Genomic DNA, 72,089 nt, shown 5'->3' on the forward strand with positions numbered 1-72,089 from the left:
TCATAGGTTTATATCAATATATGCAGAAAAAGCTTTTGATAAAGTTCAACCCTTAATTTTATTAAAAATATTTGAAGGTATTGGTATAAATGGATTTTTAAAAAATTGATAAAAAGCATTTGTCTAAAACCGTCAGCAAGCATTATTTGTAATGGGGATAAACTAGAAACCTTCCCAGTAAGATGAGGTATGAAACAAGGATACCTACTGTCACCAATATTATTCAATATTATATTGGATATCCTAGGAATAGCAATAAGAGAAGAAAAACAAATAGAAGGAATCAGAATAGGGAATGAGGTGATCAAACTCTCTTTTTGCAGCTCAATAATGACATACTTGGAGAATCCCAAAGACTCAACTACAAAGGTAGGTGAAACAATGAATAATTTTAGCAAAGGAGCAGGATATAAAGTAAATCCACATAAATCATCAGCATTGCTATATAACATAAACAAAACTGTGCAAGAAGAAATAGTAAAAGATAGCACATTTAAACTAACTCTAGACACTTTAATGTACCTGGGAGTACATTCAATTTCAATCAGGACTCACCTGAAGAATTTAAATGAGACCAATGGCTATTGGCAAGAAATATCATGGAAGAAATCCTCCCATTGGTTGGGGAATTTGATCAGTATAACCCTCAGATCTCTTCCAGCTCAAAGATTCAGAGATCTAAAATTAGGCAACAAAGAATGCTATTGTCCTCACTGAAATACACTTCAGCTTTCTGGCAAAAATGTGATGTCAGGGGCAAAAAACAGTTCATATAGACCACAAAGAATCCTGTAGATCTGGTGCTGTACCAATCATTGAAAATATAGCCTATATAAAATATAACCTTTAGGTAGGATTCCCCCACATATCCAAGTGAGAAGAAAAACAATCTTATTTCATGGGTATAAATTGTAACACAAGAGAGAGCCTGAATTAATGGATAGAGAGCTGGCCTAAGATTCTATGCAACCCAGTTACAAGACTCCACAACTGACATATATTGGTTTTACATACCTGGAGCAAATACTGAAACTGAAGAAAATAAAACATAAGAAACAAAGAGGAAAAGTAGCTCTCCTGATATTCTCAAAGAGTGCTTTTTTATGAATTTAAAATAAAAATAATAAGAGATACACACATTAAAAACAATAGCAACAACAGCAACAACCTGACAGTAACCCTGGGAATTCTCTAGGAAGAGTTTTTGATTTGTATTGCAAAAGAATTTCCTTATCAAGAATTCCCTACAGCAATGAAATCTGAATGAACTACCTCTATATGTACAGATACATGCATTCACATACTTAAATACACAAGCATAGATTCGTAGGTTTATATGAGCATATGCAAATATATACTTTACACATATACATAATATATTATATATGTATATATATATAATGTTCTAGTTTAAGGTTCCCCAAAAGTCTCTGTACATGTGTCTGCATATGTGTATATTTTACAAAGAGTTGTGATTTATTGATGGAGGAAGCTCCTAGTAAGGAAACTAACTCTACTTATGTAGATCATTGACTGTTCAGCAACATACTGTCTTAGAGATTTGCCTAAGACCCCTGCCAGTTTAAATGACTTCCTCAGGGTCATAGAACCAATATGTGTTGGAGGTAGGAATTTGAACCTGGATTCTGTTGACTCGAAGGCTGTCTATCCACTTTAACAGGAAATCTCCTGGGCACATACACTTATGCAAGTACATAGGTATTATGTATGCATGCATATATACACATATGTATGTTTATACATATAAACATATATGCACATATTACACACATTAGTGAATGGATATGACAGAAAATACTAACAACTTACCATTTTTCAAGAACTCAAATAGAACGCAAGCTTATTGAGAGTAGGGATAGTTAAGTATTTTGTATACTTATTCCCAATAATTATGAGTGCCTGAAATGTAATACATGCATAAAATTTTTATTAGTAAATTAATAGATCTACATATACCAACTTTCAAAAATAGGACTTTTTAACATCAAATATAATTCCTCTTTCTCAACATTTCCCTAAGAAATCATGGATTATTTATTATCATATCATCTTTTACAAATAAATCTTTCCGACTCCATCTCTCAAAATCATTTGCTAAATTTTCAAGAGACCTTTCTCACCTCTTAAAATAAAAATCAGTCAAATAATAGACACACCAGAGGCCCTTGCTCACCTTTTATATATGCAATCTTTACAGTAAATTTTACTTGAGCCATCTTTTTACCTAAAGTCATTAAAGAGTAAAAACTGTCCTTATCAACACATAAAGAAGTGTGAGAACAAAAGACATAGTTTATACAGTATTATATGGTATAAATTTGTTGCTCATAACTCCTAGCCAAGTGCTAGAAGGCTACCTGGGTATGCTCATGTGGAGGCTATAGAGGAACCTGGAGCACGCTCTAGGGAGGTGGTCTTAGATCCTCAGTATAAGAGTCATATCCACTTTCTGTGGCTTCTTGTTCAGCTTGTGGAAGATATTCCTGTGTCCTCCAGCAGCAAAAGTTTTCCTCTTTGATGAGCTGTAACTTAGATTGCTAAGGATTCAGTGTAGTGGAACACCATAAAACTTCCCAAACACCAGTGTCCTCCTCACAGAGAAGCAAAGAAGTAATTTTGTGTGAGGGAAATTGAAGACTTCTAGTCTTTCATGAAACGCTGGAGGCTGAAATTCCAGGAGAGAGAAAGACTCATGTTACAGATTTTTGATCAGAAAATGCTTGGCTGAGTTATATATACATGAACCTCTATAATTTTTTGACTTTGTACCATCATCCCCTTAGAATTAAGTTGAGGGAAGAAAGAGCTCATATGCTCTCAGTACAAGTAGTGACAGTATTTTGTGATTCAAATGATTTTGCAACCAAGAAGGGGACGCCAAAGAACTATACATCCCAATGGGGCTTATTAGATTCTATCACTTGACTTTCAATAGGGAGACAAATAGTAGGTTTCCCATTGGAAACATTCCCAATTCCACAGTTTAGATACACTGTGATTTGTGACCCTCAGGGGATGATTAGCTCTCTCTAAAGCCTGGGTCCAATCTACACTAGTGACTGTTCCTGCCTCCTCCCATCTAAAATCAGAGAAAAAGACTGAGATCTCTCTAGGGTACAAATCTTAGAAAGCTCAGTGGCTTTGGTGCTTTTGTAGTTGTTAAGTATGTATTTAAATATTTTAATTCTATTACAATTAGATTTTATAACATAAGATCAAAGGATTTAGTTCTGGAAACATCCTAAGAGATTGATTCAGGCCCTATATTTCATAGCTCGAGAAATTGAGGCCATAAGAGTTGAAAGGATCTTGCCGAAGGTTATGTTGTCAATAAATGCAGACCTGGGACTTGAACCCAGGTTTCCTGATCAGATCTGCTGTTCTCAGTGCTGCACAAACCTTCCACTATAAATAAATTGTTTTCCGTTGTTCAAGTTAATAAATCAATCAACTCATTAGGTAATAAAGAATCAGTGCATGACAATAAGTGCTGTGAATTCCTTTTGGCCAACATATAACATCAAGCTTCTTTCCCTGCCCTTTGACCTTGTTCCTACTAAAAAGTCAGTAACAATCTTAGTGATGTTCATTCATTAGGAATTGTATCTCAATTGGATAGAAAGATCTGAATTCTTTCTCATTTATTCTCCAAGGCCTTGTGCTGTCAATTCTATGTATTCCCTCAGTATCTCTCAACATGGTAATATTTTTCATTCTCATTGCTACTAAGCAGGTAGCACCATACGACCTATGATCTTGTCCAACAAGTTGCATGACAAATGGAGCCTACAAACCAATTCTAGCTACTACTGATGAATGAAAGGGAGGGATAGAATTTCACATTCTAAATGTAAAAAATGTAAACAACAAATTAAAAAGTTACATGTAATTGGAGAAAAAGAAAATATTATTTAAATTTGTTTAAAAATAATGTTTTAAAAAAGAAAATAGGACTTTTAGGAGCCAAGAGGTGGAGTGAGCAGTAAATCTCTGTAACTCTGCCATACTCACCTCCAAACAACCATAAAATAGAGCCCCAAAACAAATCCTGAAACAGCAGAACCAGCAAAAGGACAGGGAGAAAAATCTTTTAGCCTAAGAAACTTAGAGGACCAACAAGAAAGTCCATCTCACTTGCGTGAAAGGAGAGAGCAATCCAGGACAGGAAGCAACCCAGAAAGCCAGCAGGAAGCCCCACCTCAGCAAACCAGAAGGAAATCCTGAACCCCAGTGTGGTAGAGTAGGCAAATGCCAACACCAGGACACCTCCACATGCCTTGGCATAGCTAAGAAAACTGGCAGACTCCAGCTTTGAGAACCATACATGTTTCAGTGTAGCCCTGGGTAAACATCCTTCCTCCAATAGCTAGCCCTCCACATGCTCTGGCATAGTGCTGGGAAAACAGGTAAACACCAACTCTCAGGGTGCCTAAGCAACTTGGCAGCTCCTGCCCAGGCCCTGCCATTCATCAATCTAGCTACAGGCAAAATGGCAGACTCCAGAGGCCAGATGACCACATGCTTCAGTGTAGAGACAGGGAAACACAAAAACACCCACGGGTCTCAGCGCATGGCAGACACCACAACTAAGATCCTGGCTCAGCACCAGGTAAGCTTCCAGACCCCTACAGACTCCAGCAGCACCCATTAAGCACCACCTCACACCTCACCACGGCACTAGACATGAGGGTCTGCCATGGGTCTTGGGGCAATATCACTACAGCACCAGGTAAACAGCCAGAGCTTGCAGCCACTAGCAATAGAAATCTGAGACAGTGCCCTTTCCAGCGCTGGTGCAGAGCTCGAATTTAAAAGAAATGAAAAAGGCCACCTAAAAAAGCTGAGTAAAAACATCAAAAAAAATTTTGAAGATAGAACATTACTATGGTGACAGGGAAGACCAAGACACAAACTCAGAAGAGGACAACAATTTCAAGATGTCTATAGGAAAAAACCCAAAATAAAATGGGAAGTTATCTCAAGTCCAGAAAGAACTCATGGAAGAGGTCAAAAAGGAACTTAAAAAACATATAGGGGAGGTAGAAGAAAAATGGGAAAAGAAATAAAATTGATGCAAGAGAGTTACAAAAAAAGACTCAACAGTTTGGAAAACTGCTTAAAAAGTAGATTTGGCCAAATGGAAAATGAGATAAAGAAATCCATGGAAGAAAACAACTCCTTAAAGAGTACTATTGGTCAAATGGAAAGGAAAGTATAAAAGCTAGTTGAGGAAAAAAATATCTTAAAAGTTACAGTTTGGCAAGTGAAAGCTAATGACTCAATGAGACATCAAGAATCTATTAAATGAGTTCAAAAGAATGAAAAAAGTGGAAGAAAATGTAAAATACCTTATAAGAAAAACAACTGTCCTGGGAAATAGATCCAGGAAAGACAATATCAGAACATTTGGACTACCTGAATTCTGTAATCAAAAGGAGGACTTGGACAACATCTTTCAAGAAATTATCAAGAAAACCTGCCATGATGCCCTGGAACCAGAGGGCAACATAGGCATTGAAAGAATCTACCATTCTCCTGAGGAAAGAGATCCAAAAATAAAAACCCCAAGGAACATTATAGCCAAGTTTCCGAGCTGTCAGGTCAAGGAAAGAAAAATTGTACAAGTGGCCAGAATGAAACAATTCAAATACCAGGGAGTCACAATCAAGAGCATATAGGATTTTTCAACTGTAACATTAAAGGACTGGAGATTATGAAACATGATATTCCAGAGGGCAAAGGAGGTGGTACCGCAACTAAGAATCACTCACCCAGAAAAATTAGGGATAATGTATCAAGAGAAAAAAATGGTCATTCAAAAAAATAGGAAGATTTCAAGCATTCATAAGGAGAAAACTAGGACTAAACCAAAAATTTGACCTCCAATACCAAGACCCAAGAAGAGGATAAACAGGCAACAAGGGAAAAAGAAAACAAGGGATTCAATGGAGCTAAACTCTTTATATCTCTATAAAGGAGGATGATACTTGTAACTCTTAAAAATGGTATCACTTATGTGAGAGATAGAGAATGGTCATTTTCCATCCCAGCATCCTGGAGACCCTGCCACTGCTCCCCACACAAAATATGGGGAGCTCATGAGGACATCAACCCCACAAAGATATAAATACTGCCTTATATCCTGGTGAGTTTAAATATTAGCTTCCCAGATGACTGCATACATAGTCAAATGTTTTCACCGAATTCTGTTCATCTTCCTAAGTCTATTAACGAGTACTATGATTCTTCCATTTTTAGCATTTCTTTCTGTGTAGGAATAAACTATCTGTCTCATAAAAATATTGTATTACTAAAAGTACAGATAGAAGGAATATACATAGACAGAGGGTACAGGTATAAGGTGAATTTGAGGGAATGATGTAAAAAAATCAAGAGATGAGAAAGAGCTGTACAATGGATGCAGAAGGAAAAAGGAGGTAGAATGGGTTAAATTTTCTTACATAAAGAAGTGAGAAAGTCCAATTATAGTGGGGGGAGAGATGTGAGAGTGAGAAAAGGGCATTACTTGAATCTTACCTTCTTCAGTATTGGCTCAAAGAGGGAATGATATATACAATGTATTGAATATAGAAATCTGTTTTCCTGATAAGAAAGAGGGGAGAAGATTAAGTAAAGGGGGTGGAATAGGGACTGACAGAAGACAGGACAGATCAGGGGAGGTGGTAGACAAGCAAAATTGTGGTGAGGTGGGAAAGGGTGAAAGGAGAGAGAAGACAAACATGAGGAAGAATAAGTTTGAGGGAAATACACAAGTAGAATTTATAACTGTGAATGTGAATGGGATGAACTCTCCTATAAATGGAAATGGATAACAGAGTGGATGAAAAACCAGAATGTTAACCTATGTTGCTTACAAGAAGCACACTTGAAGGAGAGAGACACATACAGAGTAAAGGTGAGGGACTGGAGCAAAATCTATTATGTTTTAGCTGAAGTAAAAAAAAAAAGGCAGTGGTAACAATCCTGATCCTATACAAAGTAAAAGCAAAGATGACCTAATTAAGAAAGACAAGGAAGGAAATTACATCTTGTTAAAAGGAACGATAGACAATGAAACAATCAAATTAGAAGAGCAACCAATAGTCTACCTGTCAGATCTATGGTGAGGAGAAGAATTCTTGACCAAATAAGAGATAGAGAGCATTTCAAAATGCAGAGAAGATAATTTTGATCATATTAAATTGATAAGCTTTTGCACAAACGAAACAATTACAACCAAGATTAGAAGGAAAGCAGAAAATTAGGAAACAATCTTTACAGCAAATATCTCTGATGAAGGCCTCATTTCTCAAGTATGTAGAGAACTGAGTCAAATTTATGAGAATACAAGCAGTTCCCCAACTGATAAATGGTCAAAGGATATGACCAGGCAGTTTTCTGATGAAGAAAACAAAGATATCTATGGGCATATGAAGAAGGGCTCTAAATCACTTTTAATTAGAGAAATGCCAATTAAAATAACTCTGAAATACCACCTCACACCAATCAAATTGGCTAGTACGACAAAAAAGGAAAATGATAAATGTTGGAGAGGATGTAGGAAAACTGAAATACCAATGCGTTGTTGGTGGAGTTGTGAACTGATCCAATCATTCTGTAGAGCTATTTGGAACTATGCCCAAAAGGCAACCAAACTGTGCACATGCTTTAATCCAGCAATACCACTTCTAGGTCTGTATCCCCAAGAGATCATTAGACAGAGAAAAGGAACTACATGTGCAAAAATATTTATAGCAGCCCTATTTGCAGTGGCAAAATATTCTAAATTGAGGGGATGCCCATCAGTTGAGGAATGGCTAAACAAGCTGTGGTATGTGAATGTAATGTAAAACTGTTATGCAGTAAGTAAGTTATGCAGGCAGATTTCAGAAATACATTGTACAAGAAAGACTTGTACAAACTGATGCAAAGTGAAATGAGCAGAACCAGGAAAAGATTGTACACAGTATCAGCCACATTGTGTGATGATCAACTATGAATGACTAGGCTTTTCTGAGCAACTCAATGATCCAAGACAAGTGCAAAGGACTCATGAAGGAAAATCCTATCCATTTCCAGATAAACAACTAATGGACTATGAATGCAGACTAAAGCATATTTTTTCACTTACTCTACTGTTTCTCGTGGGTTTTCCCCGATTTGTTTTTTTCTTCCACAACTATGATGAATACGGATTTATATTTTACCTGATAGCACATGTATAAACTATACAAATTGTTTACCTTTTTCAGAAGAGGGAAGGGGAGGGAGAAAGAAAAATTTGGCACTGACAATGTTGTAAAAATGAAAGGTAAAATTTTTTCTTGAGCTCGCGACTGAAGCAGTCGAGGCCTTGGAGCTTCTTCTCCTCCTCCTCGACCTCTGACCCGCCACCCTTCAGCCAGGGCCGCAGCCGCGGGGGCCGCCGCATCCCCAAAGGCCGCATCCCGGCACCATGGCCGAATACCTAGATCAGATACTCGTGATGGGGGTGCAGGTGGTTGGAAGGGCCTTTGCCCGGGCACTCCGGCAGGAATTTGCAGCCAGCCGGGCAGCAGCAGATGGTGGTGGGCGAGCCGATCATCAGTCTGCAGCTGCATACAACCTTTCTGGACTTAGCCTTCGGGAAGCCCAGCAGATCCTCAATGTCTCCAAGCTGAGCCGAGAGGAAATCCAAAAAACTGGTCATTTATTTAAGGTAAATGATAAATCTGTGGGTGGCTCCTTCTGCCTGCAGTCAAAGGTGGTGCGAGCTAAGGAACGGCTAGAGGAAGAGCTCAAAATCCATGCCCAGGATGAGAATGAGAGAGGGCAGCAGCCCTAAACATGTCCTCCTATCCTTGCCTGTCTTTTCCTCAGTGTGAATTATTTATAGCTCGGTAATAAATATCTTTTCTGTAAAAAGAAAAAAAAAAAGAAAAAGTTTTCTTGATATGTAATTGGGGAAAACACAAAATGACATTTAAAGCAAAAAGAAAGAAAAATATTTTTCTCATTCAAGATTCCTGTAAATGTCACTTCAAATTGGGGTAAAAGTTCATGTCACAAAACATGCATGAAGCAATGATGACAATTTGGGTTTTCCCTCTCAGCCACAAATGGCTTTAATATTAGATTAAGGAAAAACTACATACAATTGTTACTGGCAGATTTGGTACTAAATCACAAAGTACCACACAAGTATTAGCATTTTTTCTCAGACACTTATTTTTTCCATTATTTTAAGAGACATTAGTCCAGAATGCGAAGGAAAGATATAGTGGGAATTAAAGCTTATATAATATTCAAATATATCAATAAAGTTTTTTTAAAACTTTGCCATCAGAGTGACAAGAGATTATATAGGGAATATTTAGAGCAAGATAGTACACAGCATAAGAGAAGTCACATAAAGTTATTGGTCATATCTGAAAGAACAAAGACAGAAACACTCAAAATTTTTTTTAAAAAATGTAGAGAGAAAGTGGACAATCTAAGAATCTCAAAAGAAAGAATCTCAAAAGACATTAGACTCACATAATAGGAAAAGCAAAGATCCAGGGAAGGAAGAAACAATAAAAAATAGTTTTTTTAAAAAAAGTCCTTTAAGACATATCTTATTGACTAAAACAACACAAAGAAGACTGTATTAATGAATTAACATCAACACAACTTCATCAATGGAACAATGCTGACATTCCTGTAAGGAATATCAAAAGTAGATAATAAATACATTAGGAAATGTTATGTCTAAAAATTTGACCTTGCTTAGATGAGTCTTTATCCATAGAAAATTAATCAGACAAAATGATATTGGAACATATGATGGAGAGATATGTGGAAAATTTAAATGAGAGTAAAAGAACTGTTCTTTTGAAAAACAAAATTGTGAAAGTGGGATAATAAGAAACAAAACCAGATAAAAAATCAATTCCATTAGAAGTACGTTTTAAAATGTTATAAGTAAAAATCAAGGAACTTAGAGAAGAGTGTCCAGAGATACTTTTTTCTAAGAAAGGGACTAGGTTGGGGAAGTAAAAATTTGAAAATAAAATTATGGACATAGAAGTATAAATTTGTGCACTGTATTTAATTCCTAAGCAACAAACATTTATCAAGCCCTTATATGGCCCAGGAACTGTGTTAATTACAAAAGCTACAAAGAAAAAAATAAATAAAAACAGTTCCTGTCCTCAAGAAGCTAATAGAGAAGTTTGTGTATATAATAACTGAAATTGAAGTAAATCTGATGAATTAAAGGAGAGCATAATAGCTATTCAATTTGAAGAGTGCTTATTATATTAGGCTTTTTTTAAGCACTTAAGAAAAAGATACTATGGCAGCATATGATAGATGAAAATAAACATAATTATAACTAGCAATGTAAATAGATTTAATTCTTCAGTTGATGGGAAAATATTACAAATTCATTAAAAATGCAAGATCTTCAGTATATTCACTTTAATTGGAAAAGCATTTGCACTTAAAAGTAAAAAAAAGTGATGTAGTATTGGACAAAACCGAATTTTAATTAGAAAGATGGAAGGAAATAACTAAGGGAGCAACTTAATACTTAAAAAAATATATTGCCAACTCAACTAAAGTCAATAAATATTTCTTAAATACCTACAATGAAAATGTATCAACATATTTAAAAGTCATAGAAATTAATTTTGGAAAGAAAAAAGTAACTGAATTTAATGTTATATATTAATTAAATTAAATATATAAATATTACAGATAATATAAATAAGTTAATTTAATATATGTATACATACAACAAAACATTAATAATCAGATACTTTAATATTCCACTAACAGAATATAATAAATCACCTGTGAAGATAAATAAGATAGGAAGAAGCAGCAAGGTCTGAGTCACAGATCTGGTGTTGACTGAGGAGATGACCTGAATCTAAGAGAAGGGGACTAGAGCAAAGAATGTTCACAGTCTGGTTTATCTCCCAGGTTTATCTGAGTCCTGCAGCTGATTAAGAAAGGCAAGGCACTCAGGCAAAGAAATAGCCAGCAGTTTTGTCTCTCTGAATCTGCAGTGCTTTCTAGTCAGCGCACAGGGAGTATTAGAATTCCAACCAGGGGCAAAGCAACAGTTGTGGCACCTAAACACAAATTACGGTCAGGAGTTTGCAAACCCCAGATTAGAAGGGTAGGAATCAAAAATTTTCTCATGACCAAAGTGCTTTGGTTAAATGCTTTAGAAAATAGAATCCTATGATATGGTGCTTATAAGAAGCCCTCTTGAAACATAATGAGTTACATAGATTTAAAATGAGAGGTAGGAGCAAAGTCTATTACGCTTCAGCAGATGTAAAAAAAAATCATTTTAGCTAGGTTATGATTACATCCAAATAATTCAAAATTCTATTTAGTGAAAATTATAAAATGATACCAGGTTACATTCAATGAGTGAAATTTCATTTAATGTGATACACACAAGTTCATTGAGGGTGTTAACATAGTATTACATTGTATGCCTGCACTATCCTACTATTGTATGCAGATATGATGTATTGCTGAATATGTACTACCGATAGTTATACTAATTTATTTAAAGAGTCCTTAATAAAATGGATAATACGAAAAATACTTCAAATGGAAACAGTGCCAGCACGAAAAAAAAAAGACATTTATATTAAATTTGAACACTTATTGAATGTATTTGAATAGCATAATTGTGGTCATAGCAACTGAAAAGTAGGATGAGATATGAGAATGCCTGAATTCATATTGCAGAATATTATTTTTAAAAAAATAACAGGCAGAATTTTTAAAAAGGTAAAGTTGTGAGATTTTAGTGATTTGTAAACAACTATAAGAAACAGAAGCATTTACAAAGACAGAAATGGAATAACTTTTTTCTATCTCTACTACATTTTTTTCAATAAAAATGCATTCTTTTTAGCAGAGCATGAGGGCAGAGCACTTGAGTTCAAATGCAGTCTCAGGCATTTACTAGCTATGTCGCCTGATCTCTCTCTTTTTTTTTTATGCTGATAGTTTTCCTAATATTGAACCAGTCCTGAATTCCTGATATAAATCCTACCTGGTCATAATGTATTATCCTCCCGATAAGTTGCTCTGATCTCTTTGCTAATACTTTATTTAAAATTTTTGCATCTATATTCATTAAGGAAATTGGTCTTCAATTTTCTTTCTCTATTTTGGCTCTTCCTAGTTTAGGTATCAGCACCGTATTTGTATCATTAAAAAATAAATTTTGTAGGACTCCTTTTTTCCAAATAGTTTATATAGTACTGGAATTAGTTGTTCTTTAAATGTTTGATAGAATTCACTTATACATCCATCTGGCCCTGGAGATTTTTCCTTAGGGAGTTCATTGATGGCTGGTTCAATTTCTTTTTCTGAGATAGGGTTATTCAAGTATTTTACTTCTTCTGTTAATCTGGGCAATTTATATTGTTGTAAGTATTCATCCATTTCACTAAGATTGTCAAATTTATTGGCATACAGTTCAGCAAAATAGCTTCCAATTATTGTTTTGATTTCCTCTTCGTTGGTTGTGAATTTACCTTTTCATATTTGATGCTGGTAATTTGGTTTTCTTCTTTCTTTTTTTTTAAATTAAATTAACCAAAGGTTTATCTATTTTATTAATTTTTTTCATAAAACTATCTCTAAGGTTTATTTATTATAGCAATAGTTTCTCCCTTTCAATTTTATTAATCTTTCCTTTGGTTTTCAGAATTTCTAATTTGGTATTTAATTAATGATTTTTAATTTGTTCTTTTTCTAGTTTTTTGGTTGCATGCACAATTCATTAATTTCACCTTTCTCTATTTTATTCATGTAAGCATTTAGACATATAAAACTTCCCCTAAGAATTACTTTCTCTACATCCTGTAAGTTTTGGTATGGTTTCTCATTATTGTCATTCTCTTGGATGAAGTTATTGATTATTTCTATGATTTGTTGTTGCACTCATACATTCTGTAGGATTAGATTATTTAGTTTCCAACTTATTTTTAGTCCATCTTTCAATGGCCTTTATTACATGTAATTTTTACTGCATCATGATCTGAAAAGGGTGTGTTTAATATTTCTTCCTTTCTGCATTGGATTGCATGTTACCTGATCTCTTAACCTGTGTTTGCCTTGGTTTCCCTATCTGTAAAATTGGGATAATAACAACTATTTCCCATGATTGTTCTGAGGAACAAATAATATGATAATTATAAAGTGCTTAGCCCAGAACCTGGTAAATAGTAAGCACTCCATAAATGTTAGCTATTGTTTATTGTTACTATTTCCACAAAAGCTTGAAGTTAATGTAAGACAGTGAAAGAAAAGGAAATTAAGTGGATAATGAAGATACTTTTATTAAAGTATTTTCAGCTTGATATTGTAAACATCAAGTTCAGTTACATAATTTGAAGAAAATTAGTAGAGAGGTGGACAATGCAGATGAGGAGGAAGTAGCTAAATATTCTGGTGTTTTGAAGCAAACAATCTAAGAACTGTGGACATACTGACCAACCCACTTTTAACAAGGGTGAAATGGGCTTATTCTAGAAGAAGATAATTTACAGAATTTATGTTTATCAAAGAAGAAAAAGAAAACCTCACACCTTCTGCAAGTGCTCTTTCTTGTTAATCCCCACATCTAGTGCCTTCCCTTCAATATTACCTTCCATTTTCACTGAACGTAAATTTAATGTAAATAGTTGTTTAAGAATTATCTTCTCCATTAAATGTCTGCTTTTGATGATAGGAATGCTGCGTTGCCTTAATGTGTACACCCAGTGCTCAGCACAGTATCTGTTACATAGTAAATACTTAATAAATCCTTGATGACTGACTGACTCAATGAATGAATAAATGGCCAAAGTGGGTCCCAGAGAGGAGATGGAAAAATTCATTTCTCTGTATGCTTTGAAGATGTTGGTGATTATGGATAAGGATATGGATGTCAAACATTGCAGATACTGTCAGTCTTGACATAGCTGTTGATTAGTCTTGCTGAATTACATTTTTTCTTTCATTTTTATTCTTTATAAAAATGAAGGATCTTAAAATGAGGAAGAGAGGGATAGAATTGGAAGTAAATGTAATATGAAAGCAAATTATGTCAATATTGATTTTAATAAAAGTCATTAGTTTGTAGTTTATCTTGCTGCACACACATGCAGTGTCTGAGAGAATAGGACACAGAAACAAGGTTTCAATTGGAACATAGAAAGTGTGGAGACATGTCACAGAAAGAAAGGAAATATAAGGCAAAAATAAAGAGATTCAGACCCAGGGAAGTGCTCCAGAAGAGTCATAGGTAGAAAAGGGGAACTAGAGAATTTGGACAAAGAAAAAATTTTTAAAAAGGGTGATTAATCTCATGGCACTTACTGCCCAACTTGTTATAAATACCTATTTTATTAATTCCATTCCTGTCCCTTCCTCTATGTAAAGAAAGTTCCATTTAATCCCTTAACCTTGTCACTCCTTCCTAAGCAATCTTCTTAGGGCCCCTTTTACCTCTGCATTTCTCAGTCTATAGATCAAAGGATTTAGGGTAGGATTAATGGAGCTGTAAAAAAGGAAGAGAATTTTCTGTTGCTCCCCAGAGTTCTTTGAGTCAGGGGCCATGTAAGTGATGATGGCACTACCAAAGAAAAGCCTGACCACACAGAGGTGTGACGAGCAGGTAGAGAAGGCTTTCTTTTGCCCTTCCCTTGACTTGATTCTCAAGATAGCACCAAGGATATGGGTGTAGGAGATTAGGACTAAGCAGAGGGGTCCAACAAAGATAAACACAGAAGCAATAAAGATGGTCTGTACAGGCAAGTTCCAGGACAGATAGGATTTCACAGAAGAAGTGATTGATTTCCTGAGGACCACAGAAGGGCAACCTAAGGAGAACAACATGGACTAAGGCCAGGAGGGATCCAAGCGTCCAGGATATGACAGCCAGTGCAGTATACACTCTCCAAGTCATAATGATGGTGTATCTGAGTGGATGGCAGATTGCCACATATCGGTCATAGCTCATCATTACCAGAAGAAGACATTCAGTGTGGCCAAATGTCATAAAGAGATAGGTCTGCATTTTGCAACGTGCAAAGGAGATGGGCTTGGCTGGATCTAGGAGATTTGCCAGCATTTGAGGCATAAGAGATGTTAACAATAGCCAGTTGTGAAAGGAAAAAGTACATAGGAGTATGGAGTCGGGAGTCAAGACAAATCAGCACCAGGGTGACTCCATTTCCCAGCAGAGTGAAGGTATAGAGTAGGAAGAAGAGCCCAAAGAGAACTAGGTGCATCGTAGGGCTACCAAGAAATCCCAGCAGAATGAAATTTGTCACTGTGGTCTGATTGTTCTCCATAACCCTATGATAAAAACAAAGACATTGAAGAAAGATATTAAAATGCACAGTTTAATTCATATCCACTCAATTCCATGAAAGAAATACCTGCTGACCTTTATTAATCCTTCCTTTTTCCCACTGGGGAAATGGGCAGAGCAAAGGCTGAAACCAGTAAGAAATACTTCAAATTATTCTTTCACTTGCTTTCCTACAGTTATTTTAGACTATTTTGATCTGCTATGTAATTGTTACCCTTCCCAAAGTTAAACTTTAAAAATAGTCTTGAAATACTGGAAACTGCATATGAACGCAGATACACAAGGATAGAGAAGTACTAAGTAAACTGTAGTAATGTAAGAAGAGGTTATGTCTCCTGTGAGGGGAAAATAGAGTGCTGTAGTATCTTTGGAGGGAAAGCACAACAAATTGGAGGGAAACCACAACAACGGGAATAAATTCCTTTCTTATCTCATTGAGAGGATGAGTTATTTCAAGATCTTTAGAACAATCAGTCTGGGTCAGAAGCAGAAAGAAGTGAAGATGTATTAATTACTGCCACCCTTTAAGTCTGAGTAGATCTGCCTCTAACATCCTTATCAACAAAATGCGTTTACTATTAATCCAGTCCCTGTGAGCCCAACATTAATTATCAATGGATGATTCTGTTATTATGCATTAAGAATAGGTCAAAGTTCTTAAAAATCTATGTCATTTTGACTTTTTTTTTGAGAGGTAGCCAACAATTACATCTAAGCACATTTTCCTAAGCTTTCATTTTTTTTTCCACTGGACAACTTCTCATCAATCTCATAAGCACTCACTTTGCCAGTATAACTCAAATAGGTTTAATTTGTCAGATGTTGTTGATATAGAACACAGCAGGAGTAAAAAAAAATTACTGTCATCTTGTGGATGGGAATGGTCACTGAACACTGTAAGAGAGTCACTATCAGATACTCAGATACTTTCTTACTGTGAAGAAGTAGAATGACAATGGAAATGACATCAAGGAGTGACTAATTTCATTACTTCTTTAAAAATTAATGAAGCATCTAAAAGTGCAAGAAATACTATACCTATGGGACATTATGAAAGTTAACATCCCAGATCAATGCTTTTTCCTTTAGTGACAGTAAAAGTTATTATGTCTGGGAGGAAGTATTATTTTATTCTCTCTGAGGGATTGTCAGTTTTTGTAATCCATCACATTTAGAAAAATTCAAAGCTAATGAAACTTTTTTTTTGTCAAAATCTTTGGTAAGACAATAATAGCTAAGATAATGATATTTACATAGAAGGTTTTCAATTTTGCAATGTGTTTTATATGTTATATCACTTCATCCTCACAAAACTACTAGAAGGTAGGTGATATTATTATCCCCATTTTGCAGATATAGAAACTATGGCCCAGAAAGGTTATGTACCTTTTATCACATAGATAGTAAGTGTTTGTGTCAGTATTTAAAACTCGAGTATTTTGACTCCAAGCCCAATACTCTATCCACAATGTTGTATAGCTGCTAGACAAAACAAAACAAAACAAAAAAACATTGTAAATCACTTATTTCTAGTTTTTGTTTATTAGTGAAAAAAAAGAAAGTTTCACTAGGATTCATTGGAAGAAGACTGATGGTTTTAATGTTTTTAGTAAGTGGCACATATTCAAAAAAAATTCTGAACCCACTGATGACTTAAATATTTTACTTCATGTAGAAAACAGAATCAGGAACTCACTCCTGGAAGTTTAGTAAGATGACAAAGTTAAAATAGGTTCAGTCAAAAACTCAACATTTCAGTCTGGTATCTAGACAATCATTCCACTTGAATATATATTGATGTTATTTAGAAGTCCCTGGATAATAAAGGCTTTGCCAGCCAGTCACAAGAGGAATCTGGCTGGTTCTATTAAGCAGGAAAGGCATTGAGCACAGGCTTGGTAATGGATTCTATAATTATCAATCAGGAACCATCACAATTTAATATGGAGAGGCTCATTACTGGGTGGGCTGAAATATAATTAAATTTTTGGTCAGAGGAAGTCTTAAAGACCTTTTACTGAGAGTGAAGTTGTCATGTATGTTATATCAAAGCTAATGATATCAAAGATTCTTGAAGTATTCAAGTTTTATAACACTGGCTTTCATTTTATGTCATGGATTGTGACATCTGACTGCAAATTATTGTGAATTAGAGGAGCCTTCCAATGAATATTATGTAATAAATATATTTTTGAGGAAGTCAAAAAAACAATATAATAGACAAAAATTTTGCATAGGTTAAATACATGCTTGCTTAAAGGACCACAGCGATTCAAAATATGATTTAGTATCTCTTATAATTATACGAATATTGCATGTGGTGGGCAATATATTTCAAAGAGCAAAGGAGCTGGGGTTGTATCCAAGAATAACTTACTCAGCAAGGTTGAATACAATCTTGAATGTGAAAAAGAATGGACATTTGCAAATTGAAAGACTTTAAGGTATTTTTTTTGTGAGACAATTGGAGTTAAGTGACTTTCCCAGAGTCACACAGCTAATAAGTGTCATGTGTCTGAGGCCAGAAGTGAACTCAGGTGCTCCTGACTTCATGGCTGGTGCTATATCCACTGCACTGCCTAACTGACCCTCTTTCAGGTATTTGTAACAAAAAGATCAGAACTCAATGGAAAATGCAATATAAAAGATCTAGAAGAAACATAAAGAAAACTTTAAAGACTAATTATAAGGCACTATTAAGGTCAAACTGTTTACTTATGATCTGTGAAAATATCAGTATTCTTAAAACTTTCATCATTACTAAGGTAATTTGAAAGGAAGATTGCAACTGAGTTGTGTAGGATGAGGTGATTCTAAAAAACAAAATTGGGCATGAAAAAGTAAAAAAGAACAATTATAACATAAAAATGGGGCATGAAAGGAAGAACTAATACAGGGAAAGCAGGTTGGGGTGGAGGGCTATTAATGTTGGAATGTTACTCTCATCTAGGTTGAAGAAGAAACAATATGTACACCTGCAGTGATTTAGCAGTTATCTCAACTGATAGAGAGATGAGAAAACCAGAGGACAGGGTTGGTAAGGGTCTTTTAGAAAGGTATATAGATAAGAATGTGAAGAATCAAGATAGGGGAGGGACTTTGAGAGGGGTGGGTAAAATAATAAATAAAAGAGTAAGGGGAGAAATAAGGTAAAAGGGACAGAGTAAAAAAAAGGCTGAGAAGGAAAATAGTGAGTAAAAATAAGATGGAGAGAATTTCACAAGTAGTAATTAGAACTTTGAATGTGAATGGGAAGAACTCACCCATAAAGCATAAATGAATAGCAGAATGGATTAAAAATCAGAATCCAACATTGCTGTTTACAAGAAATACAATTAAGAATGAGAGATGCATACAGAGTTAAAGTGGAGATTTGAAAGGGTATTTATTATGCTTCAGCTGAGGCAAAAAGGCATGGTTAGTAATTATGATCTCAGTGGTGTTATGGCTAAAAGGGATTTTATTAAAAGAGACAAACTTGGTAACTTCCTTTTGATAAAAGGTACTATAGACAATGGAACAATATTAATACTGAAGATGTGTGCACCAAGGACTATGGAATCTAAATTTTTAAAAGCAAAATTAAATGAATTATAAGTGGAGATAGCAGTACTATAATATTTGAGGACTTTAATCTTCCCCTCTCATAATTAGAGAAATCTAACCAGGAAATAAGTATGAAAGAAGTTAAGAAAGAGAAGAGAATTTTACATAAGCTAGATATGATATATATCTGGAGAGAACTGAATAGAAATAGAAAGGAATACACTTTTTTCCCATACTTTCATGGTCCTTTTACAAAGATTGACCATATATTAGTAAGTAAAAACTTTATAGACAAAAGCAGAAAAGCAGAAATACTAAACGCATCCTTTTTATATCATAATGCAATGAAATTATATTTAATAAGGGACCATGGATCCATAGATTAAAGACTAATTGGAGATTAAACAGCCTGATCTTAAAGAATGAGTGAGTGAGTTAAAGAACAAATCATAGAAACAATCAATTTCATTAAAGAGAATGACAATAGTGGCAGAACATATTAAAACCTACAGGATGCAGCAAAAACAATGGTTTAAAAAATAATATCTATAAATGCTTACATCAATAAAACAAAAAACAGACTAACATATTGAGTATGCAATTAAAAAAGTAGAAAAAACAAATTAAAAATCTTGAACTGAACACTAAATTGGAAATCCTAGAAATTAATAAAATTGAGAGGAAAAAATATTGAATTAATAAATAAAACTAGAAGTTGGTTTTATAAAAAAATAGATAAAAATTGGTTAATTTAATTTTAAAAAGAGAAGAAAACCAATTCATTGGTATCAAAAATGAAAAGGGTGAATGTACCACTAATGATGATATAATCAAAGCCATCATAAGGAGTTATTTTGCTCAAATACATACCAATACATTTAATAATTTAATTGAAATGGAAGAATATTTACAAAAAAATTAGCAGAAGAGGAAATAGACTATCTAACTAAAACTCTTTTATAGAAAGATATTGAGCAGGCCATAAATGAGCTTTCTCAGAGAAAAGCACTAGACACAGATGAATTTACGAATGAATTCTATTAAACATTTTAAGATCAACTACTTCCAATCTTAAATAAATTATGTGGAATAATAGGCAAAGAACAGTCCTACCAAACTCCTTTCATGAAACAAGCATAATACTGGCTACCTAAACCAGGAAGATTAAAAAACAGAGGAAGAAAATTATAGCCCAACTTCATTAATGAATATAGATGAAAAAATACTAGTTGAAAGATTACAGGAATATATTACAAAATTAAAGACTATGGTCAAGTAGGATTTATGCCAGGAATACAGGGATCATTTAATGTAAAGAAACATATTAACACAATTGATTACATCAATAAGAAAAAGATTTTCTGTAAATCATAGGCTTTTGTCAATAGATTCAGAAAAAGCTTTTGATAAAATTCAATACTTAATTCTATTAAAAATACATGAAGGTATTGTTAAATGGATAAAAAAGCATTTATCTAAAACTATCAGCAACCATTATTTACAATAGGGATAAACTAGAAAACTTCCCGGTAAGATCATGTGTGTAACAAGGATGCCCACTGTCATCAATATTGTTCAATATTATATTAGATATCCTATGAATAGCAATAAAAGTAAAAGAAAATAAATATAAGAATCAGAGTAGGGAATGAGATAATCATACTCTCTCCTTTCGCAGCTCAATGATGACATACTTGGAAAATCTGAGAGACTCAACTACAAAGGTAGTTGAAACAATTAATAATTTTAGGAAAGTAGCAGGATATAATGTAAATCTACCTAAATCATCAATATTCCCATATAACAAAATCAAAACTGTGTAAGAAGAAATAGTAAAAGAGAGCACATTTAAACAAACTCTAGACAATTTAATATGCCTGGAGTATACTTGCCAAAAACAAACCAATGAAATAATTCAATAATTTTTAAAAATATTGTACAAATAAAATCAGATTTAAATAACTGGAGAAATATTAATTATTGGCTAGGCAGGGCCAACATAATAAAAATCATAATTTTACATTAACTAATTTATATATACAATGCCCTTTGAATTAAATTACCAAAGATATTTTAACTGAATTATTAAAAAAAATAATAGTTCATTTGAAAGAACAAAGAGTCTAGAATATCAAAGGAAGAAATGAAAAAAAAAAGTAAAGTAAAAAGGTTTAGCAGTACTCAGTCTTAAACTATATTATAGATAGTAATTATCAAAACTCCCTGGTACTGGCTAAGAAATCAAAAGTTAGATCAATGGAATAGATTAGATATACATTTTATAGCAGCATATAAATATAATAACCTTGTATTTCAGAAGTATCAAGATTTAAGATTTTGGGATAAGAATTCATTTTTTGGCAAAATTATTGGAAAAACAAGAAAATTTGAAGAACATGGGACATATAACTTATCAGAATTATGGGCAGGTAAACAATTTATGAATAAACAAGAGACAGTAAGCAAAGTTATGTGGAAAATGTCTAATTTTGATTACATTAAATTACAAAGTTTTCATACAAATAAAATTAATGTATCCAACATGAGAAGGAAAGCGGAAAATTTGGGGAAAAAATTTGTAGACAGTTTCTCAGATAAAGGTCTCATATCAAAATACATATAAAGAACTTTGTCAAATCCATAAGAATATGAGTCACTCCCCAACTGATAAATGACCAAAGGATACGAACAAGCAGTTTTTCAATGAATAAATCAAAACCATTGATAGTCATATGAAAAATGCACTAAATCCCTGTTGATAATGAACATTAAAATAACCTTAAGGTATCATTTTACACCTACTAGATTGGAAGGGGATTGTGATTAAAGGGGATAATTGAATGACTGAAGGGGAAAGTGAAAAATATTGGAGGGAATGTGGAAACATTCAGACACTAATTCATTGTTTGTAGAATTGTGAATTGCTCCAACCATTTTGGAAAGTAATGTGGACTTATGCCCAAAGAGGTATTAATCTACCAAACTTTTGACCCAGCAATATCACTATTTGATCTATTTCCAATAATGATTGAGGGAAAAGGGAAATAACTTACATGTACTATAATGTTTACAGCAGCTCTCTCTGCAGCGCCAAAGAATTGTAAATTGCAGGGATGCCCATCAATGGGGAATGGCTGAATAATTTGTGGTATAGGATTGTGATAGAATAATCTGTGCTATAAGAAATAATGACCTCAATGACCTTTTAAAAAACATGGAAAGACTTGCATGAAATAATGAAGAGCAATAAGCAGAACCAAGGGAACATTGTATACACTAATAACAATATTGTTTTAAGAATAACTTTCAATGTATGTTATTTTGACTATTATAGATGCCCAAATTAACTATAAAGGACACATGAAAAAAGATGTTATCTGCATGCAGCAAAAGAACTGAAAATAAAGTATGTATAGAATAATTTTACCTATTTATGTCTAACAGTGGACATCTCAAGGGAATGGGGGTGAGGGAAGAACAAAAAAAAAGAAATTTATATGATAACTGTTGTATATTTAAAAAGAAATAGTAAGTTGTGCATAGTAGATTTGCAGTTTCATGTGTAATAATCCTTTTATTATAATATGTAATGGAAACGCTTGTTTTATTCCATAAATTAACAATAAACTAAAAATTTAAAAAGTAAATATAAGCAGAAAAGGTTAAAAAATTCAACGTATCAATCAACTGAAAAAGTACATTGTTTCATGGGTTTAATAATTCTAGCCATGTAGTCTTCAGTAAAAATGATAACATCCTCCATCCACCTTATTCTATATTTCACAAATAGGTAATTGTGATTGTTTTTTAATTTTTAAAAATCTTGTAACCCCTTATATCCCGTCTCATCATTACCATTACAATGATCAAGAAATATGTTTTGAGCATGGAAATCTAGAGAAGAGGCAGACAATTTTCACAATGGCCTATAATCACAGTCATTATCCATTTTCACTCTACCCATGAGAACAAAAAAAATCAACCTGACTTCATTAATATTTAAACAGAGACTTTCCCTTGTAATAGGTTGGAGGGAAAACAGGGCAACAATGCGACTATACAGAGTGGCAAGTGACAAGACTATTGAGACCTAGGAAAGCGAAGTCCAGGCACTAGAAAAGGCCATAAGCTCTCTTCACTTTCTATTTTGTATCAGAGCTCCAAAAGAAAAAGGAGGGCTAAAATTATAGCCACCTAACTGCTTCTTGGATGCAATAAATCCAGTTTCATGTCTAATGTTTATACTGGTCTCTATATAGAGACTATCCCTGAAAAATTTTTACTCTTTTTTTTTACCACCTTTTATCACCAAATCATTGGCCCTAAAGCATATATTACTATGTGACAGGAAGAAATTAAAGCCAAGTAAAATAAATATTGACATTTAAGGCACTGGTTAAACCAAATGTAAAATTGCTGATGGATTCTGGATCTTTGAACTTCTATAGAAGTCAGTGAGATGAAAAGTTCCATTCCCCCAAAATTATACTCAGTCTAGAACCCATGGAGTATTGATCCACCTCAAGACACCTCCACCTCTCCAACTTACTAATTTACTTCATTCTAACAGGAAAAAAACACAACAGAACAAATTTTCCCTGATCATGTTTAAAGTCACAATCCTAATCGAGCTCCTTCTTGAAAATTCTCCTACATCAGCATTTGATGAGCTGTCATAAAGGAATGAAGTTCACTTTGTTGTATTTCTCTAGAAGGCCAAAGCTAGGACCAATTGGTGGAAATTTCTACCAATTGGAAAGTTCAAGCAGGACTCACCTGAAGTATTTAAATGAGACCAATGGCTATTGGCAAGAGATGCTGTGGAAGAAATCCTCCCATTGGGTGGGGGATTGGATTAGTATAACCCTCAGTTCTCTTCCAGGTCAAAGATTCAGAGAACTAAAATTAGGCAAAAAAGAATGCTATTGTCCTCGCTGAAATACACTTCAGCTTTCTGGCAAAAACGTGATGTCGGGGCAAAGAATAGTTCATATAGATGACAAAGAATCCTGTAGATCTGGTGCTGTACCAATCAATGAAAACATAGCCTATACTTTCCCTTCACCTTTAGGTAAGACCCCACCCACACATCCTAGTGAGGAGAAAAACAATTTAATTTCATGGGTATATATTGTAACACAAGAGAGAACCTGAATTAGTGGATAGAGAGCTGGCCTAAGATTCCATGCAACCCAGCTACAAGACTCCACAACTGACATATATTGGTTTTATGTCCCTGGAGCAAGTACTGAAACTGAAGAAAATAAAACCGAAGAAACAAAGAGGAAAAGTAGCTCTCCTGATATTCTCAAAGAGTGATATTTTTATGAATTTAAAATAAAAATGATAGGAGATTCATACATTAAAAGATCATTGACTGTTCAGCAACATACTGTCTTAGAGATTTGCCTAAGACCCCTGCCAGTTTAAATGACTTCCTCAAGGTCACAGAACCAACGTGTGTGAGAGGTAGGGATTTGAACCTGGATTCCATTGACTAGAAGGCTGTCTCTTTATCCACTTATACAGGCAGTCTCTTGGGCACATACGCACATGCAAGTACATAGCTATTATGTATGCAAGTATGTACATACATATGTTTATTTATACATATGAACACATATACACCTATTACACACATCAGTTGAATGGATAAGATAGAAAATACTAATAACTTACCATTTTTCAACAACTCAAATAGAATGTAAGCTCATTAAGAGTAGGGATAGTTAAGTATTTTGTATACATATCCTAAACAATTATGAGTGCCTGAAATGTAGTACATACTTAAAATGTTTTTTAGTTAATTGATAGATCTGTATATACCAACTTTCAACAAAAGGACTTTTTTTAAACTTCAAATATAATTCCTCTTTCTGAGTATTTCTCTAAGAAAGCATGGATTCCTTATTCTCCTGTGGTCTCTTAACAAATAAATCTTTTTGACTCCATCTCTCAAAATCATTTGCTGAATTTTCAAGAGACCTTTCTCACCTGTTAAAATAAAAATCAGTCAAATAATAGACACACCATCTTTTGTATATACAATCTTCACAATAAACTTTACTTGAGCCATCTTTTTACCTAAAGCCATTGAAGAGTAAAAACTGTCCTTTATCAATGTATAAAGAAGTGTGTGGACAAAAGATATAGTTTACATAGAATTAGATGGTATAAATTTATTGCTCATAACTCCTAGCCAAGTGCTAGAAGGCTACCTGGGTATGCTCATGTGGAGGCTACACAGGAACCTGGAGCAGGTTCTAGGGAGGTGGTCTTTGAGATGAGATTAAAGCTTTGACTATCTCTAGGATCTTCAGGATGAGAGGCAGATCCACTTTCCGTGGCTTCTTGTTCAGCTTGTGGAAGATATTCCTGTGTCCTCCAGCAGCAAAAGTTTTCCTCTTTGATGAGCTCTGACTTAGACTGCTCAGGATTCAGTGTAGGTGGAACATCATAAAACTTCCCAAACACCAGTGTCCTCCTCACAGAGAAGCAAAGAAGTAATTTTGTGTGAGGGAAATTGAAGACTGCTAGTCTTTCATGAAACGCTGGAGGCTGAAATTCCAGGAGAGAGAAAGACTCATGTTACAGATTTTTGATCAGAAAATGCTTGGCCGAGTTATATATACATGAACCTCTATAATTTTTTGACTTTGTACCACCATCCCCTTAGAATTAAGTTGAGGGAAGACAGAGCACATATGCTGTAGTGATTCAAATGATTTTGTAACCAGGATGGGGAGTCCAATGAACTATATCCCAATGGGGCTTATTAGATTCTATCACTTGACTTTCAACTGGGAGACAAATAGTACGTTTCCCATTGGAAACATTCCCAATTTCAGAGTTTAGATATATGGTGATTTGTGACCCGCTGGGGAAGATTAGCACTCTCTAAACCCTGGGTCCATCTACACTAGTAACTGTTCTTGCCTCCTCCCTTCTAGAATCACAGCAAAAGACTCTGAGACTTCTCTAGGCTCAGTGGCTTGGGTGCTTTTGTGTCATTAAGTACATATTTAAATATTTTACATCTATTATAATAGAATTTTATAGCATAGGATCAAATGATTTAGTTCTGGAAAGATCCTAAGGGATTGGTTCAGGCCCTATATTTCCTAGCTGGAGAAATTGAGGCCACAAGAGTTGAAAGAATGTTGCCCAAGGTTATGTTGGTAATAAATATAGATCTGGAACTTGAACCCAGGTCTCCTGATCAGATTCAGTGTTCTCAGTGCTACACAACCCTTCCAGTATAGATAAATTGTTTTCCATTATTCAAGTTACTAAATCAATCAACCCACTAGTTTACAAAGAATCAATGCATGACAATAAATGCTATGAATTACTTTTGGCCAAGAGAAGACCCTGTGGTACATGAAACTTCTTTCCCTGACCTCTCACCTTGTACCTACTAAAATGTCAGTAACAATCTTAGTGATATTTGTTCAGAAGGAATTGTATCCTAATTGGATAGAAAAAGCTGAGTTCTTTCTCATTTATTCTCTAATTCAACAAAATAGGATTTCAAGCTTTCATAAGGAGAAAACTAGAACTAAACCAAAATTTTGACCATATATATTAGCAGAGATGTTCAAGTTTATTGAAGTGTGAAGAAGATGACACCAACTGAATTATTTCAGGGAAGACTTGAGAGTCATAATTCCATAAGGTTGGTTTTCTTACAATTTTTACATCTATTATATTCAACCTAACATACAGTTAGTCTCTCTGCAATATTACCAGTTATTATTTCAATACATGCTTTTCTTTCAGAGAAGTCAGTTCTCTGTTTTAGATGTGTGGGATATATTGATACTTCCCTTTTGCAATTCAGGGTTTTAATTGTTTCCTGAAATCCCAACAAATTCCACCCACTCATCCTTCAGATATAAAACAAATTTTCTTTCCAAGATCCAACCACTGAAGCTTACTTGGTTAGATCTTCACTTGTCTAAAACGCAAATGTCATACATTGCAACAGCATTTTAAACCCTAGCTGACAGCATCGTACAGCACATAAGAGACCTTCACGTGAAGAACAGTCAGCAAGATCTTAACCTTCTGTTTGTAAGTGACAGGACTGTCGGATTTATTCCAGAGTAACTGAGGAAGAGGTGATTTCTCACAGGTTCTGTGACAGGGCTACGAAGCTGGAGCAGAATCAGTAAAGCGCAATGGATAAGGGTACAGTTGCAGCAGCGGGAATCATCAGCACAGATACTCCTTGAATAAAACGTGTGACATACTTCTGAAAGCGGGACATTTCAAGTTTTTGTAATGCAAAAATCTCCACTATTAACAAATTGAGGATTCCAAGTGAGATTGGTAGAATCTATGTGGAATCTAGCAGGGTGAGGTCAGGAAACCGCAGGATTCAACCTGTTGAAAATTGTTCCCGAATAGAAAAGTCTCCTTCTGAATCAGTTAACCCTAGTATGAAGTTCCGCAGGGCAACAGAGATAAAGATCCACATTGGTATCTGAATCCATACCAGCAGAGTAGCTTTGTGACAATTATCCCGAATATAGAGCTCTGAAACAATCCTCCTCAGGTGTTGAGGGCCGATCTTAAGAGTCTGATAAGGGTTTAAGATCCAAGGCAGAGTTTGACCTCTGCTCATGCTTTCACCCCAAAGGGCTCAAAGGATTAAGTGGTACGGCTCCCCAAATTCTTCCTGATAAAGAGGTCACTGAGACATCCTTCTCTTCTCTTGGAACTTAGGTTTACATATTTACTCCTCTATGCAGGTGGCGCCTAGGCGCTGGGAAAATTGGAATCTACAGCCAATCTAGGAACCCTGATAAGGAGAAATTCATGATTGTTTTCAACAGATGTTCTGGGGTATCTCACGGGGAGGACTTTGAAGTTAGGCTAGATTTTCCCTATATATTCTGGTGCCCTCGGATGAATAAACTGAGTCAGTAATTCTACTCCGCCTGGCCCATGTCATAAGTTATTTCACGCCTCTCCGTTCGGTGTGCAATCTGGTTGCGGGCAACACTCAGGTTGTTCAGATAAGTGAGAATAGTTAGTCTTTTTGACCATTCCAACTGTTTTGCGCGAAGTGCAGTGTCATAATTAAGATTTTTGGCAATTACTTTTATTTCTGGTTGCAAATTTTCCACCTACCTTGGCCAGGATGTAATGCTGGTAGGCGGCTAAGGGCAGCGTGAGAGCGCTGCCCAAGGCCACGGTGGTGGTGATAACGCTGGCCCATGGCAGCTCGGTGGCGTCCTGCGCTCCCAATAGCACCGCCTCCGCCCAGTGTGCTGGGGCTGATGCGGCCAGGGTCTCGTACCACCCCCGGCCCGGGCCGGCCCCTCGGAGGCACCATAGGCACAGGCGGCCACAGGCAGGAGGGGGTTGGGGCTGCCCAGCGGCTCACCTCGCCCTGGCAGACTCCCTTGCTCCCCAGGAGGGAGGGCAAAAGCCGCTTCCGCAGCTGCTGCTGGGCCCCACCTGACCTCCAATATTAATACTCAAAAGAAGCATAAACAGGGAAAAAGGGGAAAAGAAAACAAGGCATTCAGTGGAATTAAACTCTTTATATCTCTATAAAGGAAGATGATACTTGTAACTCTTAAAAATGGTGTCACTTATGTGAGACATAGAGAATGGTCATTTTCCATCCCAGCATCCTGGAGAGCCTGCCACTGCTCCCCACACAAAATATGGGGAGCTTATGAGAACACCAACCCCACAAAGATATAAATACTGCCTTATATCCTGGTGAGGTTTAAATATTAGCCTCCCAGATGACTGCATGCATAGTGAAAAGGTTTTTTTTTTTAAATTTCGTTCATCTTAAGTCTATTAACGTGTACTATGATTCTTCCATGTTTAGTGTTTCTTTCAATGTAGGAATGAACTATTTGTCTCATAAAAATATTCTATCACTAAAAGTACAGATAGAAGGAATATACATAGACAGAGGGTACAGGTATAAGGTGAATTTGAGGGAATGATATAAATAAATCAAGGGATGAGAAAGAGGTGTACAATGGATGCAGAAGGGAGGGAGCGGTAGAATGGGGTGAATTATCTCACACAAAGAGGTGAGAAAGACCTATTATGATGGGAGGGAGAGATGGGAGGGTGTGAAATGGGCATTACTTGAATCTTATCTTCATCAGTATTGGCTCAAAGAAGGAATGATATACACAATGAATTGAATATAGAAATCTATCTTACCTGACAGGAAAGAGGGGAGGACATTAAACAAAAGTGGTGGGATGGGGACTGACAGAAGAGAGGACAGATCAGGGGAGGGGGTAGACAAGCAAAAGTCTGGTGAGGTGGGAAAGGGTGAAAGGAGAGAGAAAGACAAACATGAGGAAGAATAAATTGGAGGGAAATACACAGGTAGCATTTATAACTATGAAAATGAATGGGATGAACTCTCTCATAAATGGAAATGCATAACAGAGTGGACGAAAAACCAAAATCCTACAATATTGTGCTTACAAGAAGCACCTTTGAAGGAGACAGACACATAAAGAGTAAATATAAGGGGCTAGAGCAGAATCTATTATGTTTAAACTAAAGTGGAAAAAAAACAGTGGTAACAATCCTGATCTCATGCAAAGTAAAAGCAAAAATGACCTAATTAAAAGAGATAAGGAGGAAAACTACATCTTGTTAAAAGGTGCCATAGACAATGAAACAATCAAATTAGACGAACAAGGAATAGTCTACCTGTCAGATCTACGGCAAGGGGAAGAATTCATGATCAAACAAGAGATAGAGAGCATTTCAAAATGAAGAATAGATAATTTTGATCATATTAAATTGATACGCTTTTGTACAAACAAAGCCAATGCAACCAAGATTAGAAGGAAAACAGAAAACTGGGAAACGATCTTTACAACATGTGGTGTGAGATTTTGGTCTATACCTAATTTCTACCATACTCTTTTCCAGTTTTCCCAGCAGTTTTTGTCAAATAGTGAGTTCTTATCATGGAAGCTAGGGTCTTTGGGCTTATCAAATAGTAGATTACTATAGTCATTGACTACCGTGTCTTGCATACCTAACCTATTCCACTGATCCGCTACTCTATGTCTTAGCCAATACCAAGTAGTTTTAATAGATAATTGGTGCTTTATGATACAATTTAAGATCTGGAATGGTTAGGCCAACTTCCCCAGCAATTTCTGTTCATTAGTTCCTTTGATATTCTGGACATTTTGTTATTCCAAATGAATCCTGTAATTATTTTTTCTAGCTCCATAAAATTATTTTTGGAAGTTTGGTATGGCACTGAATAAGTAAATTAACTTAGGTAGAATTGTCACTTTTATTTTATTAGCTTGGCCTACCCATGAGTAACTGATATTTTCCCAATTATTTAGATCTGGCTTTATTTTTGTGAAAAGTTGCTCGTAATTGTGTTCATATAGTTCCTGGGTTTGGTTTGGTAGTTAGATTCCTAAATATTTTATAATGTCTACAGTAACTTTAAATGGAATTTCTCTTTCTATCTCTTGCTGCTGGGCTTTGTTGTTAATATATAGAAATGCCTATGATTTATGTGGGTTTATTTTATAGCCTACAATTTTGCTAAAGTTGATCATTATTTCCAAGTAGTTTTTTACTTGATTCTCTAGGATTCTCTAAGTATATTATCATATCATCTGCAAAGAGTGACAGCTTTGTTTCTTCTTTGCCTATTCTAATACTTTCAATTTCTTTTTCTTCTCTTATTGAGAAAGCTAATATTTCCAGTAAGACATTGAACAACAGTGGTGATAATGGACATCCTTTTTCCACCTCAGATCTTATTGGAATTATTTCTAAGTTATCTCCATTACATATGATGTTTGTTGAAAGTTTTAGGTAGAAACTACTCATTATTTTAGGGAAGACTCCATTTATTCCTATGCTCTCCGGCATTTTTAATAGGAATGGGTGTTGCATTTTGTCAAAAGCTTTTTCTGCATCTATTGAGATGATCATATGGTTTCTGTTAGTTTTGGTGTTGATATGAACAATTATGCTGATAGTTTTCCTGATAATGAACCATCCCTGCATTCCTGGTATAAATCCTACCTGGTCATAGTAAATTATTCTTATGATAAGTTGCTGTGATCTATTTGCTAATATTTTATTTAAATTTTTGCATCTATATTCATTAGGGAAATTGATCTATAATTTTCTTTCTCTGTTTTGACTTTTCCTAGTTTAGGTCATCAGCACCATATTTGTAATACAAAAAGAATTTGCTAAGACTCCTTTTTCGGCTATTTTCCCAAATAGTTTATATGGTATTGAAATTAATTGTTCTTTAAATGTTTGAAAGAATTCACTTGTAAAGCCATCTGGCCCTGGAAATTTTTTCCTGGGGAGTTCATCAATAGCTTGCTCAATTTATTTTTCTGAGATGAGGTTATTCACATTTTTTTACTTCTTCTGTTAATATGGGCAATTTATATTGTTGTAAATAGTCATCCATTTCACTAAGATTGTCAAATTTGTTGGCATACAGTTGGGCAAAATAGTTCCTAATTTTTGTTTGAATTTCTTCTTCCTTGGTGTTGGACTCACCCTTTTCATTTTTTTTTAATTTGGTTAGGCAATGGGGTTAAGTGACTTGCCCAGAGTCAAACAGCTAGTAAATGTTATGTGCCTGAGGCCAGATTTGAACTCAGGTCCTCCTGAATTCAGGGGTAGTGCTCTATCTACTGCACCATCTAGCTACCCCCTCCTTTTCATTTTTGATACTGGTAATTTGGTTTTCTCCTTTTTTTAAAAAAAATTAAACCAAAGGTTGATCTATTTTATTTTTCCCCCCCATAAAACCAGATCTTAGTTTTATTTACTATTTCAATAGTTTCTCACTTTCAATTTTATTAATCTCTCCTTTGGTTTTTAGAATTTCTAATTGGGTATTTAATTGGTGATTTTTAATTTGTTCTTTTTCTAGCTTTTTTAGTTGCATGCACAATTCATTAATCTCATCTTTATTTTATTCATGTAAGCATTTAGAGATATAAAACTTCCCCTAAAAACTACTTTCTCTGCATCTCATAAGTTTCTATATGGTTTCTCATTATTGTCATTCTCTTGGATGAAGTTATTGATTATTTCTATGATTTGTTTTTGGACTCATTCTACAGGATTAGATTATTTAGTTTCCAATTAATTTTTAGTCTATCTTTCCATGGCCTTTTAATATGTGTAATTTTTTTATTGCATCATGATATGAAAAGGGTGCATTTAATATTTCTGCCTTTCTGCACTGGATTGCATGTCACTTGTTCTCTTAACTTGTGTTTATAGTTAACTCATCTGTAAAATTGGGATAATAATAGCACCTATTTGCCATGATTGTTCTGGGAAACAAATGCCATGATATTATAAAATGCTTAGCACAGAACCTGGTAAATGGTAAGCACTCCTTAAATGTTAGTTATTGCTTATTATTACTATTTCCACAAAAGCTTCAAGTTAATGTAAGACAGTGAAAGAAATGAAAATTAAATGAATAATAAATTTTTAGTGAAAGTATTTTTAGCTTGATACTATAAACATCAAGTTCAGTTACATAATTTAAAGAAAATTACTAGAGAGGTGGACAATGCAGATAAGGGTGCAGTAGCTAAATATTCTGGTGTTCCTGAAAAAAATAATCTAAGAACTGTGGACATATTGATGAACTTACTTTTAACAGGAGTGAAACAGGCTTATTCTGGAAGAAGATAATTTACAGAATTTACGTTTTTCAAAAAGAAAAAAACCATTACACCTTCAGCAAGTGATCTTTCTTGATAATCCCCACATCTAGTGCCTTTCCTTTAAGATTACCTTCCAGTTCCACTGAATGTTAATTTAACATAAATTGTTGTTTGAAAATTATTTTCTCCATTAAACATCAGGTCCATGATGATGGGAATGCTGCTTCGCCTTTCCATGTATACCCAGTGCTTAGCACAGTACCTGTTAATAAATCCTTGTTGACTGACTGATTGAATTAATGAATAAATGACCAAAATGATTCCCAGAGATGAGATGGAATAATTCATTTCTCTGTATGCTTTGAAGATATTGGTGATTATAGATAAGGATATGGATATCAAACCTTGAAGATACTGTCAGTCTTCACACAATTATTAATTAATCTTGCTGAATTACATTTTTCTTTAATTTTTATTCTTTATAAAACATGAAGGATCTTAAAATAAGGAAGAGAGGGATATAATCAGAAGTAAGTGTAATATAAAAAGAAATTATATCAATATTGCTTTTAAGTTTGTAGTTTCCCTAGCTGCACTCACATGCAGTGTCTGAGAGAATAGGACACAGAAACAAAATGTTTCAGTAGGAACATTGGAAGTATGGAGGCAAATCACTGAAAGAAGGGAAATGTAGGGCAAAAATAAAGAGATTCATACCCATGGAAGTGCTCCAGAAGGAGGCATAGGCAGAAAAGGGGAACAAGAGAATTTTGGACACAGAAAAAAGAAAAAGGGTGATTTGGTCTCATGGAACTTACTGCACAATCTCCAAAGGCTCCATTCCTGTCCCTTCCTCTATAAAAAAGAAAGTTCTATTCAATCCATTAACCTGTTCTCTCCTTCCTAAGCAATCTTCTTAGGGCCCCCTTTACCTCTGCATTTCTCAGGCTATAGATCAAAGGATTTAGGGTAGGATTAAAGAAGCTGTAAAACAAGAAGAGAATTTTCTGTTGTTCCCCAGAGTTCCTTGATTAGGGGCCATGTAAGTGATGATGGCACTCCCAAAGAAAAGCCCGACCACACAGAGGTGGGAGGAGCAGGTGGAGAAGGCTTTCTTTCGTCCTTCTCCTGACTGGATTTTCAGAATAGCACCAAGGATATGGGTGTAGGAGATTAGGATTAAGCAGAGAGGTCCAACTACAATAAGCACACAGGCAATAAAGATGACCATTTTGTTAAGCCAAAGGTCTGAACAGGCAAGTTTCAGGACAGACAGGAGTTCACAGAAGAAGTGGTTGATTTCCCGAGGACCACAGAAGGGCAGCCTAAGGAGGAGAAGCACATGGACCAATGCCAGAAAGGATCCACATGCCCAAGATGTGATAGCCAGTGCAATACACACTCTCCAACTCATAATGAGAGTATATCTGAGTGGATGACAGATTGCCACATACCGGTCATAGCTCATCATTACCAGCAGAAGACATTCAGTGTGGGCAAAAATCAAAAAGAAGTTGATCTGTGTTATACAGCCTGCAAAAGAGATGGGCTTGGCTGGATCCAGGAGATTTATCAGAATCTGGGGGACTGTGGTTGAGGCATAAGAGATGTCAACAATGGCCAGTTGTGAGAGGAAGAAGTACATGGGAATGTAGAGTTGGGACTCAAGACAAATCAGTCCCAGAATGGCTCCATTTCCAAGCAGAGTGAACGTGAAGAGTAGGAAGAAGAGCCCAAAGAGAATTAGGTGCATCTTAGGGCTAACAAGAAATCCCAGCAGAATGAAATCTGTCACTGTGGTCTGATTGTTCTCCATAACCCTATGATGAAACCAAAGACATTGGAGGAATATATTAAAATACATAGCTTAATTTGCATCTACTCAATCCCACAAAACACATATCTGCTGATCTTTGTTAATCCTTTTTTTGACATTGGAGAAAAAGGCAGAGGGGAGAAGGCTCAAACCAGTAAGATGCACTTCTAATGATTTTATAATTTTCTGCCATATATAAATGTATAGACTGCTTTGATGTGCTATATAATTGTTGTCCTTCCTAAAGTTAAACTTTAAGAATACAAGAGATTACATATGTGTGCAGCTAGACAAGGATACAGAAGTACTATGTAAAACGGTAAAGTGTAAGAACATATTATGTCTCCTGTGAGGAGAAGATAAAATCTTATATTACCTTAGGAAAGGAAATGATTCTGATTGTTGTGGTTTCTTCAAATCTTCATTGAGGTGGTGAATTATATCAAGGTCTTTAGAACCCTTAGTCTAGGTCGGAGGCAGAAAGAAGTGAGGATGCATTACTGCCACTCACTAAGTCTGAGTAGATCTACCTCTAACCCCTGATTAAAAAAAAAAAGAATAGTAGTCATGCTGTTCCTATGAGTCCCAGGTTAATTTGGAATGGATGATTTTGTTACTGTGCATCATGAATAGGTCAATGTTCTTAAAGTCTAGGTCACTGTGATGATAAAAGTTCACATGAGTTATCTATTAAAAGGTAGCCAAAAATTGCTTCTAAACACATTTTCCTAACATTTCATTTTTTCCCACTGTACAATTTCTCATTAATTTCATAAGCTCTCACTTTGCTAATATAATTTAAATATATTGAATGTGAAAGAAGCTAAACATTTACAAATTGTCATATGTTGTTGATATAGAACACAGTAGGAGAAAACATAATTTACTGTTATCTAGTTACCAAACATTAAAGAGAGCCTATATCTGATACTTCCTCCCTGGGAAGAAGTATGACAATGGAAGTAAAATCAAGGACTGCCTAATTTCCATTACTTCTTTAGAAAAAGGGATGAAGCACTAGAACAGCACCAAATGCTAGGTTGCAATGTATATGACATTATGAAGATTAACTTACACAAGTTACACAAATAATTTCCTTTAGTGACAGTCAAAGGTGATATGTTTGGGAGGAAAGTATTTTTTTTTAATCTACCTGGTATATAATAACTTTTTTGCATTCCATCACATTTGACATCCTCAGTGAACATTCAAGGATAATCAAATTTTTGTTTGTCAACAGCCTTGGTAGGACAGTAATAACTAACATAATAATATTTATACAGGAAGCTTTAAGAGTAGTATTGCTTTATATATATGTTATTTTATTTGATCCTCACAATCCTTCTGGAAGGTAAATGACATTATTAATCCCATTTTGTAGATGCAGAAAGTAAGTCTGAAAGCAGGAATGTACCTAACCCAGGATTATATAGCTAATAACTTTCTTTGTCAGGATTCAAACACCTGGCATCCTGACCCCAAGGCCAACCCTCTATCCACTATGCTGTCTAGCTGGCTAGATAAAAGACATTCCATATCACCTACTGACCATTTCTCCTTATTACTGAACAAAGAAAGTTTTACTGGGATTCATCAAAGAAGGCTGATGGTTTCAAGCCTCTTAGTAATTGACACATATCCAGAAAAAATTCTGGACCCACTGATGTTTTTAAAATATTAATGCATGTAATGAAAAATCAAGAACCTACTCTTGAAATTTGAATAAGGTGCCAAAGTTAAAATTGATTCAGTTAAAAATTTAACATTTCAGTCATGCATCTAGATAATTGTTCTCCCTCAATACATCTTCATGTCGTGGAAGAGACCCTGGATTCAAAAAGGCTGTGCCAATCAAGCAGAAGAACAATCTGGCTATTTCCATCAAGTGGGAAAGACTTTATTCACAGACTTGATAATGGACTCTATACTTTTCATTTTTGTACCATCACAGCTAAGCATGGAGAGTCTCATTACTACATGGGCTGAAGGATGACTTAATTTTTGGTTAGAGAAAGTCTTAAAGACTTTATACTGAGAGTGAAGTTGTCAGATATATTATAACAATGCTAATGATATCAAAGATTCTTGAAATATTCAAGTTTTATAACACTGGCTCATGGATTCTAACATCTCGCTACAAATTATTGTGAACTATAACAGCCTTCCAATTAATGTTACAGAATACATCTTTTTCAGAAAGTCAAAAAATCATAATTCATTAAGTCTTGGATAGCTTGGGTATAGGCTTACTTAAAGGACTATAGAGGTTCAAAATAAGTTTTTAGTAACTGACTATCATATAATATGGGCAATATAAAAATTGATTATAAAAAACCCATTAGTATAACCATTCTGGCCATTCATTCTTCAATAGAAATGACAAAATCCCCCATCTTTCCCATGCTATAATTCACAAATAGGTAATTGTGTTACTTTTCCAATTAAAAAGAAACCCAACAACTAGCAACTCATTATGCCCCATTCCAATATTACCATTATAATGTCCAAGAAATGTGTATTAAGCATAGAAATCTTAGAAGATGCAGAAAATTTTCAAAAGTGCCTCCATACTCATTTTTACTGTACCCTTAAGAATAGAAACTGACATTTATTAATATTGAAACAGGGACTTTCTCATGTAATGGACTGAAGGGAAAACAGGGCAATCATGTGAATGGATAGAGTGACAAGTGTCAAGACTGTTGAGAGCTAAGAAAACAAAGTCTAGGGACTAGAAGCAGTCATCTGGTCTCTTCACATTCTCCTTCGCATCAGAGCTCCAAAAGACAAAGGAACTATATAACTATAGCCCCCTACCCTTTTCTTGGATCAATCATTTTCAGTTTCATGTCTAATGTTCATAGAAGTCACTATATACAAAATATTCATGATGATATTTTTTTGCTCCCCTTACTCAATTACCTTTTGTCATCAGCCCCATCACTTGCCCTTTGCTCTGTGATGGATGAAGAGATTACAGCCAACTGAAATAAGTAAACCAAGTGTCAAATTGCTGATAGATTCTGGGTCTTGGAACTTCAGTAGGAAAGTGATTGAGATAGAAGGTTCCATTCCTCAAATAATATACTTAGTCTAGAACCCGTGAAATCCCTATCTGCTTCTTTGCACCTTCCCCAGCCCACTAATTTTCTTCATTCTAAAGAAAAATAATTAGAGGACAAATTCTCCCTGATCATTTTTAAAGTCACATTCTTAGTTGTGATCCTTCTCCAAACTTCTGCTACATTAATTTTTGATGGATTATCATAAAGGAATGGAGTCCACTCTGCTAGACTGCCCTAGAAGACCAAAGGTAGGGCTAATAGGTAGAAATTTCAGGGAGGCAGATCTCGGGTTAATGTAAGTAAGACTTTCTGACAATTTGAATGTTAAAGTAGGACTTACCTGTAGTGTTTAAATAGAAACCAATGACTATTGGTAAGAAATGTTGTGTAAGAAATTCTAATGTTGTGGGGGAGATTGGATTAGTATAACCCTCAGAACTCTTTCAGCTCAAAAAATCGGAGATCTAAAACAAGGCAACAAAGAATTCTTTTGTCTTCACTGAAATTTATTTCAGCTTTCTGGTAAAGATGTGATGTCATGGGTAAAGAATGGTTTATATAGATCACAAAGAATCTATAAATCTAGTACTGTACCAGTCACTGAGAAGACAGTTTTTACTTCCCTTCACGTTCAGGTAGGACCTCACCAAATATTCTGTGAGAAGAAAATCAACCACATTTCATGGGTATATGTTGTAAACCAAGAGACAGCCTGATTTAGTGGAGAGAGAGAGCTGACCTAAGAGTCTATGCAACTCAGCTACAAGTCTCCACCTCTGACATACATTGGCTCTATGTCCTTGGATGAAGTACTTGAACTGAAAAAAAAAAACACAACAGAGGAAACAAAAGAAAAAATAGCTCTTTTTAAATTCTCAAAGAGTGATATTTGCATGAATTTTTTAAAAAAAGTAAAAATAAGACACATACACACTAACCACAACAGCAGCAGCAGCAGCAACAACAACAGCAGGAACAACAGCCTGGCAGTAACCCTGGAAACTCTCTAGGAATAATTTTTGATCCATATTGGCAAAGAGTTTCCTTACCAAGAACTCTTACATCAATGAAATCTGAGAAAACTACTTCTATATAAATGTATATATGTGTATATATTCTTAAATATACACACATAAATACATAAGTATATATGTGTATATATGCAATATATATATATAGTGATATAAGGTATCCTAAAAGCCTTAACAAATGTGTGTTTGTATATGTACATATTTTGCAGAGTTGTGTTTATTGTTGTAGGGAGGTGCTAATATGAAAACTCCCTCCACTTATGCAGATCATTGACTATTCTGCAACAATTGTTTTAGAGATTTGACTAAGACTCCTGCCAATTAAAGTGACTCTAAGGGTAATAGAATTGATGTGTGTTTGAAGTGGGGATTTCAACCTGGGTTCCATTGATTCTAAAGCTGTCCCTTTATCCACTATACCAGGCAGCCACTTGGGTACACACATATGTATGTATACATATATATTATGAATATATGGATGCAGATGTATATATACACAAACACACACAGACACACACACATATATACACATACTTCTATACACATATTAAATATACACATTAGTTGAGTGCATAAGACAGAAAAGACTAACAACTTGCCTTTTTCAAGAACTCACACAGAATGGAAGCTCCTTGAGGGCATGAATTTTTAAATATATTAGGTGAGTATCCCCAATAATTATGACTGCCTGGAACCCAGTAGGTATTTAATACGTGATGATTATTTAATTAATAGATGTCTATATACCAACTTTCAATAATAGGACTTTTTCTTATATCAAACATAATTCTTCTTTCTCAATATTTTCCAAAGAAATCATAGATTCCTTATTCTCCTATGGTTTTTTACAAGCAAATCTGACACCATCTCTCAGAAGCATAATTTGTTGAACTCTCAAAAGTTCTTTCTTATCTGTTAAAATAAAAACCAGTCAAGTAATAGAAATATCAAAGGCCTTTGCCCATACTTTGTATATGAAATCTTTATAATAGATTTTACATGAGCCTTTAAGAAGTTAAAAAAACAAAACAAAGCAAAAAAACCCACCACAACAATTGCCCTTTTCAATGCATAAAGAAGCATGACAACAAAAGACAGTCTACACAAAATTAGATGGTGTAAGTGTTTTGCTCATAACTCATAGCCAAGTGCTAGAAGGCTACCTGGGTATGTTCATATGGAGGCTATACAAGAACTTGGAGCAAGTTCTAGGAGATGGAATTAAAGCTTTGATTATCTCTAGGATCCTCAGGATGAGATTCAGGTCCACTCTCTGTGACTTCTTGTTCAGTTTGAGGAAGGATGTGTCCTCCAGCAGCAAAGGTTTTCCTCTTTGATTAGCTCTGGCTTAGATTCCTAAAGATTGATTGCAGGTGGAGGATCATAGACCTTCCCAAATACCAGCCTCCTCCCCTCAGAGAAGCAAAATTAATTCTATGTAAGGAAAATTTAAGACTGTAAATCTTTCATGAGACCCTGGGGACTGAAATTCCAGGAGAGAGGAAGAATCATGTTACACATGTATAAGATGAAAATGTTTGACCTTGTTATGTATCCATGAACCCCTATATTTTTATTTTACCTCATTCCATCATCCCCTTAGGATTAAATGCGATTTAATGGAAGGCATAGTTCATATGTTATCAGTAGTAGTAACAACAGTCCTATGTGATTCAAGTGATTTTGCAACCAGGATGGGGAGTCCAAAGAACTATATCCCAATGGGGCTTATTAGATTCTATCACTTGACTTTCAATTGAGACATAAATAGTAGATTTTCCCATTGGAAATCTTCTCAGTTCTGCAGTTTGGATATACTCTGAGTCCTAACCCTCAGGGGAGTTTGCTAAAGCTTGGGTCAGTCTATATAACAGTGACTGTTACTGCCTCCTCCTATCTAGACTCATAGCAAATAGACTTTGAGATCTCTCTAGTATACAAATCTTTTAAAAAAAATTGAAATTTTTTGGTTACATTCTAAGTTCTGAACTGTCTCCCTTTTTCCCTCATTACCACTCACTAGAGAAGGGCAGCATATCTGTATATGTGTGTCTCTCTGCCTCACACACATGTGTGTATACATACATACATATATACATACATACATACATACATGTACATGTAAAAGCATACTATTCATACTTTTATTTATCAGTTCTTTCTATGGAAGTATATAGCAACTTCCTTCATAGGTACTTTGTAGTTGATTTGAATGTTTATGATACTCAGAATAACATAGTCATATTTTATACTCCATTCACTTACCTGTTCTTTATTTTATTGATTTAAGAATTTAGAGATGTAAATTTTCCTCTGATTACTGCTTTTGCTGCATCCCCTATGCTTGACATATTGTCTTATTATCATTCTCTTTTAAAAATTATTCATTGTTTTTATGACTTGTTCTTTAACCTACTAATTTTTTTTTTAGGCAATTGGGGTTAAGTGACTTGCCCAGGGTCACACAGCTAGTAAGTATCAAGTGTCTGGTCTGAGGCCGAATTTGAACTCTGGTCCTCCTGATTTCAGGGCCAGTGCTCTATCCAATGTGCCACCTGCCCCTTAACCTACTAATTTTTAAAGTTATGTTATTTAAGGTCCAATTAATTTTAATCTGTTTCAATGGTTCCTTTTTAGATACATTTTTATTGCATTATGATCTGAAAAAGTTGCATTTAATATTTTGCTTTTCTGCATTTAGCTACAAAGTTTTTATGCCCTAATAGATGGTCAGTTTGAGAAATGAATTCCTTTCTATTCCCATTCAATTTTCTTCAGATACCTATCAAATCTAGCTTATCTAAGATTCTATTACTCTCCTTGACTTTTATCTTATTTTTCTATTAGATTTTTTTTCTAGTTCTGAAAGGGGAAGGTTGAAGTCCCCCACACTGGTATTTTTGTTATCTATTTCCACCTATAATTCATTTAGCTTTTCCTTTAAAAATTTGAATGCTATAGCATTTGTTGCATATAGGCTTAGTATTGGAGTACTTCATTATGTATGCTACCTTTTAACACAATATGGTTTCCCTGTTTACATCTTTTAATTATATCTATTTTAGCTTCAACTTTGTCTAAGATCATGATTGTTTCCTCTGTTTTTTATTGAACCAGCTGAAACATAATAAATTGTGTTCCAGCCCTTTATTTTTACTCTATGTGAATGTCTCATTTTAAAATGTGTTTCTTGTAAACACCACATTGCCAGATTCTGATTTTTAATCCAATCTGCTATTCATTTTCATTTTATAGGTGAGTCCATTCCATTCACATTCAAACTTAAAATTACTGGTTGTGTATTTCCCTCCATCCTATTTTTCTCACTGTTTATCCTTCTCATCTTTTCTTTTTTACCCTATCCATCCTTATATATATATAATTTACTTCTGACCACTGCCACCCTAATCGCTACCCCTTGTAATAATCCCTCCCTTATCCTTCTCTCCTTTCCCCCTGTTCCTTAATTTCTCCACACTTCTAAGAATTCCTCCCTTATATTCTCCCCTTACTCTCCTATTTCTTGATCTACACATCCTTCTAAGAGTCTCCTTTATCCTATTCCCTTACCTTTCTATATCTGTTAGTTAAGAAGACTTTTATACCCTTCTAGATGTATATATTATTTCCTTTTTAACCCAGTTGTGAAGAGAATAAGATTCTAGCACTAATACCTCTCCACTCCCTTCTGCCCTTCACTGTAATAGTTCTTCCACTCATACCTCATTTGTTTGAGATAATTTCTACATTTTACCTCTCCCTACTCAATTTTTAATTAATTAATTTATTTTTAGTTTTCAACAATCACTTCCATAAGATTTTGAGTTCCAAATTTTCTCCCCCTCCCTCTGCTACCCCCATCCCAAGACAGCATGAAATCTGATATAGACTCTACATATATATTCATATTAAATATATTTTCACATTAGTCATGTTGTAAGGAAGAATTAGAATCAATGGAAAGAACCATGAGAAAGAAGAAACAAACAAAAAACAGAAAATAGTATGCTTTAATCTGCATTCAGACTCCATAGTTCTTTTTCTGGATGTGGACAGCATTTTCCATCATGAGTCTTTTGGAGTTGTCTTAGATCCTTGCATCACTAAGAAGAGGTAAGTCTATCATAATTCACCATTGAACAATGTTGCTTTTACTGTGTACAATGTTCTCCTAGTTCTGATCACTTCACTCAGCAAAGGTTCATACAAATTTTTCCAGGTTTTTCTGAAGTTTTCCTGCTCATCATTTCTTGTGGAATAATAGTATTACATTACATTCATATACCACAATTTGTTCAGCCATTTCCCAATTGCTGGGCATCCCCTCAATTTCCAATTCTTTGACACCACAGAAAGAGCTGCTATAAATATTTTTATACATGTGGGCCCTTTTCCCTTTTTTGCAATCCCTTTGGGATACAGACCTAGAAGTGGCATTTCTGGGTTAAAGGGTATACACAGTTTGATAGCCATTTGGGCATAGTTCCAAGTGGTGGGATCAGTTCACAACTCCACCAACAATGCATTTGTGTTCCAATTTTTCTCACATCTTCTCCAACATTTAACATTTTCCTGTTTTGTTATGTTAGCGAACCTGATAGATGTGATGTTGTTTCTCAGAGTTATTTTAATTTGCATTTTTCTAGTCAATAGTGACTTAAAGCATTTTTTCATATGACTATAGATAGCTTAAATTCTTCATCTGAAAACTGACTGTTCATATCCTTTGACCATTTATCAATTGTGGAATGACCATTTATCAATCAATTTGACTCAGTTCTCTATAGAAATGAAGCTTTTATCAGAGACACTGATTGTAAAAACTGTTTCCCAGCTTTCTGCTTCCTTTCTAATCTTGGTTGCATTGGCTTTGTTTGTGCAAAAACTGTTCAATTTAATGTAATCAAACCCATTTTATTTTTTGGGATCATCTCCATCATATCTAACTCAACTCCAAGCCCTCTATCTACATATGATCTTTCAAACTACAGTAATAATGATAATATTCTTAAGAGTCATAGATTGTTTTCCCATATAATAAGTAAACAGTTTGACCTTATTAAATCCATTATATTTGGTCTTTCGTGTTTATCTTTTTACATTTCTCCTGATTCTTGCAGGTCAATTTTTTTTTCTGTTTACTTCTGGTCCTTTCATGAAGGACACCTTAAAGTCCTTTATTTCACTAAATACCTTTTTTTTTCCCCTTCAGGATTACCCTCAGCTTTTTTGGTCAAGTTATTCTTGGTTACAAAATAGGCTCCTTTACTCTTTAGAATACCATGTTCCATGATCTTTAGTTTTTTAAAGTATAATCTGCCAAATTCTGTGTTATCCTGACTGTAGCTCCACAGCATTTAAATTGCTTCTTCCTAGTTGCTCGTATTATCTTCTTCTTGACCTGTGAGTATCAAAACTTAGCTATAATGTTCCTGTCATTTTTCATTTCGGGATCTCTTTCAGGTGGAGATAGGTGGATTTTTAAAATTTCTGTTTTACTATATTTTATAATCCAACCATTTCACTTTACGTATGAGGAAACCCAGGCCCATTGAGTTTGATCAAGTAGTCCAAAGTAATGGTCTCTTCTTCCTCCTTCTCCTCTTCCTTCTTGTCTTCCTCTTCCTATTCTTCTCTTCCTACTTCTTTCCTTTCCTCACTTGAGTATATCAGGAAAGGCTCTTAAAATAAGAAACTTTAACAAATATGGTGGAAACATTGAGATTGAATCAACAATATATGTATTTTCACATGCACAGTTATGGGAAGCATAAATTAGGATCTCTGGAATGGTACAATATAAGAATGACATAAAAAAAGTATTTTGAATGGTACTAGTGTGAAGAGAGCTGGAAAAGGTAGATTGGGGTTAGATTATAGAAGGCCTTTAATGTCAAGTTAATTAGTTCATCTTTTTTTTGAGGAGGAATGAGGAAGCACTGAACATTTTGAGCTAGAGGAATAATATTAGTTTGTTGTTGTTTAGTCATTTCAGTTGTGTCTGACCTTCAAGATCTCACTTGGGCTTTTCTTTTCAAAAATACCAAAGTGGTTCGCCATTTTCTTCTCCAGCTTAATTTACAGATGAGGAAACTGATACAAACAGGGTTAAGTATCTTGCCCAGAGTCACACAGCTGTTAAGTGTCTGAGGCCAGATTTGAACTCAGTGAGATGAGTACTCCTGACTCCAGGGCCAGCACTCTATCCAATGTACCACCTAGTTGCCCCATGATTTCAGAGATCTCTGTATTTTGAGGATTACTTTGGCAAATGTGTTAAGGATGGACTAGAAAGGGGAAATATGAGAGGCATGAAAACCAGAAAGAAAACTAATGCAATCATCTATTGAGGTAAGAAAGGAGGTCATCAAATAATTTTGTGGCTTTGGAATAAGGAACAGAAATTCTCATATCCTGAATTTTCTGAATAACCATAGGCAGGGCAGTACGGAAAGTGAAAACAACAACAACAACAAACAAACAAAGGCTAACTGGAGTCAGAGAACCTAGGCTAAAATCCCACTTATGATCCCAACAACAATTCCCCTGTGTATGTAGGATAAGTCTCTATCTTTTCCCCAAGTCATTTCACTTCCCTGAATCTCAGTTTCTTCATCTATAAAATGGGATTGTAGGGCTATATGGTTCCTTCCTTTGTGGTTCCTTCCAGTTCAAGATCTATGATGATATACTGTTATATAATAACTATGGGTCAGGACATCTAGCGTCTTTTCAAAAAAGTGAAGGTAAAATGGGCTGCAAGAATCAGAGAACTAACAAAGGCATTGAAGAAGAATCAAAACGTGTAAGAGATGCACTAGATGAAGACATTCCATTATCCAGCTAAGTTTGATTTGTAGACAGTCTCCATTGATGTGTCAGTATAATGATGATGTCCACTTCAGAGACCTTCCATCCTGTTGTGAGAAAAATGCCAACCCTTCTAAGCATGGGACATAATTTGACTTACAACACATCCAGAACAGAAGCCTAAGAAGAATTTTACTGGGTTTTTCATGCCTGTATTATGAGGCATTGATAAAAGGAGCAGCCTTTGAATCAGGAAGACCTGGGTTAAAATTTTGCCTCTGACGCATATTGGTCAAGTGACTGGGCAAGACTCATAACTCTATGTTATGAGAACAACATACCAGGACTCTAAGTTATCTAATACAGGGTTGGTGCCACTCTTCATTGATGGAGGGGGTTTCTTCACTGGCAATCCCTTACACCATTAGAATCACAGGCCCTGGCCAAATATACAGAAGTAACTGAAAGTAATAGATTAACCTTTAGCTGATGATAATGCTAAAGAGATAATAATGGGAGCAGTGACAAATGTTCAGATAGAAGAAGCACAAGCCTAAAGATCAACACTGATCTAAGACTTCACAAAGTGTTTCTTCAGTTGTTGCTCAAGGAGCAGCATTGCCTGTAATATCTTTATTTATTTGGTTCTTGCATTGTGTGCTAGAGAGTTATTCAGGAATGAGCCATTGAGTTGGGTTGGGGTTAGGGATAATGGAGCAGGGTCTGAATTTCAGTGTTCCAGTGAAAAACAGTACAGAAGAGATAGTACAGTAGTGGGTGGAAATTCATTATGTTAGATCCAGCTAAAGGGATAAAACAACACTAGCCAGAGTTCTAGATACAGGTTTAAAGCTTGACTTTAGGAGCAATGTCAGGGGGTGGGGACATTAATATTGACTGTGGCAAAAAGGTGAGTCACAAGCCAAATGATAGCTTTGTGACTGTAATCTTAGTGACTTGTTTTCTTCATAGTCACTCCCCTATAATCTGTACCCCTGCACTATGTCTCAATTCAACCCCTGATTGCCCTTGAAGTCACTCAAAATACTCTCTCTCTCTCTCATCCCACACTCCAACTTTCTCTACCCTACTCTTCTGATTTCCCCTCTTCACCCAGCACCCCACATCCATTCTCAACTTTAGTGAATTTAGTGGAAAGGACAATTGAAATGATACAAGGGATCAGGAAACATTGAAATATTTAGCAAACTAAATATCATAAATTATATATATAAATTACATATATAATAATTATATATTTTATATATTTATATTCATATATATATTTGCAATTTATATTTATGTGTATTTATAATTTTATATATATATAGATATATATAGATATATATAGATATATGGGATCAGGAAACATTGAGATATTTAGCAAACTAAATATCATAAATTATATATATATATATATATATATATATGAAAATAAATTTCATCATCTCAGGTATGTTTGTTTGATACCTAGACTCTATAGTGGCCTTGTCCACCGAACATATTGGAATGATATTTTTTATGAGGTAATGTGACAGTATAGAAAATTTCTCCAGTTTTCTGGGTCTAGGCTTTCTTATAAAAGGCTGTTTCTGTTCTAGGCATTCAATCTCCCTATTCTAGCACCCCCATTCCCTTTGCTAGAATTTGCTATGCCTAGTGCCTTCTATACTGATAGGTTCTTAGGTTGTCTCATTCACTGGTGCCTCTCTACCTTTGGCAACAGAAGTAAGAAACCCATGAGATGTCCCTGCTAGAGACTCTTCCCATCCGTATAAAATACCCTCATGTGCATCAGAATTCAGTAATGCTTGTATCAATCTAGAAGTTCTCAGAACTGATAAAACCTGAGCAGTAGGTGAAGATATGGCTTCTCTGTGAATCACTGATTGCCTTCTTCCTCCTGTAGTAGCCTAAAGATCATCTGTTCCAAAACTTGGGCTCTTACTTTTTTATTTTATTTTATTTTATTTTATTTTATTTTATTTTATTTTATTTTATTTTATTTTATTTATAACTTGGGCTCTTTGACACTGATTGAATTATGGATATATCTTCCCCTCCAGAGCTTTAGATGTATCCATATTTTACTACTGACTATTTTCTTGATTAATTCTTGTCCCTTCCTCACCTGTGACATACTCACAGGTATGTCAAGTTAGAAATCTTCTTTTCATGAAGTAAAATTGCCAAATAAAGGCCTGCTGCTTTAACATCTACTTGCCCATCTGTTTTTCCCTGCTATGGACATCTCTAAGTCTCCCCAAAGCAGTTGCAATAAAATGACACAAACCCATCCTAGTGGTTTCAGCAGACTCTCAGTTCTCAAGCCTGCCCTTCCTAATTTCCCAGGTTTTTATAAGCCCAGGATGACTGGCATCCTCTAACTCTCTCATGTGATTCCTAATTTAATGATCCCTCATAAGAATGACCCTTTTCTCTGTCTACAGAAGAAATGAATCCCTGTTTCTCATTCAATGCCTCTCCAACTAAATAAAGCAAAGATAAACAATCCACAGAATATAAAACTTTATCAAGACCAACAGTCTAGTTTTAACTGAAGATTTAAGGAAAGAATAGTAGCAAGGATTTTAAGGTCAAATTTTGCATGCAACCTAGGTGATCAACTTTCTATCTATAGCTAGCTTATCTTCCTTATTCATTTTTATTCTAGGTACTAAAGTAATCAGAGTATGCTCAGATATTTTTATTAGTTATAAAATTTACATATCTCTTATTAATTGATTACCTCTTTTCCCATGAGCATTTAATTCTCTCTCTCTCTCACACATACACACACACATCCTAATCTTAGACTTAAATATCAAAGTTATTAGTTATAATATTTATTTAGAGTATAATAAAATATGTACATAAATATTAATATTGTATCATCTGAAAGATTACAGCCAAACTCACCTTTAACCATCACTACAACTGCTGATTTCCCCTCAGTTCTAGAAACACAGAACCAACCATTCATTTCTCTCAGAATGTCAATTAAAGCTTTAAAAAAAAAGATTCTCCTCTTGTTTCTTCACAATACAAGAGTTTAACTTTTTTCTCTTAAGAAGAATGCATTATCAGTACTTTTTCTCTATCATCTCTTCAGCCATCACTAATAAGTCTCTCCAGAATGACAGTTAAACTTTCCCTCTCCTCATAGACTCATAGGAAAAAAAGTTTGAACTGTTACTATCACAGATTCCATTGCCTCTTAAAGATATAGTAAGGTTATTTATAGTGTCCGTAGGAGATCTTATTAAAGCTGGTATTACAGAACAAAAGTTTTTAAAATTTATTTGCAATAATAAGTTAAATTTGGGAGTTACCTTTAGAATGTTGGATATTGTCATCTACCTAGAATGGTCTCTCTCCAAATTTATGCCTCTTGAACCCCCTAGCTCCTTTCAAGACTCAGTTTATCATACATCCTTCAAAAGACTTCTCCTGTTTTACTGTTATTAGTGACTTCATTACTATGAATTAATTTTTCATATATCCCTCATCTGCTTCTTTGTGAATATGATACATTCCCTTTAGAAGAATATAATGTCCACGAGGACAGAATGTGTTTCATTTTAAAGTCTGTATCATCAGTGCCTGGTACATAGTAAATGCTTAATGAATGCTGGGTGCTTGATTGATAATTGAATCCATCTGTGTTTTGAATCAGTGTGGAAATGCTCTTTATTGATTGCTCACATTGCGTCTCAGTCTCATAGAAGATTCACCCAATATACTGGAAGTCTTGCATATAGTCTTTTAATATTACACGGATACCAGGACACCATTCACATTTGTTATCCTTTGTTCTTGCTATGTGATTGGCCCTCCTCCTTTTCAGGTATGCTCTACTTTGCCTATAATTGGACACTTGGCAAGTTTTGGTTTAGTGAATAAAGTCTTTTCACATGCAAAAATTCTCAGATTTCCTTATTTTTGGTTTCAAAATATTAGAGTAAAATATCATTTTGCAATGTTTGAAGATGTCAAGCAGAAAATACCCTTTTTCCTCTCTAAGTGTTCTTCCTTTTTTTCCCCCCAAACATGTACAAGGGAATAGATGAAATATTTATCCATTTGTTCAACTAATATTTATTAAGAATATGGTGTGAAAAATAGGTCCTCTTGGTTTCAGATGAATATAGGGAGCATTGAATAAGGAAGATAAAGGGAAGAGTGAAGAGGTAAAGGAATAGGAAGAGGCAGGAGAACAATGTAGAAAGAGCAACTAAAATGGAAACCAAAAGGATAACAATATTATGATATGCCAATATAGTACATAATGTTGGGGATAAATCAGAAGGAAAAAGGAGAGATAATGACATAGGGCGTAATGAGTCCAGAATTTAGCTCAGAGATTTTGATTAGAAACTAGCAAGTATTTAAATTTAATATGAACTTTGCAAGACAGAATATTTTAGGGAATTTATTACAGATTCAAGGTACCAAGCTGCTAAGTTATTAGAGAAGAGAAAGATTCCACTTCTACTCCCACATGCTTCATGTCATCACCTCCCTTCTTTGTATACTTAGATATTCCCCAAAGTGCCTCACTTTGGTCTTTCTTTCCCTAACACTCTCCTTAGGGCTCCTTTCACTTCTGCATTCCTCAGGCTATAAATCAGAGGGTTCAAGGTAGGATTGAAGAAACTATAAAATAGGGAAAGGATTTTCTTCTGCTGCTCAGGATCGCTAGAATTGGGGATCATGTACATGACAATACCACTACCAAAATAGAGCCCAACAACACAAAGATGGGAGGAGCAGGTGGAGAATGCTTTTTTTCGTCCTTCCCCAGACTGGATCCTCAGGATAGCAAAGATGATACGCATGTAGGAGACCAGAACCAAGCAAAAGGGACCTAGTAAAAATAAAACACTAGTGATTAAAACCATGACCTGGTTGACCCAGATGTTGGCACAAGCCAACCTGAGTATGGATAGGAGTTCACAGAAAAAGTGGTTGACTTCCAGATTCCCACAGAAGGGAACTTTCAGGATGAGAATCACATTGACCAGGGCCAAGAAGGCAGCACTTCCCCAGGGTGTGAAAGCCAGTCCAGTACAAACTTTCCAGTTCATGATGACAGAATATCTGAGAGGGTGGCAGATTGCCACATACCGATCATAGCTCATTACCAGGAGGAGAAGACATTCTGTGAGAGCAAAAGTTAGAAAGAAAAAGGTTTGGGTCAAACATCCTGCAAAGGAGATTGGCTTGACTGGATCCAGGTTGTTTCCCAACAACTGGGGGACTGTATTTGAGGCATAGGAAATGTCAACAATGGCCAAGTGTGATATGAAGAAAAACATGGGAGTATGTAGTCGAGAGTCCAAGCAGATGAGGCCCAAGATCACTGAATTCCCCAAAAGGGTAAGACTATAGAGGAGAGAGAAAAGCCCAAAGAGAAATGTCTTCATCTTTGGTTCAAGAAAAAATCCCAGCAGAATGAATTCAGTCACTATTGTCTGATTGTCCCCCATACTCCTATTTGAGAGATAAAGAAATTGAAAAAGTCAAACATTTGCCTGTCATATTAAAGAAAAAAACATTTCACCTCAATTCTACTGGATTTGTATAAACATTGTTTTATGAGATAACATGTTTTTGCCTGTGGAATGAGTTTTAAATACTTTAAATGAGCCTCTATATTATTAGTAATGTCTTAAAATTTAATTTTTGTTGCAAATATATATTATTGTTCTTTCAAAAATTAAATTCTCTAAATGTTGCCTAGGACCTTAATTCATACTCCATACTTCAAGTATCTATGACAACCAAAAGCTTTCTAAACCTTAATAGAAAGTTTCATGAGATTTTGTGTCAAAAAATAAAAAAGAAAAAGAAAAATCATCCCTTGGACACTGCTCTGATGATCATTTCTTCTGAGGTTATGTAGACTAGTTTTCCAGCAACAGATACACAGTCATTATGAGGCCTGTGTTCTGTTGGCATCTGGCAAACCCAAGGCCACCACCATTCTGTAATTAAGAATTGAAGCAAGATATTAATAGGATATTCTTATAATATGTGAACCTAAAGATTTACATAGCTACCAAATCAAATCAAAGGGAATGTTGCCTGTTATAAACATACTAAAGCCAGGGTCTCTTTTCATAATGAGAAAGAATGTCAGAGGACTATATTTGTTGTGGTCTACAATATGCACAGATACATATAACCTGTCAGAGTATGTCTAGCACATGAGCCATGAGACAAGTCCTGTTCTGTAAGACTGAGTCACACTAGGAGACTTAATCTTACCAAAGTATAGGTCAGACCATGTCTCTCTCTCTCTCTCTCTCTCTCTCTCTCTCTCTCTCTCTCTCTCTCTCTCTCTCTCTCTCTCTCTCTCTCTCTCCTCATTTTCATTAATTTATATTTTGCCATCTGAATCCAAGAAGAAGAAAAAATTCTAGCAGAGAGAGTAGGCTGCTGCACTATATCATAACTTTAAAAAATCATTTGCTAATTCACTCACCACTGACTAAACTTACCAGATACTAGGTTGCAACTTACATAACATATTAATATCAAATCATGTCAAAGGAATCAGATTTCCTTTTGTGATAGATAGGTTGGCTACAAAGAAAGAAAGTGTTTTTGATAAATGTGGACTCCAGTAAAACATTTCATTCAGTCATAAGTTTAGCAACTGCTTCAATAAGTCATACAGAAATGGCCTAGAGCCAGTAGTAATCAAGCAATTTCTGTTGCTGAAAAATTTTGGTAAGAAGAAGGACCTTATATATCATTTATTAATTCTTTTTCCTTGATACTCTGAGTAAAGGTGCTATTGTTGATGCTTTTGATAAATGTTACTTTCCCATAAAAAATAAATTCTGAGTATACTGCTGATTCTTGCTCTCTTTGTTTCTGTTTTTTGAGGAATATAGATAATGACATTGAGAACATGATCATTGGCTTTGCATATGATGCTGTGACTACAGGCTGCCAAAATCAAGATCAAAATGAAAAAAAAATAATTCCTCATACTTGAGATTTTATATTTTGTAAATTCTGACATTTTACACCTAGGTGGCACAGTAGATATAGTGCCAGGGCTGGAGTTAGGAAGACTTATCTTCCCTAAGTTCAAATCTGGCCTCAGACTCTTAATAGCTGTGTGACCCTGAGCAAATCACTTAACCCTGTTTGCCTCAGTTCTGGCAAACCACCGAGTATCTTTGCCAAGATAACTCCAAATAAGGTCATGAAGAGTTGGATAGGACTGAAAAATGACTGAATAATAACAATACTTCAGTGATACTATGAATTCAGAAAGCTTCCTAAGGAATATTGTAAAATCTCTATCCACAGAGATCTTTTTTTTTTTCAATTGGGCAATGGGGATTAAGTGATTTGCCCAGGGTCACACAGCTAGTAAGTGTTATGTGTTTGAGGCCGGATTTGAATTAAGGTCCTCCTGAATACAGGGCTGGTACTCTATCCACTGTGCCACCTAGCTGCCCCCAGGATCTTTAAAAAAAAATACAGTAACATATCTTGAATGACTTAACTATAAGCCTGCCTAAAGAAATGAAGTGGCTAGATCAAATGATCTTGACACTTCCAACTTCAATTTTTATAAAGAAGATGTCTATAAAGGGAAATTATAAAAATTAACAAGGGAAATTTTTTTATTAGTCAAATTAATTAAGGAAACATTTATTAAGTGTCTGTTATATATCAGGCACCCATGCAAGGTCCTGGAGATAATAGATAAAAAAATAACATCTTCTCTATTCTTAAAGAGATTATGCTCAAATAAAGGATAAAAAGTATACATAGATAATTGTAAAACAAGGTAGCCTGGGATAGGAGCAAAGGAGAGATCCAGAAAAAATGCCCTAAAAACTTTTATAAGTAATCTGTTCAAATGTGATGATTATGTTTGTAAGTTACCCCCAAAAGGAAAGAGTGCTGAGAATAGATAGGTTTAAGAACATAGCCTTGGTTTATGTGGAGGAGGGTAGAAGGGCAATGAACCAGTGAAGGAATAGAGCAAAATTGTTCAGTTAACTAAGAGAAGAAAGCAGAGAACAATAAGAGGAAGAGAAAATATCTAGAAGGAGGAGTAGTTTATGGTGTCAAAACTTCAGAAACATTGAGGTCAATGATACTTGATCAAAGGTTAATGAGTTTAGTAATCTTAGCCAAGGTGACCTTAGGGAGATCCACTTTAGTAGAATCACAGGGGCAATATTGACCCAGATTGCAAGTGGTTGAGGATCAGGTGGGTTGTGAAGTAGTGGAGGCAATGAGATAGACTATCCTTTCCAGAAATTTAGCACTGAAGTGGAGAAGAGATACAGGGCATAGCTTGAGGAGAAAGCAAAGTCAAGGGAGGGCTTTTTGTTTGCTGTAGGATAGGGCACACCTGCGCATGTTTTTAGGTGGTGGGGAGGAGGCAATAGAAAAGACTGCATGTGAGAGAAGAGGAATGAACTCAATAGCCTAACATCCTAGATTAATATAATAGCCTTGTAAGTGGTCTCCCTTCTGCTATCCCATTCATTAAACTGCTACAAATAATCTTCCTATCATGCTATTTTATCTCTCTATGCAAAAGCTTCCATTGACTACTTGTCACTGTCAGGACAAAATATAAATTCCTTAAACTTGCTTTTAAACCCCACCATCATACATTTCCAACTAATCCTTTTAGTTTCATTTTATCTTATTTTCCTTCCTAGGTTTGAGCTAAAATGAATTAGCTGTTCCCCAAATTTGTCCTAAACTCTACCTCTGGGCATTAACATAGGCCACCCTTCCATATCTGAAATGCACTATTTCTTTATCTATTAAAACACTTCTACTCCTTCAAAGCTTAGCTCAAGAACCATCACTTCCATGAAACCATCCCTGATTCCCCTATCTTTCCTTTTTCTTAAATTTCCTTACAGAACTTAGTCTAGATTTGTCCCCTACCTCTTTCATCCTCTACACTCTCCCTTGTAACTTGTATGCTTAATACGAGTGTTTGTTAGGCACCCCCCCCTTCTACTCAGTGGACTTAAGGCTCATAAAGATCAGGGACTATGCTATTTTTTAATCTTTGCATCTCCAAAGGTTAGGACAATACCCTGTACACAGCAGACATTTAACAGTGTTTAATGAGTTAAATTTATAAAGCAAGATCCTGTAGTAGATGGGAAGGTATGGAATTAAAAGCAAAAATTGTAGGACCAACTTTGGTATATTATTTTCATCAGTGTTTCAAATGAGGTGAAAAAGGTAATGTTAGAAAATTAAAAAAAGGGAAATGTAATTAATTTAATGCAACTGGCTACATGAGTAGTACTGCTACTAGCAAAACAGGTAGACAATCATTAAATTAAGATGGCAAATCCTTACAGAATACCATGATTCTCTTATTAGTAAGGTTAAAATTTTTCCTTTTTTTGTAGGGGGGGTCTGGTGGGTTTTTTTCTTTAGATTCCCCATAGCCTAGAATTAAAAAATCTCAGAATTGTGAGTCACCTTAGAGATCATCTAAATCAATCAATGCCAGAATAATTATTCCCATTATATTCCCAATAATTAGTCACCCAGACTATCCTGAAAGTGCTCAGTGAAGAGAAATTCACTTCCATCCAAGACAGCCCATTCTACCTTTGATAGCAAAAAAATGCAATGGCCACTTACTGCTTTGTTTTCTGGTTCTCACAATTAGTTTTAACCATTGTTCATATCCATTTTATCTTACATTCGATATATCCACATACATGCAAATGCTTTTGAGATTGTGATAATAAAAACAAGAAAAGCCATAATGTTGGATGGAGAAAGAAAGGGGCAACGTGGGGATACAATTAAAAAATAAAAATAAAAATAAAATTAAAAGGTTTCTTAGAGTAGAATGGGTGAATCCTGGTGGCTTAAGTAGTCATGAGCTCTACATCCTAATTTGTATAGATCTCAAAAAGAGTAAACAAAAAGAGTAAACATATTTATCTAAATGCAATAATCTAAGTACACCTTGAAGGGTCAATGAATCCATGTGAATACCTGACTCTAAGTCCTTCTGAATGATTTACATAATCTGGGCATTCATGCTTAATTTCCAACTCACCTTAAAATCTTGCTCTAATCCATGTCTGGCAATTTGAGCTAGATGGAAGTTACATCAGTAAAAAGCCATTGTTAAAGAAGATGGCACAAATAGAGCTAGTTTTTAGGCTGGGGAAAATCTTCAACTGGCAGCAGAAGTCTGCATTTGTAGAAAACTTTACTTGAGAGTTAAACTGAGGATTGGAACCTGTGCATATCTGGTCTGTATCATGATATCCACTTCCTCTTTTCTGTAACTTCTTCCCATCTAGCATCTCTCTTCACTTCACCAAAATGAAAATCTGTGAAAAATTTCCCATGGCTAAGCAGAAAAAGCCATTCTCAGTTACAAATCTCCTGCTAAATTCACTTATAAAGACCTGTTCCAGAGGTCAGAACAAGGGATAATGGGTGGACGTCATAAGAAGGATTTGCCTAAATCTGTTACTTAATCAGCAAGCATTTATTAAGCATCTCCTATGTGTCAGGAACTATGAATACAATGAATAAAATCATCCCTACTCTAAAGAAGCTTCCATTCTACCAACCTTCCATTCTATCAATATCAGAAGTGCTGAGGCAGAGGCTCTATTATCACCTAAGGAACCTGTACAAGGGAATTCTGCATTGGAGAGAGGTTGAATGCGATCATTTCCAAGGTGCTTTATATATATGAGATGCTTTGATTCTAAGTCAGGAAAGAAAAACTTCTCTGCTCTTATTTGCATTCTACCTTAGCTTTCTTGTAAGATGGTCTTGTTAGAGATAACATGCATAAGCAATATCTCATATACTGAATATACAGTCTAATAAATCCAGTAGAGCCAAGATCATGGAGTGATAAACCCATCTTTCTTTTTTGTTAAATTTTTAAATAGGCTATCAAACAAATGTCACCTCATCCAGCCTGATCTAAATTTAAATCTCTCAGTCCACAAGAGTTACTGCCCACCAACTACTCAGCACCATGTTAAGGGCTATGGTGGATACAAGAAAAATATGACTGCCATCAAATAATTTATAATGTGATTCATTTGACAAGACTAACATACAAGAAATTAAATTTCTGAGATGTTACTGGGTTCAAATCTTTGGTTTTTAATTAACTATGTGAGAGTGACTCTGGGCAAATGGCTTCATTTCTGTGGATCTCAGTTCCCTCACTTATAACAAGAAGGATTAAACTAGATGGCCTCAAGAGTCCATTCTAGCTTAAAGCCCATGATCCTATGTCTAAATAACTCAGGAAAAACAGATTCACAAGTTCCATCTGTAATGCATTGCCATGTAACAATCTTAAACTGCAGGAAATTATCTCAAGCCAAAATCTCTAATGCTTCAGTGTATGGTCAAGAATTATGTAAAGATCATTGATCAAATAATTCAAGCAAGACAGCCTAAGATAGATCTTTCCTCACCATTAAAAAAACAGCAACCAAATGTTAAACATAAAGAAATGAACTTTTTCTATATCTCATTTGTCAAATTTTTAGAATAGTTTTACTTGGACCATCCAGCTAATATTCTATTCTATGCAAGACAATAAATTCAGCCTCAATGAAGAATAATCACTTCTCTTCATAAAGAAATGTGATATCGCTTACAAGCAGGATATCCAACTAGGTTTGCAGAGATCTCACTGTTCTGGACAAGTAGGCAACTTGGATGTCTTTATGTAAATATTGTACCCAGTACGAGAAGAACAATCAGTGAAGTGGGTAATGTGTAATTAAGTTAAGTCTCAATCTCTCTTCAGAAGCTGCTGCAGAAGCCCCCAAACCCATTTCTAATAATGCTGGAGATAGGACCCTAGGATTTTCACTATGATATCCATAAGTAAGGGTTTTATTCTCAGATCAACTCAATCTAATCCTGTCCCCAGGCACTCAGAATTTTTAGTGCACTTGAAAAGATCATGGGACATCACACTCACCAATCATAACACTGAAGGAAAAACAAAGACTGTTTTGACCTGTTTCTGTCTCTCAAGTCCCTGGGGAGATATGTTCAGGAGGAAAAAAAAATGAGGAGGAAATATCTTCACACCCAGGGGATTGATGCATAGGAAACAAAGGCAGCAAGTTATATACCCAGAGACCAAATCACAAATACAGGTCCTGGATATTTAGATTTGTTATAATTCAATGAATTCCAATATCATTTTAGCCTCCAAACTTTCTCCCTCCCCTTTCCTTTCACTTTCATCATTGGTCTATGGGTTAGATAGGAGCTGGAGGAAAGCTAAGTTTATTTATCATTCTCCTCTTCCTTATGTGAGGCAAATGAATTTGAATCTACAGTGGGGAACTCACAGAAGAGTCAATGTATATTACCAATCTGTACTATACATACATACATACATACATACATACATACATACATACATACATATATATATATATACACACACACACACACACACACACACATACACACACACACAGACATACAGTCTATATTACAGTCTGTATAGACTACAAAATCTGTATCACTCTCAAGCAATAGATACAAGCTACTCTACTTGGCATATTTTTGCCCATACCTACTAGCAACTCTTTATTCTGTTTTTGAAATCAGTCCTTGGATTCAGAAAGAACTTAGGTCAAATCATGCTTCAGTCATTTACTAGTTGGGTGATCCTAGGCAAGTACTTAACCTTTCTAATCTGTAAAATGGGGATATCAATAGCATGTGCCTTAAAGAATTATTAGGAGGATCAAGAGATTTGATATTAAAATCAAAAGCAAAACACTCTCATTTGTAAAAGCACAGTAGTATCAAAGGAACACAATAGTAAACCCTCCCAACACTTGTGGCTCTTGCAAGATATCTGATATCCTCCTAAACAAAAGATACAGAAGACTGAGTCAAGTTTGATTCAGTTTGGCAAGGCTTTGATGCTGCCTCCAAATTTCATCTAGAAAAACTAGAAATCTTGTCTAACAAAATAGGAACAGTGAATCTTCAGGATGCAAAAAGTGTGGTTGTTTGACTAGGAAGTCGGATCAACCTGTGAAATTTGTTTTTTCAAAGAGCTCTGTTTGGTCTGTACAGGCTCTGGAATGCCATGGGCTTTATGGAGTCTGAAAACCAGTAATGCCTGGTTTTATCGGAACAATGATTTTTTACAGAACTGCCACAATGTCAAATGTCAATAGGAGGAAAGCATCAAAACAACAGGAATTTCTTCTTTAGCGAATTGTCTGTTGATATCCTTTGACTACTCCCAACTATTAGAGTAGTTTAAAGCTCAGTGTTATAAAAAGGTTAATTCCCAATAGATTTTGGATGTGAAACTTTTATCTGAGATGTTTGATATAAATAGTTTCCAAATCAATACTTTCCTATTCTAGGTGCATTGATTTTGTCCATGCTTTTAAATTTTGCATGATCAAAATTGTCTATATCTTTTAAAAACTCTTCCATCCCTTCTTTAGTTATGAATTTCCATCTAACCATAGTTGTGAAAAATATGACCTCCTATTCTTTAATATTTTCTATATGCTTTACTTTTGGATCATTCATCCATTTGGAATTTAATGTGGTATATGGCATAAAATGTTGAGCTGAACTTATTTTAACTTAATCGTTTTTTTGTTTGTTTGTTTGTTTTCCCAGGGGTTCTTGTCTAATAAAGTCCCTCTTCCAATAGACTGTGTTTAGGGATATATTGGATCTTTTCATTCTATGTCTTGTTTATGTAGTCTAATGTGCTGATTGAATTTTCTATTTTCTGACTAGCCCCAAACATATTTTGTCATTATTATATTATCAAATTATAATATGATTTAAAATATAGTATGTTAGAACCAATTTATTCCTGTATTATTATTTCCTATTAAATTCCTAAACTTTGTCTCCTCCATTTGCTTATTATTAGTCATATAAAATATCATCTTATCCTTTTGATTGGCAGAACACTAATATTGTATATTAATGTTTGGGTTGTAGTGCAGTCATTTTTCAGTCATGTCTGACTCTTTGTGACCCCATTTGTGGTTTTCTTGACAAAGATACTGGAGTGGTTTGCTATATCCTTCTCTAGTTCATTTTACAGAAGAGGAAACTGAGGCAAACAGAGTTAGAGGACTTGCCCAGGGTCACAAAGCCAGTAAGTGTGAGGTCAGATTTCAACTCATGGATTACATGGAGTTTCTCTGATAAAGACTTCGTTTCTCAAACATATAGAAAACTAAGCCAAATTTATAGAAATGAGAGCCATTCCTCAAATGATAAATTGTAAAGGGATATGAACAGGCAGTTTTCAGACAAAGTAATCAAAGCTATCTACAATCATATTAGAAAATACTCTAAATAATTATTGATGAGAGAAAGGCAAATTGATATAACTCTGAGCTATACCTCACACCTGTCAGATTGGCAAACATGACAGAAAAGTAAAATGGTAAGTGTTGGAGGGCATGTGGGAAAATTAAAACAGTAATGTACTATTGGCAGATTTGTATACTGATTCAACCATTCTGGAGAACCATTTGGAACCATGCCCAAAGGGCTATAAAACCATGCATAGCCTTTGACCAAGTAATGCTTCTACTAAGTCTGTATTCCAAAAAGACAAAAAATGAAAAGGAAAAAGATCTGTGTGCACAAAAAATATTTATAGTTGCCTTTTTAGTGGTGCCAAAGAATTAGAAATTGAGGATATGTCCATCAATTAGGGAATGGCTGGACAAATTGTCATATATGCTTGTGATGGAATACTATTGTGCTTTAAGAAACGATGAGCAAGATACTCTTAGAAAAATCTGGAAAGATTTATGTGAATTGATGCAAAGTGAAATGAGCTGAACCAGGAGAACGTTGTACACTGTAACAATGATCTTGTGTGGTGATCTACTATGAATAACTTAGCTATTTTCAGCAATGCAATGATCTAAGGCAATTCTGCAGGACTTAAGACAAAAGTGCTGTCCATCTCCAGAGAATGAACTGGTACAGCCTGAATACAGATCAAAGATACTTTTTCTTTACTTTTTTTATCTGTTTTCTTTCACACAATGACTTACATGGAAATGTGTTTTGCATGACTACATATGTATAGCCTATGTGAAATTGTTTGCCTTCTAGATGGGGGTGTTGTGGGGAGGGAGGGAAAGAATTTGGAACTCAAAATTTAAAAACAAAAGAATGTTAAAATTGTTTTTACATGTAATTGGAAAAAATAAAATATTACATAAGAAAAAATAAATGTGAATTCTTTGCAGGAAAGGATTGTGTTTACTTTTCTTTGTATTCCTCAGTGCCTGACACATTATGAACACTTAATCAAGGCCTGTTGATTGATTATCTATCTATAAGTTGCAATACTTCTGGGAATCTGTTTCTCTCATGAACTTTCCAAAAAGATCCTCTGCAGCAGGCATCCCTTTCTTTCTTTTTTTTGGGGGGTGGGGTGGGGTGAGGCTAGGCAATGGGGTTAAGTGACTTGCCCAGGGTCACACAGCTATTCAGTGTTATATGTCTGAGGTCGGATTTAAACTCAGGTCCTCCTAACTCCAAGGCCAGTGCTCTATCACCACCTAACTGCCCCCAGGCATCCCTTTCCAAAGACTTATATGTACGTACTTAAATGATCATTCACATGGCTGTATAAATGGATACCAATTATGTATGATATATCATAAACCTCCAAGGCAAACGACGGGGAGGATAGGTTCCTTTTCAGTTGACTCATAGAATTATAATACCCAAAGACCCCAAGACATAAAGTAGAAGCCAGAGAAACTACATTGCTCCCTCAACAGTTTAAAAAGATGGAAAGCCCAAGATTGAGTAGGAAACAAAAAGATGACTTCTCAGAAAAAGAAACTCCTTAAACACAAAGGCACACCAATTAAGTTATTGACATCTCACCTCACAGACATCATTTAAACATTTTTGCTTTATTCATATGTAAGTTATTAGTATAGATATACTTACAATTTCTCCTTGTACAAGTCAATACCAGTAAACAAAGGGGCCATCATGGAGCCAAGGATCTGTATCCCAAAACTCAGCACAGGAAACAGAGGCTATCTTAGCACATAGCTAGACAGGATATGGAAGTTTCAAGTAACATCTTTCTATTCCTTCCTATGGGGTGCTAATCCTTTTTTTTTTCTATTTTAATATGCGTTTAAAGTTCTGTAACTTTCCCTATAAATAATGCTTTAATTGCATTCCATATATATATATATTTCATATACTATCTTTCATCATTCTCTTCAATGTAATTATTCATTGTTTTTCTAACTCGCTTGTAGCAGAGAGATTGTGCATTGTACTGATCATCATTTCTTAGACGTATGGTTCCCTCCTGGCCTTAGTCCATGTGATTCTCATACTGATGCTGTACTTCAGTGGGCCTTGGAAAGTCCATTACTTTTGTGAAATATTATGTTTAAGCTTGACTGTGCTAATGTGTCTCTCAATCAAATTGTGCTCTTAGTTGGGACTTCTGCTTGATTCTCATCTCCTATGATAATACTCTCTATGACATCCTGGGGATTCAGGCTCTTTTTTGGCAGTGTCATCATCATGTATCTGACACCGAACTTGAAGAAAGGCAGAAAGTCCTTTTACTCTTTTACAATCTATAAAACCCTATGCTGAACTCCATGACCTAAAGCTTGAGGAATGCAGAGGTAAAGGGCACCCTGAGGAGAGTGTTCTGGAGTAAGAGAGCAGTGTAATGAACTGCAGAAAGCATAGTCAAGAAGGTGTATGGGGCTTTGTCTTTCATAATAAATGAGAGCATGTTCAGGTGTCTTGAAGCTCCAATTAATGCCCTAAACTTCCACTTCTTGGAATTTTGACAATGAGCTTAGAGATTGGCCAATATCTGACTAGATGTAGGATTCAGGGTAGATTGATGAGGCTCTCTGACTTTCTCTTCTAAATGTAAGTAATAATTAGGAATAGGTGTGATTGTCTCTTTCCTTCTTTTCTATAATTTTCTCTGTTCTTATTTCTCTGCTCTTCCATTCCCCCCCATTTCACTCTGTTCTTTAGCATCCTCATTTACTCCTCCCCAAAATCATTTTAAAATTCCCCAAGTAGTCCATATTTAGTTTCCATTTGTTCTCTTGTCTCTCCATTCTCCTTGTAGGTCAATATTTCTTCTTATTAGGTATCCTAATAACATTTCCTATAAGTAATCTTTTCACTTCTCTCCTCCCCTTTGCATGAAAACTTGTGATTCTGAAACATATTCTTTTCCCATTTGAAAAATTAACAAATTATTCAAGAAATGTGTATGTGAGTGTAAATACTGTGTGTAAATTTCTTATTTACAGGGTTCTTTAAGGCAATCTCTTCTATGTCAAGGTGTCTTTCATTCATTCATCAGTTTATTCAGTTAGCAATAATCTATTAATTCTATTTCTAGTCTACAGCATTGGCTTCCGGGCTTGCTCTTGTCAATTGACCTAAACTTCTAAAAGTCTTAGGTTAATTTCTAAAATTATACCATTCTTGTTTAAATAGAAACAGCAAAACTACATGTAAATTTTTATTCTTGTTAACTCAAAAATTTATGTATTTAAACTATTGCCTTGTATGTTAAAACATCAAAGGGATAATGGGTAAGGAAAAGGAGGTCAGGGTATAAGAGAGATGTTTAGAGTATCAGGGAAGGTAGGTAATCTAATTTAATTCCATGAAAAAAATTACTTAGAACCTATATTTGTACAAAGCGTTGTAGTACATGCTGGTGATATAGAATAAACCCTCAAGAGATTGTATCCCTAATGTGAATCATATGATAGATTCAGAAGATAGCACGAAGGTGTTATCCGGTCCTGGCTCCATAACACTCCATAGTTAAAGAATGGTTGATCTAAACCATAAAGGATAAGAATCCTACCAAAATTAGGTGCCAATGTCATCCATTCCCACACAAACAAGTAGATTTAATGCATGGTGCTCATAATTATTGATATGTCACAGTGGTTCTCCATCATGTTTTGGATGCATGCCCAGTAAGACAACACATGTCCCAATTGTTATGTCTGATGGGCCACCTTCAGAGAGTAACCCAAAAACCATGGATCACATCTTTCTTTCATGGCCATTAAAATTTTTCTAAAACCTACTGATGATCTTACATTCCATGAAGCATGGGATGCTGAGTCTTCAGATCTAACATCTTTGAAAGTATCAGTGCTATCATGTAAGTGATACTATCAATTATGTCATAAAATATCAAAGGATGGAAGGATTAGAATAAATCTACAATATTGAATTGATATTTTCTAAGGTTTCTGAACTACAGAGACTCATCTTTCCACTTTCCCCAAATTTCATGATCATTCATGCATTCCTACATAATATACAGTTACCACAAATTGCCAAGTATAGATAGCAGACTAGTTCTTGCAACATCACAAAAAGCAATGGTGTTAGTATTTTAACGGATTTCCTCTAAAAGTCTCATTTCCACGTGTTCTTCGTGCAAAGTCCAAAGGAACTTTCAGCTTCTATGGGTGAAAATGACAGACTTTGTTGTGCTTTTCAACAGTAAATCTCATTTATTTTCTTGGAAATTTTCTACAGTTAGGTGCTAAATCAACATTTGTTCCATGAAACTTGAGGAGAAGGATTCTACTACATAAAAGTTTTACATTTCCAAAATGCAGGATGTTTCAACATTCACCTGCTTGGCCTTTATTTCTCCATTCTGTACTGCAAGAAAGCCCAACAAACAATCATTTTCTTTAATTTCCCTTTTAAAGCAGGATTTGGCTGCTTCCCGAATCCATCCAATAAATGCAGCAAGCCTTTCATTTCACTTAAATGATAGGTCTCAAAATAAAATTTGCATTTATCCTCTGGATTTCCTCATTGACTTGTGCCAGGGATATTAACTGTTTTCTATTGCCCTATCTCCTGAGTAAACTGTAAATAAATAGCAGAGGGAATTATATATCTATATATCTATATATCTATATCTATATATCTATATATCTATATATCTATATATCTATATCTATATATCTATATATCTATATATCTATATATCTATAGATATATAGATATATAGATATAGATATATAGATATATCTATATATCTATATATCTATATATATAGAGAGAGAGAGAAAGAGAAAGAGAGAGAGAGAGAGAGAGAGAAAGAGAAAGAGAGAGAGAGAGAGTGAGAGAGAAAAGAGAGAGAGAGAGAGAGTGAGAGAGAGAGAGAGAAAGAGAGAGAGAGAGAGAGTCCATCTCGTCATTCTTGGGGAACATCAAATAACACTTCTCCAACATTTTGACACATCTTCAAAAATTTCAACCTTTTGGAACAGCATCGTGTCAAGAGGAAGAGCACTGGGCTGAAAGTCGGGAATACCCAGGTTTGAATATGGACCTTTGCATTCCATTTCCCCCGGACATTTAAAACACTATGATATATTCTTTGAAAAGATTCAAGGCTCACTTTCTAGGAAAGTGATCCCCAAATGAAAATAACTACAACTGAAACTATCATCCAAAAACAAAACTGAAAACTAAACCACCTAAAGAAACATCCCTTCTTCATAGCAGAGCTGTTCTGTGTCCATTCAGATGCCTTGAATCCCCATAACCTTATTCTGGAATTATAGGTCCAGCCTACTGAGGGAGAGTGTGAAGTACAGGGGTGAGTAGCTATTCTGGTCTCTCACGGCAAACAAAATTAGAGTGGACTGAGAACACCTATTCCTCATCCATCCAGTGGAAGCTAAGGGATAATTTGAAGGTCCCCAGATGAAATGACGTTCATTCTAAAACACCTCTCCTTAAGGTATCCCATCATTTCTGCATTCCTCAGGTTCTAGGAATTTCCCTGCCCATGTTGAGTGATTTCCAGCACAGGCTTGAGATGGCTACACAATAGTTAAATGGGAGAAACCTAACTTCAGAATTCTAAGATTTATGTAAGATCTAGGCACTTTGGAAAGAGAGAAAATGTATGAGTTGGTGGGTGGGAGTGGGGGAGTGCAAAGCTTACAGATTCTTTAAACTAGGGTTGTGCTGGGACTGCTCTGATACATGGAAGGCATTTAGTAAATTCTGATTGACTAGGTGTACAAGAACTATGGTTGACAAGAGTGGTAAATATCAGAGTAAAAAATGTCCCTACTTTTCAAATGGACCAAAGCTACTTCCTAGTCTCCTTCAATTCATAGATCCTCTATGAAGTACCTCACGTTGATCTTTTCTTCCCTAGTGCTCTCCTCAGAGCACCCTTCACCTCTGAATTCCTCAGGCTGTAGATCAGGGGGTTCAGTGTAGGATTGAAGAGGCTATAAAACAGAGAGAGTATTTTCTGCTGTTCTTCAGGATGACTGCTGTTAGGGGTCATGTACATAACAATGGCACTGCCAAAGAAGAGCCCAACCACACAGAAGTGGGAAGAACAGGTGGAAAAAGCTTTCTTTCTCCCCTCCCCAGACTGGATATGGAAGATGGCACGGAGAATGTGCATATAGGAGACCAGGACCAAGAGGAGGGGCCCAACTAGAATAAATACGGAAGCAATACAGATCACAAGTTGGTTTAACCTGGTGTCTGCACAGGCCAGCTTGAGAACAGACAAGAGTTCACAAAAGAAATGATTGACTTCCTGGGGCCCACAAAAGGGCAGCCTCAGGAGGAGAAGCACATGGACAAGGGCCAGCAAGGAGCCAGATAACCAGGAAATAATGGCTAAGGTGGTGCACAATCTCCAGCTCATGATGACAGTATATCTGAGAGGGTGACATATTGCCACATACCGATCATAGGACATCACCACCAAGATAAGACACTCTGTGTGGGCAAAAGCCATGTATAAAAAGGTCTGTGTTATACATGGACCAAATGAGATGGTCCTATTTTTGTTGAGAAAGTTTGCCAGCATCTTTGGGACATTGTTGGAAGCATAGGAGATGTCAACAATGGCCAAATGTGAGAGGAAGAAGTACATGGGAGTGTGAAGTCGGAAGTCCAAACAGATGAAGCCTAATATAACCGCATTTCCCAGAAGTGTGAGAATATAAAGCAGAGAGAAAACAATAAAAAGGAATAGCTGCATCCCAGGGCCACTAAGAAATCCTAGCAGGATGAATTCTGTGATCAGTGTTTGATTATTCTCCATGCCTTTATGACAGAAATTGTCCCATCCACAAATAATGCAATAAAAACAGAGCTGAGGAATAAAGGAAAATAGATGTCAATTATTGAATGAAACCTAAATTTGATTCAAAGTTCAAATGTCATTCTATATGTTAGCTATATTTTTAAGAATTTATTTTGTTATATTTCTGGTAAGGTATCTCCACCCATTGCAGTGCCCCATACCTCTTTTATGAACATTTTAACACCAATTTGCTCTCTCTGTTGGATCACTCACTCCCAACTACCTTACACTGGCAATTCTAGGTTCCCAAGAAAAGATGACCACCTCAGAGTTATATTTATTTGGGTAATACTGTTGAAAGAGAATGCACTCACCTACTCACCACTTAAAAGGTCAGCTAATGGAGAATAGATTGCAGAAGAAGCAGGATGACAACCAGCAGACTCCTTAATCATCTAGGCATGAGATAATGAAGGGCTACATCCAAGTGTTTGCAGTGTCAGGGGAAGAGATGGGGTTTATGGGAGAGAAATTGCTAAATTTTTCCCTCAAAGGTCACTGTTGAGCACTCTGTTAGTCTTCATATACTTTCTTTCCTTGGATCCTGGGAAACTCTACTTTCCTCATTCTCCTCATACCTCTTTAACTGAAGCTTCTCTGTTTCACTGGCTCCTCTTTGTCCATTAACATAGGCATTCCTCTTATGCTCTCCAGTTCAATTCAATCCACTGAGAATTTATTAAATATGGGCAAGGCATTGTGCTAAGTTCTAGGGAATTTGAAGACAAAATGAAAACAAATTGTTCCTTCAAGGAGTTTGCTGAGGAGATATACCACATAAATATACATCACATATATATATATACATATACACACACACACACACACACATACATATATATACACACATATGTATACATATATATGATGTGTGTATATATACACACATACATATATATGTGTATGTATGTATATATACATGTGTATATACATATATACATATATACATACATATATGTGTGTGTATATATATATACATATACATATATATACATATATATATATATACATATATATATATATATGTATATATATTATATATATGTATATATGAAAAGGGCTAAAGTGCTACCAGGAATGTCAAGTGAGCTTTCCCATCAGAAGGAACACATGAGTTGAGCCCTGAAAATAGTTACAGTATAGGTAGAGATCAAGAAAGTGTCTTTTCCAGGCATAAGAGATAGTCAATTCAAGTGCATTGAGCTAGGAGAACCTGGAAGCAAGCCAGTTTTGCTGGTACAGAGTGCACTGGTTTGTAGAGTACATGAGGGGGAATAAGGTATAATAATAGCCTACCTGAAAAGGCAGGCTAGGCCTAGATTTCAAATGACTTTAAATGCTAAGATCCTCTCTATATGTACAAGGTGCCTTAAAGATCTCATCTACTCTCATTGCTTCAATTATCAACTCGATACAAATGATCTCCAAATCTTCATTTCCAATTTGTACCTATATCATGAGCTCCAGGCTCCCAATCTCATTTGTCTACTGGATATCTCTGTTAAGATAACATACTAGCACAGCAAGTTCATAATGTCTTACACTGTACCCATCTTCTTTCCACCAGAACTTTTTCCTCTTCTTTGTTTTTTTTTTTTAAATGATATCATTTACTCATATTTCATCATGAACTCTTCTTTCTCCCTTGTAAAACACTCCTTTTCAGTTGCCAAGACTGGAGGTTCCAACTCTGAGTTTTCAATGTACATCACCAACACAGACAGGCAACAAATTATGAAAAATCATTTCCACAATTTGGGGTGGTTTTTTTTTTTCCTGAAAACAGATGTGTTCTCTACTTTGCAGAGACTTTTCTCACTTTCAGGTTTGATCCTCATATGCACTTGCCTTTCTCTTCCTGCTTTCCTGTGACAATTATTGTCACTTGTTAACTTTAACTTTGCGAAAACTTACCATGTTAAAGAGATCACAAGAAACAAAAACAAGAATATTTGTTTCTGGTATTTAGCTATTAACTCCTTGATGCTCCTAACAGGGCTTGTCTACCTGTCTCTGGGATTATAGAGAAGAAGGTTTATAGGTTGTTAGAGGTGGAAGGGACATTAGAGATCATATGGCCCAATGATTTAATTTTAAAGATGAGGGAACTAAGACTTAGAGGAGATAAAATACCTTCTAGCTAGTAAGTTACAGGTCTAAGATTCAAGTTCAAGATCTTCTGAGCCCAAATCTAGCACTTACCCATCTATATCATAGCTAAAAAAGAGGTCATACTTTTTTCTTTGGTTATTGTCTTATAGAGGTTACTTTTGCAATATGAAAGAGGTAAGCAGTAATTACTAGAAGCAACTCAGGAATAATAATCTACTGGGATAGGAAGATTCACTCCTTCACTCTGAGTTTAGGTTGTTAGCAAGATAACAGAATGTTCCAAAGATCCTCATCTGATCTGTGGTTCTTCTTGGCTCTTCACTGACACAGAAACTGAACTAGCCTCTGTTGATTGGCACCACCGATCACTTACAGTGGAGGAAAGTAGAAAGCCAAGCATGGAGGAGAGTCCTTAACTGGGAATAAGAAGATCTGAATTCAAATCCCAGCTTTCCCCAACTCAGCTACATATTACTTACTAAAAGGAAGTCACCTCATCTCTCTGGGTCTCAGTCTTTTATTAAATAAGTGGTATGAACTAGTTTATCTGATTCAAATTGTACTTAGACTCACAACAAGGAAGATAACTTTCAGAATCTGCCAGTTGCACCATCTTTCCTGGACAAATTCAGTGACTTCAGGTGTCCAAGGTGACCCAACTTGCCACCACTTTAACAACTTCCAGTATAAAAGGAACACTTACTTGCAATGCTGTATGCTGAGTCCTAATTTCAAAACTAGGGGAAACATTTTAAGATGGGTCTGAAAATTCTCCACTCTGGCAATTTCTATGGTAGATGAACCCCTGAAATGGAATCACTCTGCAATCTGAGGAAGGTTGAGAGAGTACCCCTGGAATTCTATATAATAAAGACGATGAGCAAAGATTTTATCCTCTACTCAAACCTAGTCCTCCCCACCCCCAGGCACTCCTGAGAATTCTATTGAGGAGGAGCATCTACCTCTTCCCTTCAGAGGCATCAGGAATATCAGTCTGTCTCTCTGGGGCCCCTGGGGAGAAGATCTGGAACAGGTGGCACAGAAAAGGATACACACAAAGGAAATTCATATGATAACGAGTCACACTCCTGAGACCACATCACACATTGTTTTCCCCAAGTATTTGGACATGTTGTAGTTCAGTGAATACACATGTTGTGTCAGATCCTTAAACTTACCATCCTCACCAGAACACTTCTCAAATACGTTGTTTGAGATCTGGGGGAGGCAGAGCCCATGTATCAACCTTACTTGATGAAGTTAACAATAACACCAACAGTTCATGTTCTCTTTCTTAACACTGGCTGACCCCACCTTCATCCCTTGTACCTAAACTGATAGACAAGTGAATTTGAATCCAGGATCTTTATACTAGAAAATCACTCCAAGTTCCACATCTCAGAGATTAGGGCCAGGATCAAAAGTCAGCAGATGCTGTGGGGATAGTGTCATGGAATCTGTACAGATGACCTTGAACGTCTAAAGAAGAGTTGGGGGTAGCTAGGTGGTGCAGTGCATAGAGCTACAGTCCTCCAGTCAGCAGGACCTAAATTCAACATTTAGTGGTTAGGTGATCCTGGCAAGTCACTTAACCCTGATTGCCTCACAAAAATCAAAATATAAAGCAGAGTCAGAGAATCCCGAAGGAGTTTGTTAGACTTTAATTCTTAGAGAATTTGTTAGGCAGCAAAAATCAATGAGGAAAGCTTGCCTTTGGAAATCCTTCCTGTTTTTTATTTAAGGGAAACTGAATTTTCCTCATCAGTAAAGGAGTACAACATTATAAAAACAGATTTTTCTCTGAGTGGGTGACTAATCCTGACCTGTCTTCTGTGGAAGAATACAAGATGTATTTGGCAATATAACTCAGGAAATATCAGGACTACACATACTGGTATAATGTGGTTTAAAGTATCTCTGAATTTTAAAAATCCTGTTATTATATCTCGATGCAGCCATGGCAAAGGGTTGTTTTCATAAGGATAGCAAACACTAAAGGCTAGAAGTGGTCCAGGTTTTATATGTAGCTCTGCTATCGGTTTGGCATATGGTCTTGACTGAGCTCCTTATGTTCTCTGGACCTCCGTTTCCTCACTTGTATTACTATTTGTAATGTTTTATTTATATATTTTCTCTTTTTATATAAGTATCACTTGCCAATGATTCTGTTTCCTTCCTCTCCAATAAATCTTCCCTTGTCCCAAAAATTATAGTCAACAAAAAAAAATCATCACATGGTAGAAGTGGTTAAATGAACTTGCCCAGATTCACACATCTAGGAAGTATCTGAAGCAGAATTTGAATTCAAGCTTTCTTGACTCCAGTTCCAGCTCTGTATCCACTACATCACCTAGATGATGATATTATCACCATCACAAATTGCTAAGCACTATCTATTTTAAAAGAAAAAGCAAATATAATCCCTGTCTCTGAGATTACATTCTAATTGGGGAAACTATACACACATATGTGTATTATATGTGCCTGTTTATGTATGTGTACATGTGTGCTATAGGTACATGTATACTTATTGCGTGCATATATGTACATATAAGTGTGTGTGTGGGCAGCTAGGTGGCATAGTAATGGACAGAGTCAAGTTGTCCTTAGAAGATAACTTGCAGAATTTGCCAATTGCACCCTCTTCCCCAGGCAAATCCAGTGACTTCAGTTGGGCCTGGAGTCAGGAAGATTCATCTTCCTGAGTTCAAATATTGCTTCAGACACTTACAAGCTGTGTGACCTTGGGCAAGTAACTTAACCTTGTTTCCCAGTTTTTCATCTATAAAATGAGCCAGAGGAGGAAATGGCAAACTACTCCATCCCAGATGGGGTCATAAAGAGTCAGACATGACTGAACAAGAACAACAAAATATCTGCGTATACGTGTGTGTAGACATAGATATATAAATGTATATATATATATATGTGTGTGTATATATATACACACGTATATATACATGTGTGCACATATATACATACATATTTTTATATATATGTGTGTGTATATATATTTATATATATATGTGTATATATATATTTTTATATATATGTACACACACACATCAGAACACATAAATAGAGAGTTGACGGAAAGTAAGAAGAGTGATAATAACTGGGAGGTGGGAGGGTAGAGGAATAGCTTCCTAGAGTAGAGGCCTTTTGAAATGATCCTTATAGGAAGTTTAGGATTCCAGAAGTCAGAAACTGGGAGGGAAGTACTGGGGAATAGCCAGTACAAAGACATAGAGATGGGAAATGGAGTATCATCTACAAAGAATGTGAAGCAGGCCATAAGGCTGGATCATAAGTGGGCCAAGGTTAGCAGAATGCAAGAAGAGGGGAAAAGTAAAAAAGCAACAATGTTGTGAAGACCTTTAAATGTCTAACAAAGAATGTTACATTTTATCTTAGAGGTAGTAAGGAGCCACAGGATTTAT

General features: G+C 35.5%; 3 protein-coding genes and 3 pseudogenes across 3 annotated transcripts; 1 reads left to right on the forward strand and 5 right to left on the reverse strand.

The window, feature by feature from the left end:
* The first annotated feature begins 8,473 nt into the window (after positions 1–8,473).
* LOC110216121 (mitochondrial import inner membrane translocase subunit TIM16 pseudogene) lies at positions 8,474–8,845 on the forward strand (annotated as a pseudogene).
* Positions 8,846–14,469: 5,624 nt separating this feature from the next.
* Positions 14,470–15,398, reverse strand: LOC110216271 (olfactory receptor 2A1/2A42-like; annotated as a pseudogene).
* Positions 15,399–25,150: 9,752 nt separating this feature from the next.
* Positions 25,151–32,838, reverse strand: LOC110216210 (cytochrome c oxidase assembly protein COX18, mitochondrial-like; annotated as a pseudogene).
* Positions 32,839–33,485: 647 nt separating this feature from the next.
* Positions 33,486–34,465, reverse strand: LOC110216209 (olfactory receptor 2A1/2A42-like). Its single transcript, XM_020997999.2, is given in 2 exon segments — positions 33,486–33,631; positions 33,634–34,465. Coding segments are annotated over 2 exon segments (978 nt in total).
* Positions 34,466–49,879: 15,414 nt separating this feature from the next.
* LOC110216276 (olfactory receptor 2A1/2A42-like) lies at positions 49,880–50,815 on the reverse strand. The gene has a single exon (XM_020998090.1). The coding sequence runs from the start codon at positions 50,810–50,812 to the stop codon at positions 49,880–49,882; it is 933 nt and encodes a 310-aa protein (XP_020853749.1). The 5' UTR covers positions 50,813–50,815.
* A 14,747-nt stretch (positions 50,816–65,562) lies between these two features.
* Positions 65,563–66,504, reverse strand: LOC110216277 (olfactory receptor 2A5-like). The gene has a single exon (XM_020998091.1). It carries the CDS (start codon positions 66,493–66,495, stop codon positions 65,563–65,565), a length of 933 nt encoding a protein of 310 aa, XP_020853750.1. The 5' UTR covers positions 66,496–66,504.
* Between the last annotated feature and the right edge of the window lie 5,585 nt (positions 66,505–72,089).

This window comes from Phascolarctos cinereus, unplaced genomic scaffold (assembly GCF_003287225.1).
Source record: "Phascolarctos cinereus isolate Bilbo 61053 unplaced genomic scaffold, phaCin_HiC Scaffold_1;HRSCAF=81, whole genome shotgun sequence".
NCBI classification, from domain to species: Eukaryota; Metazoa; Chordata; class Mammalia; order Diprotodontia; family Phascolarctidae; genus Phascolarctos; species Phascolarctos cinereus.

Coding starts and splice junctions, on each gene's coding strand:
- LOC110216276 (XM_020998090.1), bottom strand. CDS start 50,812: ATGGGGGACAATCAGACAATAGTGACTGAATTCATTCTGCTGGGATTT.
- LOC110216277 (XM_020998091.1), bottom strand. CDS start 66,495: ATGGAGAATAATCAAACACTGATCACAGAATTCATCCTGCTAGGATTT.